Source organism: Strongylocentrotus purpuratus, unplaced genomic scaffold (assembly GCF_000002235.5).
Source record: "Strongylocentrotus purpuratus isolate Spur 01 unplaced genomic scaffold, Spur_5.0 spur5_scaffold_7, whole genome shotgun sequence".
Taxonomy (NCBI): Eukaryota; Metazoa; Echinodermata; class Echinoidea; order Camarodonta; family Strongylocentrotidae; genus Strongylocentrotus; species Strongylocentrotus purpuratus.
Window position 1 is genome coordinate 5,886,977 of NW_022145613.1, and position 60,948 is coordinate 5,947,924.

Here is a 60,948-nt window from a genome sequence, read left to right on the forward strand (position 1 = left end):
ATACCACTTCTCAACCTTTATTCCACCACTCATGTTTTAAAAAAAAACAAGATGCCTTCATTCACATTCACTCTCTGCTTGGGTATATAATCATGAAAAGCGGCTTTAAAGTCCTTCTCCATCCATCAAACCGTGCTGATTCCTTGAAGGCATTGTTTAACAATGTTTCCAGTTTTACAAATCTGAGATGCATGGCCCTACGTGTTATCAGTGTCTGTGGTATGGTGTATTATTAAAGTCCTAACAAATTTGTGCTTCTAAATGATCATGAAGTGCCTCAAAAGAGAAAAAACCTTTGAGTGACCGGTTTTATTATACCAATATGTTTTTTTGAAGTAATTTAAAAGGAATAAAACACTGAGCCTTGTGACCACAAGATTATTAGATCAGCACCACGTTCTGAATGTTAGGTGGTTTTTCTTCATTGTGTGACATACTGTAAGAGATCTGTTAAAGAAATTTAAAAAATGCTTTACTTCAACGAATTCTGATTTGCTTTCTTTTTTTTCTTCTTTGTCTTTTTGTCTCTCTTTCTCCCAATCTCTCTCTCTCTCTCTCTCTCTCTCTCTCTATTTCCTCCTCCTCTCTCTCTCTCTCTCTCCCTTTTACATCCCCTCTACCCCTCTCTTCCTCTCCCCCTCTCCCATCCCATCCCTCTGGCTCTATGTGTCATTTTATCTCTGTCACGACTGTTTTTCTCCGTAACCTTGACTTCAATGTCACTATATGACACTCTTTGTCTCTTTGACCCGTTGTCCATTACGTCAAACTCAAGCCTGCTGCATGGAAACCTCATGACATCAATCAATTCTTCGATGTTTATCGGTTTGACAAACCTGCAAAGAATGTAAGTATATTCTTTAAAATTATACTAAACAATACACGACCCTGAATGTAACCTCATCAATCATGTCAGGTTTAATTTTACGCCTTAGCTACCTTGTATTCATGTGGCATTTATCGCATTTTATTCATAAGATCTTATCGAAAGCAACTTCAATGAGCTTATCGGTATAACATTTCTTAATAACTTTCCTTTCACTAAAGCAGTTTGATAATTTGACAACATATATCCGTCCAATAATACTTAACTGTCATGTTCTCATTTATCATGGGTCAATCTTTTTTCTGTTTATTATTAAAAAAGGAGATGAAGAAATTGTATTTGATATCTCGTCATGCTTGGCAGGCACATAATAGATGTATACGCTTTGTTGTTCAAGGTCGAATAATCAAAGGTTTCCTTTTTTTTAATCCTTGTTTTTCATTTCATTTCTGTAAGTTTTCTAATGTTTTTATTGGAAAAAAATTCCGAGAGATCATCCAATGTCAAGCATTTTTCCTTTTTAAAATAATAAAGTCGTCATCGATAAATATCCTGTGTCGATTTTGATTAGTTCGGTATGACGGATGAACTTCCTTCCAAGCTTGTTTGTGTCCATGAATTCAACAAAACATATTTCTAAAAATAAATTGTGCCAAAGATCGGCCAAAGTCGTTTATTAACAAAAAGGATAAAGTTATCCGGCCAGATAATTAAAACCTGATGTATGTTGTCCTATTATAGTTTTCAAAACTTATAACAGAACTGATTATGAATATGATCTAAGGAAATTTTAAAAAGTATTTGGCGTCACCTGTGCAATGGGAGGGTCTCTCCTCCCGACATAACTGATTCGGATGTGCAGGTAGACCACTACACCAGGGTTTCCCCCCTACTCTTATTGGAATAGTGCAGTGGGTTCGTAATGTGTAAAAGTGGGGGAATATCCTCTGTACGGGGCCTCCATTAAACGCCCTGTACTATCTGAGGGACTGAGAGTTTTCCACGTTATGAAACAGGGGAGGGGCACGTTAACACATTCATCCACATGGGTTTGAACTTTGATTCGAACCCACGATCGATGTTCGACAGGCAGACGCATTACCGACTGACCCAACCAACGTGCCTCCTCGAACGAATGCACCTACAAGATATACATATCATTTAGTCTACGACCTGGACCAACACTGCCGGGGTGCATTACCTTAGTATTATATCTACCCCACTCCCATCCCACCCATATTTATAGAGAAGTCCACATCACTGGCTCGTTAACAGTAGCGACCCGTTCTACACCCTCTCCTTCTGGTTACTATATGTTGCCCGACCTTGAGTACACAACACCAAATCCCCCCTTTAATTTTTCAATTTTCAGAATTGTGCCCCTCCCTTTAGAGAGTCCTATAGCCATCCCTGATGTACATTTCCAGGAAGTCTAATATTCTATTTTCTGCTAAAAATTACACAGCAATTTTGACAAGAATCAACTCAAGTACATTGAACCCGGGGCTTTCCAGAACTTATCTACGGTATCTGACTTGTAAGTTTGATGCCATGTTTATGATGAAATATATTTAGTTTTAGTGATGTAGGTGTCATGTAATTTATATTTTTCAATTTTTTGGTTAATTCTACAATGTGTACAATCACTATTTCTCATTGTAAATGTAAACAGTTTTTCCCAAACCAAAAAAAAAGAGAAGAAGTTGTTTCATTGAATTAAAATAATACAAAGCAACGGTTCAAGCAAGAACAAAGTTACCTTTAAATCAAGATCATTATTTTCATACGGTCATTTTCGGTAAAGTATGCGTGTGTGTGTGTGTGTGTTGGTGTGTGTGCGTGTAGTGTTAATGTGTGTGTGTTCGGTGCATATCAGATACTAAGCCTACCAGTGGTTCGCCCAACCCCTCCCCAACTCTCTCTACCATTCACTCTTTAAGGTGTCTCTTTAAATTCAACATTTTTAATTTTTTCATTCATTTTTATTCCAGGCTCATTTCATCAATGAATCCAGAACCTTACCTCCTTTATCCCGGTATATTCGATGGTCTGGATTCCTTGAAGGCTTTGTAAGTATCCATCTAATAACGGAGTGTTTTGATATCATGAAACGTAGGTGTTAGTGGTAGGAACAGTACTGTTCGGCAAACGTACTTTTCATTTGAGTAGACGTCTTAAATCAGGGTGTGAAAAACTCTGTTCCCGCTTTCGTTGACTTTTAAAACATGCAACGGATCGCTTTAGTCGACTTTTATCACACATAAAGACGTGTAAAAAATATCAGACATTTACAGATAGGTCTACACCAACATTTTGGCAGTCGCTGGATTCAGTACCGGGCAAACAAATGATTAAGGTTCAAAGCCAGATAGTTTCGCTTGAAAAGGCTTTTTTTTTTACCAAGCACGAGGGCTTACCTTTTTAATACAATCCACATGAAATCATATTGCTCTGACACATGCACATCACTATCTACAAAAAACATTTCAGTAGTAGATTGGTATGTTATGAATGTAATGAACCAGCTGATGATTTCCTCTTATATCACCTTAATTCATAGATACGTGTATGACCCACGTTTGTGTTGCTTGTTACCCGAGCAAGCAACCTGCGTTGTCCAGGAACCTCCTCATCCTCTCTTTACATGCCGTAAGACGTTTCTTCAGAACACTACAATCAAGGTCTTCATCTGGATCCTTGGTTTGAGCGCCCTCTTCGGTAACTTCTTTGTCATCACCTTGAGGATTAGGAGCGCTCCCGTGACAACGGTTGCTAAGATACAGTCCCTGTTCATCACCAACCTAGCAGTGTCCGACTTCCTTATGGGCGTTTACATGGTATTGATAGGAGTCATGGACATCTACATCGGAGAGTCCTATTTCTGGGAAGGTCGAGCAGATGAGTGGCGCTCCAGTGTCACTTGCCAGATTGCGGGGTTCCTATCTGTCCTGAGTAGCGAAGCATCGGTCTTCCTTTTGACCTTAATAACAGCTGATCGTTTCATCTCTATCATGTTCCCCTTCAGCCGCCATCGCCTAAGCATCGCATCTGCTCGTGTTGCTCTGGCTGCCATCTGGATAGTCGCCCTCTTATTAAGTCTAATCGGTGTATTATTGATTAATACCAACCCCGATGCCTACGGCCTCAGTGATGTCTGCGTGGGTCTCCCATTCATTAGGAAATCAACTGACATCTCCACTGAGATTGACCAGCGTTCGTCTGCTCAGTACAACACGGTGACCTATAACGTTGCCTCGGGGTCCACCGTCTCAACGTGGCAGTACTCCATCGCCCTGTACCTTGGTGTCAACCTGGTCAGCTTCGTCATCATCCTCCTCTCCTATATCGTCATCTTCGTCAAGATACGACTGGATCAAGCCGAGGTCGGACGGAAGTCTGCAGCAGCCGTCGAGATCAAGATGGCTCTGAAGATGTTCCTGATCGTCGGCACCGACTTCTGCTGTTGGATGCCCATCATCATCCTCGGCGTCCTAGTCCAGACGGTCGGGGTTGATGTCACACCCGACATCTACGCCTGGTTGGTGGTGTTCGTCCTGCCCATTAACTCATCTCTGAACCCCTATCTGTACACCATCATCCACATGTCGTCAAAGAAGCCTGGAAATGAGAAGAGCAAGCAGACGGTTGTCAGCGTGGTTAATCGGGATAAGGATTAATTAGAAGGCATGTCATTCTTTCACGGCAGGCCGATGTACCATCACGTAAGAAGATAATCTTGAAAAGGACATCTTGACCCAGCCATGGCAATTTGAAGACAGGCCCTCACTCGACTATGTTCAGGGGAGCTTAAAATCATTTCCTCACTTTCGCATTGATCAGCATTTAGAATAGTTGAACAAATCGTAAAAAGATGGTTAGAAATAGACGTCATATAGTATATCTTTAATTGTACGTATAAAATTATCAAAAAACGGTATTTTTCTTTCTCTTATATGAATACTTTTTTAAAAATCGATGTCTTATATTCAGAGGTAATAGTGCAATATGCAATTTTAATTGAACATTTGTGTAGTTTAGGATGATATTTGATATCCTGTTGTCGTCTGATGACTTGAATCAGACCATTTGAGTCAGCTTTGACCGTTTATTTTGTCTGACTGCTAAGAAAGCATGTGTATGTTTGTATTAAAGTAAGCAATCAGGGGACCGCCGGGGATCTACGAGGCACTTGGTAATGAGGAGTAATGCCTTTACCAAAGGGCACTAGCGCATCGACTTGATTTCGAACCCGGGATCCCCCGGTTACGAGACCACTGCTCTACCACTGAGCCATCGCGTCTCTCTGATATAGATATTATACAAAATTTATACCAATTATTATTTCATTTGAAATAAAAAGATAAATCAATACAAAAATTGATACCTTTGGAAAAAAGGTAGAATAATACAGTTGAAACTTGATCGATATTCTGTAGAAATGGAGAGTTCCACTGAAAAGCAGAGTATTTTAATTGTGGAACCCTCAATCTACATTTAATTTTTCTATTCAAATCATCTTGTTTCAATAACTCAGTCAAAACATGAAAATAATGCTTACATAGTCTTGATATAAAATGACGTTTGCAATTTAACATTGTATTTATTTCTAATTATACAATATCAAATTTTGATAAGTATTCAAAGCATTTTAGGATACAAAATATAAAAGCATAATATTATCATAAATTAAGTCGAAATTCAAAAGAAATTTGAGAAATCCAATAAAAAGCAGAGCTTTTTGGATTACTCAAAAACGAAGAAAGATGAAGAAAATACAAACATGCACTGCTCGGGAGTATTAGCATTCATAGGCATAAGAAAAACACAGTAGAGCAATACATGTCACAGTGCCTTAAAAGGATGTCACACGTAGCAGTCCACTATGGCGACGTGCAAATCTAAAAGTCCATATTGTCTTGATTTTTCGTCGTCACGTCTAGCATCATCGTGTTTAAATTTCTAATTATCAGCCTTGAAAATTATGGAGTCCTCGACCGCTCATGGGTGTTGGAACATAGTCCACTATATCGACGTGCAAATTCAAAAGTCTCCAATGACAAGGACATGGACACGGACAGGGACAACGAAAAGGGCAAAAACAAGGACTAGGAAAAGGGCAAAGACAATAATGGGAGGGAGACGAATGTTGAGGAGAGAGAACAAAAGAACACGAGGGATGAAAGGTCCATGGTTAGATTGTTCGATTAATCGCTGTCTTGTAAATAAGTATTAGTTTCAGCTAGGGTATATTTTATAAGTAAAGAGATGTTAATGGGCTTGATGCGATTATAATAGGAACCGTTTGGGTTTTTATCTAAAGGAAGGGAGGCTTGGTGCATTGGTCATGGTATCATTGCGTGTATTCCAAAATTTCTGGCCGGTTGAAATATTTTTTAGTAGAATGGTTCTCATTAACGGTAAATGGAATTCATTGAAACGCCGAGTGGGGTACTTTTGAATTGTTTTGTTTGATTGATTGATTGATTGATTGATTGCTTTTATTTCAGTTCATATAACAATTGTTTGCACAATAAAGAACATAGTTGACAAAGTAAGATCAAAATTACGAAATGAAACAGGAACCTACTGGAAAGCATATAATAACTTGTTTTTGTAGGTTCCCAAGAATAAACATAATATGAACATTATTTTCATAAATCATTTTAAAGTGTCTTAATAATCACAGTAAAATAGATATAATATAATAACATATTTTCATAAACCATTTTAAAGTATCTAAATAATCAAAATATACAAAAAGAAAAGAATGACAAAAAGGGACACAAAGGACAGGAAACTGACATAATAAGATAAGACAAGACATGACAAAACAATTCATAACAGGACAAGATAAACAAAACATGACAGGACAAGACCAAAAAAAAGACATGACAGGACAAAACAAAAACAAAGCTGCACACCCCATACTAGAGGTAATTTTGTTTTCATTGCAGCGGACATAAAGATGTTAAAGAGGTTGAAAATCGTCCTTAAAGATTTCTTTGGAACTATATATTTTGTATAAAAGTGACTGTTGAGTGTTACCCCAAACCAGCACTACAATAGTTTAAATAAGGTTAAATGAGACTTGCGGAAAGCATAAAAAGGGTGGAAGAGGGAAGGTAGAATTCAAGTTTATCAATCACACCGACGTTACGTGAGATTGTTTTGCACATAGAATTAACATGATTTTTCCATGTGAGTTTTTTGTCGGCATTGACATCAAAAACTTTAGTACAAGAGACTTCTTTAAGTGGAATACCGTCTAAAGTTATGTCGCCGGGCAAGGTCTATTGATTTGCTAAAAATCATAAATTTGGTCTTTGTTATGTTAAGAGATTTTTTAAGCTTTTATCCACTGTGTAACTTGTTTAAGTTGTTCTGTTAAGGTGTTCAACAAGGTTATGGGATCTGGGTGTGAAAAGAATAAATTTGTATCATCCGCGAACAGAATTAAGATAACAAATTTGAAGATGTAGAAAGAAAAAAAATATGCATATTATTAATAACAATGGCCCTAGCAGGCTACCTTGTGGAACACAACATTCTATTTCTTGCAATTGTGAATTAGTCTCATTTAAAGAAACAAATTGTTGTCTTTATCATAAGAGTTATCGACATTGACATTGCCCCACTTAATTTTTGAGATTTTAGAACTCTTTCCAGATGTGTTCATTGCACTTTTAATAATTTTCTAAGTATTTTTCATATCATACTTGTACCGATTCAATTAATTAGTTTAACAATTTTTGTTAGTATACGTAATATTTTCTAAGAGTAATGTGACTGTCTGTGAGGCGAAACGCTGAATAATTACAACGACTCAGGTTTTTACGGGAATGTCAGTTTATTTTAGAGTCATAACCATCAAGGGAAATGCAACTCTGTCTTTGACGAACGAATCTTTACTCCTTTCACTGCTTTATTCCGTTCTTCTTCCCTTCATTCCGTGAAAACTCTGTGCCTCCATAATACTGTAGAAACAGCTCTCAGGAACAAAGGATTCTCCAGAAAACCACAGATTTTCCTCACAAAACAGAAATCATGTTGCAAACATGATCATTTCAAATCAGCCAACAACAGGTGGCGCCAAACAAGTTTCTGACCTTCAAACTAGAAAAACTTTAAATAAGAACTGTCAAAGTAATCTTTGACCAAATGCCCTCTGTTGTTCTATTATTGCAATGTCAAGCTAAATCAATAAATACTAAATAAAATGACTTTAACTAGCAAATACAAAATTACAACTTTCACATGGCTCCTTTAAATTAGATACTAATTTACCAAACAGTACGAGTTGTAAAATTAACTTTCTTCGTTATCAAACTATAATGTGCCTTTAAGTCTCTGTTTAGCGGACTAAGTGCTATAATCATAAAGTGGATGATTTACGTCATACACTATTATACCATTTCAAATCTAATGCATAGCTTGTAAACTTTGTCACTATACTACCATTACAATAAACAAGCATATATGCAATTCTATCTAAATACCTAAGTACCTAGCAAGGCATAAGAACGTTGATATACATGCAATATAAATTCTACAATGTCAATCAAATGATCAATGTATAGCATGGAACTCAAACTTGTCCAAAAATGATTGCCTAAATCATTGCTAACAAACACTTTCTGCCAGGAAAAACCAAGCTATTTTCCTACAGAAAGAGTCCGTTATTTTAAACAACCCAAAAAATGGAACATTTTTCCAGCCAATTTTGCGGCATTCCCCTGGTGCTATAAATTGAACATACTTGTTCACATAACATGTTGTGCATAGAGAATTTCAAAAAGAATAACTGCCTTTTGTTTCTTACTAGCGACTGTGATTTTAGACTTAACCAATAATACTCGACTAGTCTTGCTTCAGTCCTTTACTACAAATTTGTTACTAGACTCAGTTTCAGACTTTACCAAATAAATTTGTCTTCTTCAAAAATCAAATTGTCCATCATATAATGAACATAAAGTTCGTCTTGCTTTCAGACTCTATGAATAAATATTCTTCTCTGTGCTAGTCTTTTACTCAGACCCTAAATTCAATATAATTAGTCTTTACAAAATCCATAAATGTCTAGATAATGACTTTCTGCCATAAACAAAAGTTCCATAAACCTCAGGTTCCTTAGAGTTCAAATGAGGTCATTTAAATGAGTTCCAAATCTCATACTTAAACTGTTAAAATGTAAATTCCCTTGTTTGTTACTATAAATGTTCTTGGCTCCTTGGCTGGGAATTACACTTGGTCTTCTTGCGGTACTAATAAAACCAATTTGTGAATTGGGCGGTCAAGGTAATAGACAGTGGAGAGTTTCGCTTTCCCTGTCTATTCAGTTCTGGATCACCCACTGTGATCTTCACCTTGCGGACATGGCCATCGTCAGACGCGAACACTTGAGCGATTCTTCTCAGCGGCCACGAGTTTCTAGGAATGTTATCGTTCTTCGTCGGCACGATGTCGTCTAACTTCATGTTGCGCTGTGGCTTCGTCCATTTCTGCCATGACTGTAGTTGGCTGAGGAATTCTTTCCTCCATCGAGACCAGAACTTCTTGGCTAGGTGTTGTACTCTTCTCCATCGTTTCTTGGCGTACACATCTTCTCGTGGAAAGTTACCTGGCGGCGGTAATATCACCCTTGATTTCTGAGTCAACAGGTGATCTGGAGTTAGCGGTACTAGATGAGTCGGCTCATCAAATGAACCCTCTGCTCGCTTTAATCGTCCTCCAACCCGTAAAACTCCCCTTTCCATTTTCATCTTGTCTGTCAGTGGATCATCCCAGTCAGCACCTTCTCTGCACAATTCCTGAACACTCTGTCTGCCTCTCAATGTCACTGGAGCAATCAGTCCAAGAGGATCGTACAGTGACATGACTGTTGAAAGCACTCCTCTTCCGGTGCATGGCTTGTCAGCAAATGTGATGCGAAAGTTGAAGGAATCTGATTCTATGCACCACTGCAGACCTATGGCTCGTTCAATCGTCAGCTCATCGTGTAGTAGATTGAGTTCTTTCACACACTTGGCTCGTTCTTCCATAGGCACTGCCTGCATTCCCTCTCTTGAGTTGGAAACAATCTTGTGCAGGTGCAGTTTTCCTTCCTTGCAGAGCACTCTAGTCTGTGTCATCAAGTCGACTGCCTCTACTGATTTGGGAACAGAGATCAAACCATGGACCACGTATAAGTCACTGTGTACGAAGTTTGCTGCAGCTACACACTTGTCTTTGTGGTCAGTTACAGTTTTCTTTCGTCCATAATTCGCACACCCTGGTGATGAGGCAGCACCAAACAAGTGTGCCTTCCTTCTATAGTGATGAACTGGTTGCTGGTAATCACCATCAGGCCACCACACATCACACATGAAGGCTGGCCTTTCCATCCGGAATCTGCACAAGACGCCAGCCAGTGCATTTGTCATTTCCGGTCCTGTCATCAAATGTTCGTTCAACGATTCTCCTTTATACTGAACACTACAGTCAAAGACGTCTCTCAATTTGTTCGGTTGTTGAACGCCTTGATGTGGAATGTACCAGACTGTTTTCTTGTAGTCCATGGGTTCTGGTACATACTCTGAATACTCATTCTTGATGAGAGCATCCATTACCTTGGTGTAATGTTCGTGATAGACTACATCCTTTGTGAACTTCCGTCTTAAGCCTTGTAGCCTCATCTTGGCTTGGAACACATTGCTTGGCATCAAAGGTTCCTCCATCTTGAGTGGTAGTGGCATTTCGTAGTGCCCATTATCCGCAACATGGATGCCATCTTCCATTACTTTCAGAAACCTTTCATCATGCTGCGAATAAGGCCTCTCATTCGTGTCTGCATTGAAACCTGCTTCCATAGGTTTCACGATGTGGCTCGGGTTGATATCTTCCTTTACGGCGATAGACTGTGCCAACACTGCATCGGACTTCTGATGTTTGTTGACACCATGTAATTCAGTGGAGCCTATTAGATCCTCTGAACTGCCTTGATAGTTGGAGTCCACTGTGCCGATGATACTCCAACCCAAATCGGTCTGCGTCCCGAAAGGTCCGTCTTCGTTGTTGGTGACAGCTGGCGGTCCGTTGTCAACCCTTTCTTTGCACCTGTATTGATAGGAGGCAGTGGAGGAGGTCTTTGAGGCCACTCCATCGCGTAAGAGGATCAATCTCTTCATTACTTTGTACATCAAACCGGAATGCTTTTCCTCCATCACTTCAAGCTTGTCCTCGCTGTCTTCCTCTTTTGACAAGGCAGCTGTGACTTCTGCCAGCGTTTCCTGAGTTGCGATGGCGTTCTCGATTGCTAATTGGGTGCCTTTTCGACCATCTCTAATTATTGATGATTCTGAGTTTTCATCACTTAACAGCTCCATCAACTTGTTGGCTGTTGTCTGCCACGTTATTATTGCATCCTTCCAGTTCTTGGTTGCAACGCCAAGCTGGTATTGCAACACCTTGTCGGTTGCAACTGCTTCTACTGATAATCTTGTTTGACCCTCAGCTGATTGTTGCAACACCTTGTCGGTTGCAACTGCTTCTCTTGATGGTCTTGTTTGACCCTCAGCTGATTGTTGCAACACCTTGTCGGTTGCAACTGCTGTTTGTCCCTCAGCTTTTTCTTCTCCTTCTATCATCTTGTCTGATCGTTGGAGAGAGCTTACTTGAAGAGCCGAGAGGCGGTTTAACTCAGGAAAAGGTTGGCTATTTCCCTGAGTTCTTTTCACTCTTCTGAGAGAGAGTTTTCACTGTGACTGTCTGTGAGGCGAAACGCTGAATAATTACAACGACTCAGGTTTTTACGGGAATGTCAGTTTATTTTAGAGTCATAACCATCAAGGGAAATGCAACTCTGTCTTTGACGAACGAATCTTTACTCCTTTCACTGCTTTATTCCGTTCTTCTTCCCTTCATTCCGTGAAAACTCTGTGCCTCCATAATACTGTAGAAACAGCTCTCAGGAACAAAGGATTCTCCAGAAAACCACAGATTTTCCTCACAAAACAGAAATCATGTTGCAAACATGATCATTTCAAATCAGCCAACAACAGGTGGCGCCAAACAAGTTTCTGACCTTCAAACTAGAAAAACTTTAAATAAGAACTGTCAAAGTAATCTTTGACCAAATGCCCTCTGTTGTTCTATTATTGCAATGTCAAGCTAAATCAATAAATACTAAATAAAATGACTTTAACTAGCAAATACAAAATTACAACTTTCACAAGTAATCTTATGCTTGAAATATTTTAATTTTGGATTGTTCAGTAGGTTTAGATTTGAATTTATAAAACAAGTTATTTTTTTTTCTATTAATCGATCTTATAATAGATTTAGTAATTCGATGAAGTCTTGGAGTTCTTTTGTAATCATTTTTCACCTTTCGGACTGGAATTATAGTATTCAATTTGGAATCAATTATATTCATACAGTTTTCAAATGATGAGTTAGCGTTCAAGTGCATTTTATATACAGAAGGTCAATCAGTTTCTTAAGGTGGGTTCAGTAATCATACGTCTTTTTCAACTTTCTTTCGCTGACCTATTATACTCTTTTTTTCAAAGGAGACTAAATCTGTTTAGAATTGCAACCTCTAAATAAGTTCGTGTATTATATCCTCTTGTGATTATTATTATAATGAATGCTTGTGATAGGCTAGTGCATAATTGACTTACCTTTTTGATCTTTCGATATTCCTGCATTGACTCGATGTACACATTATTGCACACACTGTGTAAAAGCTGCTGCATTTGTGAAAAATTTGAATAAAAATTCACCCGAACACGGTTATTGGTATTTCTTAATAGTATTTTGTATTTGTATTTATTAACATTTATTTCCTTCTCAACAGGACAATATGAAACACAATGTATATATACATGATATATGTAACAACTATTTCAACATTTCGTTGACAATCAGCCGTAAACGAAAGACTTCATGCATGGCTGATTGTCAACGGAACGGAGTTCAGTCTGTTGTCAACTCTGTTTGTTGCTTCGGCAGGCACCCAGTGAAAACGAATTCGTTTGATAAAATTATGGAAATGCAAGCACTACTTTAAACAAACAGAACTTTGTCATTCCTTGCTCATTTTTCCTGATTGAAAGGACAGAAACTCAACTTTCTAGAAATGTGATTTTCTCTTTGAAATTCAGATACCGTCCGCCAAATGACTCTTTGGTTTCCTCTCTTCAAATTCATTTTAATCACTCATGCGTGAAATATAATTCTTGGTTTCGTTTTTTCTGGGACGCATTGAATATGCAAAACCTGCATTTGCTGTATCCATAAGAGACTTCAAGTTTGAATCTCTGTGAAATATGTTGGTGTCGTCTGCATACAGTATAAAAGACAATTCATTAGCAGATTTATAAATATCATTCACATATAATATAAATAACAATGGCCCAAGCAGGCTACCCTGTGGAATTCCGCATGTTATTGTCCTAAACTCCGAAATAGAAGGTTGATATTTGGTACATTGTAATCGATTGTTAAGATAGCTGCTGAACCATTTAAGAGCTACACCACGTATTCCATAACGATATAGTTTAGATAGTAAAATATTGTGATTACAGATCTATAAAAACTCCAATTGTAAATTCATTTGCCTCAAAGGCGTCTATGACTTTACTAGAAAGACTGGTAAGAGCCATACATGATGAATAATCCCTACGGAAACCATATTGATGTTTATTGAGAATAGAATGTTTGTCAAGGAATTCACTGTTGATTAGCGAAAATATTAGCGTGAGTCCAGCGATATGTTGATATATTATTACTTCTGTCATTCAAATCAATTAAGATCATAGAATTATTTTCAAGTCGTGTAAAAGAATCGGTCTCTCATAGCTTTTAATAAAACGTCAGCAGGGGGATATTGCTCTGTAAACATAAATTTATTCTTACTTGCATCTTACGGTGAACAGGTCAAATGAAACTCGTGATAAGAACATTATAGTCCTACTAGTTGTAGGGCATTAAAAACCTTGCAAGCCAGCGAAGCGAACGAGCAGCAGATTTTAGACATTTTTTTCAGACTGACGGCCACAAATGGTATTCTAATGAAAATAATGATAGATAATGATTATGATGTGCTTTTTCTAATCATTATTTCATTTTCCCCTAGTCATCACACCTAACAGATAATGCTTACCATGCTATAATTATTCACAAAAAGACCATCTCGCTACCAGAATCATGCCAGAGTAGAGAAAGTGCAGATTCCACGTGAAAGGACTAAAGGCATCCTCCATCCCTTGGCCCCACCCCGCCGCTCTGAAATCCATATGCGAACGCATTGTGACGTATAGTTGTAACAGTGCGCATGTCAGAAATGTCTAACGCAGTGACGTAACAATTGCGTTTTTCACGCAAAGCTGCATGTGCCTGTCCGCGCGCACTCATAAGTTGCTCAAGGCAAGCGATGATTGGCTGAAAGTTTACCGTAGAGACGTTGCTAAGAGATCGGAAACCAAGGTGAAAAGTACGTCAAGTGCAGATCGAACTCGATCACAGAAGGCTGGAAGAAAAAAAACAAGATACATTTATACACACGATCATTGAACAACTATGGTAAGTATCTGTTCTTCACAATTTAAAAGTTGTGCTAACCAAATACTTGATTTAAATTATGTCGATTGACCATATAGTGGAGACTTTCTTTGTTCAGTATACCGTTCAAGGAAAACATAATGGATCAAACATAGATAAAGGTTTCTTTGAAAAAGGATATTTTTGACCACTATTACACCTAATAGGGCTTGTTAGTATTATTTTTTTCTTTGTTTGGTTTGGTTTGGCGATTTTGGAATAATTATATTTGTGAAATATTTGCGAATTCTTTAATGACAATCACATATTCCCCAAATTCCTTTTTTTTCAAGTGCTTCTTATCTTATGTTTCAGTCAACACTGAAAATGCGAGACAGGTTACCATGCCTCCTCTCACGGATTTATACCTGTAATGTCACTTCTTTATTTCGCCTCCGGCATTGTCGAACAACATGACCAAATACGCATCTGATATGTATAAACTCAAATATCTCCTTTATTAATTACCTAAATTCAGCGTGTATTTCCTCAAAATTATGTTTGAAACTATATAGGCGAGCAGGATGGCCCCTGCAACGGGTACAAGTAGCTCGGGTGCCAACCCCACTTCGGCCCCGAACCCCGGGGGCTACTCAGTCATGATGACGGAGGAAGATTACCACAACACGCAGAGCATGGAGATGACCAAATTTGTGAGGGAACATTTCAAGATACCAAAAGGTGAATTCTAGCTTGCTAACATATTGTAAATGTACCTGGTCTGTCTGTCTCTGTCTCTCTCTCTCTCTCTTTCTATGTCTCTGCCTCTGGCTCAGTCTCTATCTCTCCGTATATCTGTCTCTCTGTCTCTGTCTTCATGACTTTGTATGTGTATCTCTCTCTCTCTCTCTCTCTCTTCTTTCTCACAAATCCCAGTCTCTCATTCTCTCTTCCTTTCTCTTCTGTTTCTCTTTCTGACTGTCTTTATATCTATCTATTTACCTATCTTTCTCTGTTTTATCCATCTGTCTATCTATCTATATCTAGTCTTTCTTCGCACTATCCTCCCCCCCCCCTCTTTTTTCACTCCGCCTTTTATCTTCCTCCTATTCGCTCTCTTTACAACCCTCTCACATAGGCCTATACACTGCAAAAGAACAAACAGAAATGAAGTAAGGACCGTAGAATATAAAAAAAGAGGGACAGTGGTTGATATAACAGGGAATGATTCTCTCTCTCTCTCTCTCTCTCTCTCTATCTATCTATAAATTATATATATATCTCTATCTTCTTCACTCACTCACTCACTTGCTCCGCTTCTTGATAGCTCTCCCCTCGCCTTATTTTCTCTTATATACACTGTGAAAGCCGCCCTTCCCCAAAAAGTATTGTAGCATATTGAAAGGGGAAGTTAAGAGATTCCGTCTCCAACAGAAGGAAGAGAAATTGGTAGAGATTTGGGCTGATTAACCGTCTACCATAGTTTGCTAAGTTTCGTCTTGTTTTGGAAGGAAAACATTTATAAAAGGACACATTTTGTGAAAATATCATCGTCAGAGAGATGTCAGAGAGACATCAATGTATTGATTTGGAAATTAACTGGAAATTTTACTCGATTGGAAAGATACTCACTCCGGAAAAGTGTTTTGAATTTGTGCTGTTGCATTGCGATTACACTCCGTTCGAATGATTGGATATCACCATAGTCCCACCTGTGTAATCATTGAAACTACACTCCCAAATGGGGAATATTGACGTCATTGAAACTGAGATAGGCCGATGAAATGCTGATATTGGTGAGAAAGTTATTTGACAATATATTCTTTTTCTACTTGAACTATGAACGTATACCGTGAAATATGGCTAAGCAACTTAAGATGAACACATGTAAGGGTATACCAGGACATCCGAACTTTAAATACAAGTTGCCCAAATATATTACCAAATCAAGCTTATCAATAGCTATTTCCCACCTTCGCATCTCGTACCTTACCCAAGGAAGGGACACTAATGAAACTGAATTCATTGAATGTGAATTATGCCGCATTCTCCCAAATTTAGAGGAAAATATCTCCAAACACTTTGCCCTGACAGTTGGTATTAATGAAAACTTATTATCTGATGTTTACATTGGAAACGAGGAAGAAGACAGCCATGTTGAACAAGATGATAGTTTGACCAATAAGCCGCAAACAATAGAATGCCCGATAGAGATCGACGTTCATGAAAGCCCTCTATGCATTTGGTGTGGATCGCCTACAGAGAGCGATTATGATAAGCCCCTGTGTGAACGATGCGTGGCAATTCCAGAGAGACTGGATGCTATTGAATGCCAACTATCCTTAATCGACATCAAAAAGAGTGTCCAAGTTAATCCAACTCCAGAATCGAGTAGTGAAAAGTTTGAATGCGAGAACATAATCAAGCGGAACATGGATAATGAGAAGAGCTCCTCTAATGTTAGTGAATGTCAACCGAAAGCGAAAGAGAAAGAGATAAACACTGACCCTCCTACCCGGGAACGAGAGGTAAATGACCCCGTAGCCACCGACAGCAGAGAAACAGTGAACGAGCATGAGCCTCAGAAAACAATTGAAAATCTACAGATGGGAACAAATGGAAATGACCAAACTCCGAACAAAACCACAATAACACTGACTCATCAACTTCAAGACTATAAGAATAAACAGAGTAAACTCTTCAAGAGCAAACAAAAGGCTGAAGTATTGTTAATCGGAGACTCAATGCTTCGTAGAATAAACCCCTTAAAACTGTCTCGCTCCAAACGAATATCCTGTAAAACACTCCCCGGAGCGAAAGCTGAAGACATATGTGAAATTGCAACACAAATTGCCAAAGATCAAGCAGTTTCAGAAGTCATCATTCACGTCGGGACAAATAGTCTAAGAGACAGTCAACCCGATGTGATAGCTACAATGATTGAATCTACAGGATTACACCTCATTAGATCCTGTCCATCGGTACAGATTATAACTATCAGCTCCATTGTACCTAGAAATGAGGGATCTACAGTAGATTATGAAGCTACAAGAGACCAACGATCGCCTGTATGGTCTCAAGGCAAAGCATGGATGGCGCTACATAGACAACGCAAACATCAACTCCAAGTACCATATTGGATATGATGGTGTCCATTTAAACGACGAAGGTGTGAGGATGTTTGCACGGAATCTCATCGGCCACGTACGAGGTATCCGCCAGCCTCGTTATCGGGAGACTTCGGTTGGTCTTTACCATGCCTTTGACCAGGATTTCCCAGAATTAACAACTTCGAGAACGACATATCCACTCTACAGACAAATGAATGATGATCTACAACATACGATGACAGCTGCTGAATATGATGATGATGGTCACTATGATTCCCTACCACATCAGAGTTTGGCTCATCAGTATCCTCTCTACAGTGATGCAGTGAAGCGTGACGAATACCATCGACAAGGCTCCTCCAGCACATACTTTGGATGTTACAACTGTGGTGAATACAACCATTCTCGATCAACCTGCCGATATGATACGGTAATACAATGTCACAAGTGTAATAACTACGGCCATAAAGCTAAATACTGTTCAGAAATAAACCAAATTTAACATAATGGCCAAGAAGTGTGCGCCGATAATAACACTCTTCAGTTAAACGACCATGTAGTCCATAATATCCTAGATTTGAAGCAAATGACTGAATTTTCTTTTATTCGTAGTGATGACAACAATGAAGAAGACACTAATGACGACGATATCAGCGATTTTGATGGTAATATTGAAACTGGCTTCGATGACAACGAGGCAAACTTCAGTGAAGAAATAGAATTAGACTTTGACGATGGAGGTGACTTCGATGAAATTGATGCCAGTGAATCCGATTTTGCTGACAAAAACGAAATAGACATTAATATTGGCAATGTATATGACTCTGATTTAGATACTTGTACATGTAGTCCGGGAACGGAAAAAACCAAATTGTTGCCTAAAAATATTAAAGATAATTGTCTGAGAATAAAAAAGAAGCATGGAATAAGAATAGCTCAATTGAACATTAGAACTCTGTTATCTAATATTGACAATCTTCAATTGATGGTTAATGATTTTAAATTTGATCTTATTGCATTAAATGAAACAAGATTAAGCAGTGAAATAAAGGACGTGCAAATAGGTATACATGATTACTGTATTTATAGGAAAGACCGTAATAAGAATGGCGGAGGGGTTGCAATATACGTTAATGAAAATAAACTTAGCCACAAACTAAGATCAGATCTTCTGGTAAATGATATCGAACTTGTTGCTGTTGAAGTGAAGCAACCTATGTCTTCACCTATGATCGTTTTAGCTTGGTATAGACCCCCTGGAACAAGTATCGAACTATTTAAAGCCATTGAGAATATTTTGTTAAAAATTGACGAGGAACGAAAGGATATCATATTTTTAGGAGATTTCAATTGCAATATACTTGCAGACCCTTTATCGTGCTACACAAAACGATTACTTGAAATTTGCCAAAATTATTCTCTAAGCCAAATGATCAAAGAACCCACGAGGGTAACACCGCTTTCATCTACCCTTATTGATTTAATTTATACTTCTAACTGTGAGAAAGTGGTTGAAAGTGGCGTCATTCATTTAGGAATAAGTGACCACTCACTTGTATATATTGTATGGGGTCGAGTTCGCAAATCATTTCCTAACCATGTTTATAGGACATATAGAACTTATAAGAATTTCAATGTAAATGACTTTTGTGACGATCTAGGAAACATTGATTGGCAAAGTGTTTTTACATGTACTGATGCCGATTCTTCGCTACATGAATTCCAGACAAAGTTTTCAACATTATGTAATTTACATGCTCCGGTCAGAAAAAGTCGTGTAAAAAAAGATCGGAAACCCTGGATAAATGCTGAAATAATTAATCTTATTCATGAAAGGGATAAGTTGAAAGAAACTGCAACGCGAAATAATACTCGTGAGAATTGGAAAGCATTCCGAAAAAGCAAGAATCACGTTATTTATAGAATAAGAACGAACAAAAGAAAAACATTTCAAAAGAATATTAAAGACTCGCAGGGTAATGTTAAGAAAACATGGAAAAATCTTAACATGCTGATACCACGCAAGAATAAAAATGTGAAAATTCAATATTTAAAAATTGATGGAGAAGAAATTCATGACACGAAAACAATTTCACAAAAATTGAATGAATTCTTTGTCAAAATAGGTCCTTCACTTGCTAGTGTCATTCAATGTACGAGGCACATAAATGCAATCAATAATGTTATGCTATTCTCACCGCATACGCTGACAAATATCTTTCAAATTATCCCAGTAACCATAGATGAAGTGAAAAAACAATTGTTGAAACTATCAAATGACAAAGCAATGGGATGTGATATGATACCGATGAAACTGATTAAGCTGGCAATTTCCAGTATTAATGAACCTTTAACACATGTTATAAATACCTCTATTACTACTGGATGTGTCCCTATCGAATGGAAAAAGGCAAGAGTAAGTGCTTTACATAAAGGTGGAACAAATGAACCCACAAATTTTAGACCGATATCGATACTGCCAATACTTTCGAAAGTACTAGAACGGGTAGTGTTCGATCAGTTATATGACTATCTGAATAGTAATAATCTAATCAATGTATATCAATCTGGCTTCCGGCCACTGCACTCAACAGCCACTGCATTGCTGAATTCGACAGATGAATGGCTGAAAAGCTTCGAACAAGGCAAAGTGGTGTGCTCTGTAATGATAGATTTGAAGAAAGCCTTCGACACAGTTGATTTTGATTTACTAATTGAAAAATTAAAATATTATGGTATTGGACAACACACACTTAATTGGTTCACAAGTTATCTGTATGAGAGATACCAAAAAACCACAGTCCATGGTATATCATCTGAGTTTTTACCTATTCAATCTGGAATTCCACAAGGGTCCATCCTTGGACCTCTTCTCTTTATTATGCACATCAACGATTTACCCTTAGTACTAAAAAATTGTAAAATAAATATGTATGCTGATGACACTATTTTATATTATGCTAGTAATGACTTTTCTGAACTGGAAAACAAAGTAAACGAAGATTTAGTAAATGTGAAAAAATGGCTTGATGTCAATAAGTTAAGTTTAAATATAAATAAAACAGAATACATTGTACTAGGAACAAAAAATCGTCTTAAACTAGCACGTAATACAAATTTGAATATTAACATAGATGGAACCCCTCTGAAAAGAGTTACTACATGCAAACATTTGGGAGTGATTGTGGATGAAACTTTATCATGGACAGACCATATTAAATCTGTACAAAAGAAATGTAGTAGTGGATTGTATATGTTAAAATCAATACGTAATATTGTTGGTAAAGATACATTGAAATTAGTATATAATGCATTGATTTTATCCCACCTCTCCTATTGTGATGTAATATGGGGAAACTGTGGAAAGTGCCTTCAAAATGATCTCCAGAAACTTCAAAATCGGGCAGCTCGAATAATAAATGATACCCCTTGGGATTCATCGGGAAGCTACAACCTTAATAAACTTGGATGGGATACGCTTGAACAGAAAAGGAAGGAAAATATCGCTTTAATGACTTTCAATATACTTAATAAAAAAGCTCCTTCTTATTTAATTGATAAATTTTCGTTCAGAGAAAGACCACATAATACGAGAAGTGGCAATCTATGTATTAAGACAATCCAGCCTAAAACGGATAGTACCAAACGCACATTTGTGTACAGAGGCGCTTGCCTATGGAACTCACTACCACACGAAGTGCAAGCTGCACAAACCAAGTACAGTTTCACAACAGGTCTCAAAAGAATAACAAATTTATAATAATATACAATATACTATGCTCAAATATGTCTATGAACTTTCGAATGTTTCCTTTTTATTTTTGATGTGTCCATTTTTGTGTTGTTTGAATTTATATTGTTGTGTATGCATCTGCTCAGGTATTTTTAAATTTCCATATGATGTAATATAATTTCATTTCATTTTATCCGAAAATGATTAAATAATATATCTTTTATCTGCTGTGCTTGTTATTCTAATTCACTTTTAAGTGTTTTTTTACTGACTTAAATAAAATAAAATTGTAATCATATCCTTAATTGTAATAATGCAGTATCTTGACCAGCCACATTTGATTTTTTTTTAAATATTTTTTTTTTAATACATCATTTCTGGCAGTTTATATGCACTAGTAACAATTTGTATTACCTATTTTAATTTGAATTATATTTACAGTACTCTTGTTTGGACACTCATGATTATTGTTATCAATATACATATACTTTTTCGGCAGTACTATTCTATCGTTATATTGTTAGATATTTACCTTGATTATTTATTGTTTGTTTTAAATATGTCATTGATGTACCATTATCATTTTTATGTCAATTCGATGTATTTACATTGTGTCACACGGCCCCAATGGAAATCAGTCTTGTAACTGTTTGGGCTTTTTTAACCGTGTATAAATAAAGATATCAATTCAATTCAATTCAAAAATTCTTTTTCTACCTTTTCTTTGTCGGAAGCTGTATTGAAATATCATCATTTTACGTAGAAAAATGAAAACTGAGTTGTTGTTTTTTGTTACCAACTCGATTCAGTATCACCTTACAAACTTGAGAAGCTTCGGATTCGTACCAGCTTTACGAGGGTGAACGAGCGAGACACCGCGCGTTTGGAGACGCACTACAGGAGACGCCGGGAGCAGCTCACCAAGGGATTCTTCACCCCGAACCACAAACCTTACCATCCCATAGGAGAAATCCAGCTCAACAGCCAGAGACTCATCCTCGATTCGATGGCCAACTACCTGCCCAAGAAGGTTGGCACTCTAGTCGATACAGACCTACGAGAAGTTTGATTATAGCCAATATAAATTTAAAAAGAAAAAAAAAGAAAATTAAATACATACATAATTGACGCTTTGGACATGACACCTATCTCGTTGGTCAGAGACTTCAGCTCTAATGACCAAGATATCTAGAATCGCCGTTAAAATGTGCCGGTAATAATTAATCAGTATGTTTAAAGGTCAATGACCGTTACATACCAAGTTACGTTGATCGTATTCTCCTACCTGCCTTCAAAGTATTAAAGTAAAGTAAATAAGAAACTAGATTTTAAATCGTCACGAGGACGATTAAGGTGGTCTGTTTTCAAGTCTTATGATAGATTATAATATTTTGTATATTGAGAAAGGGAGAAGTTATATAGACATGTAAAGAATGATCATCATCATGATGATCATGATGATGATGATCTTGATAGTAATGATGATGACGATCGATGATGATGATGATGATGATGATGTTGATGATTATCATCAACAGCTAGACCATGATGACAGACTGAAAAAAATGAGAGAACATTTAGATAGTATATAGTCTCAGCTTCAACATACTCAAAAATCAAAAATCAAGCCAAAATAAAGGCGATATTGCTCGCAAAAGACAAGAATGTAGAGATTTTGAGAAAAAGTCATCTCCCATAAGGATTACACGCAAAAAGTAATGGATCAAGTGATAATAGGGTAATAATAAAGTAAATATGGTTGTTTATTACATTATTTGCGATATACGTGTTAATATTCAAAGGAGATGGTACAGTGAAAGGTCAAAAAGAAAAAGAAAGGGAAGAAGAAAAATTGTTGGAGACGCCCGTGATGATGATGATGATATAATATATTGATGATGATCATGATCATGCTGACATCTGATTGAAAAAATGAGAGAGACATGCATTTAGATAGCATATAGTCTCAGCTACAAAATACTTAAAAATCAACAAAAACCAAGTGGAAATAACAGCGATATTACTCGCAAAAGAACGGAATGTAGAATCCAGATTTGAGAAAAGTCATCTCCCATATAGAGAAATTAAGAGAGAAATTATATAGACATGTACATGTAAACAATGATGATCATAATGATGATGAAGATGATGATCTTGATAGTAATGGTGATGATGATGATGATGATTATAATGATAATGTTAATGATGATGATGATGATGTTGATGATCATGCATGATCATGATCCTGATGATTTTGATGATGATATGATGATGATGATCATGATGATATTGATGATGATCATCATGATAGTGATCGATGATGATCATTCATGAGCGTGATCCTGACATCTGATTGAAAAAATGAGGGGACATTTAGATAACATATAGTCTCAGCTACAACATACTCAAAAATCAACAAAAACCAAGCAGAAATAATGGCGATATTGCTCGCCAAAGACAGGAATGTAGAATCCAGATTTCAGACCATGATGATGATGATCATCATCATTAAGATAATGATGATCATGAGCGTGATCCTGACATCTGATTGAAAAAATGAGGGGACATTTAGATAACATATAGTCTCAGCTACAACATACTCAAAAATCAACAAAAACCAAGCAGAAATAATGGCGATATTGCTCGCCAAAGACAGGAATGTAGAATCCAGATTTCAGACCATGATGATGATCATCATCATCATTAAGATAATGATGATCATGAGCGTGATCCTGACATCTGATTGAAAAAATGAGGGGACATTTAGATAACATATAGTCTCAGCTACAACATACTCAAAAATCAACAAAAACCAAGCAGAAATAATGGCGATATTGCTCGCAAAAGACAGGAATGTAGAATCCAGATTTCAGAAAAAGTCACCTTCGGTATAGGCATGACACGCAAATTACGAAAATTCTGACATGTCGCATTTAATCGAAATTTTCACTATGATGACGTCATCAAAATGAAAAATGGTGAGATATAAATAAAGAGAAGGAAAGAGGAAGACGGTACGTTATAGTCATGTAAAAATACATGAGCTGGACAGAGGGATGAAAGATCGAGGAATCAGAAATGCGCATATCTTGGAAGGAGAGAGCTAGCGGGAGATCGAGGATAAGGAAATGGTGGTAGGTATACGCACGTGAAATAAGAATACAAAGCTAGCCAAAGCTAGGCAACGGAAAGAGCTAGAGAAAATTAAGGAGCAATGGAATAAGGCCAAATAAAAAAAAAATAAAAAATGTTTAGCGTCCTGTTTTTAGGAAAAATAGGAAGGGGGAGGCCCTTTTTTTTTTTTTTTTTCTTTCAAAATGGCCGCTCAAAATGGCTGCTCGGTACATTTTCCCTGTCAGTCGGGCTACTTTTCAAGATGGCCGCCGACATTTTATGTTTTTTTTCTCTAAAAAAAAAAAAAAAATCAAAAAAAATAAATAATAATAATCAAAAAAATAATAGGAGGCGGCCCCCAAAAAGGAAGCGGGCGGGGACGCTAAACATGTATATTCTTTTTACATGGCCTAAACGACAAGGTATCAGATATCCATTGTTTTGACATTCCTTTTCCCTTAAACACGCAAAATCATGCATTTCGTGAGAAATTATATGCGCGAGAAATATACTGGGCGAATTGTCTGTAGGGCGAATTTAATCTGACCAAGATTTTGGCCGATTCGAATTGCATGCACATTCTCATGATCATGGTCATATGAGTTCTGAGTAGGCCTAGATCTACTGCTGTTTTATAGTTGTGCTGTTGTGCTGATTGCTAGCGTTTTGGTAAGAATTCGGTTGTTGCTATTGTATTACTTTATCGTGAATCCTTTCTTATTAGTTTGTTGGAGATTTTGCGTTATCGCATAAGTGTGTGAGTGTATTTAAACTTTTAAAGGCATTGGCTTTGTTTATAATATTATGTTTGCAGTTTTAGTACAAATCAAGTCTGAGATGCGATACATCTTACGTACCGTATACATAGAGTCTGCGTGTTATCATATCAGCTCAGTGAGCTGAGTGTGATTGTGATTGAATTTTGAAGCCCTACGAAAAACGAAAAGGAAGTGTTTCAAAAAAGTGAAAATCTTTGACTCAGTTTGACTTTGATTGACCGGTTTTACCATACTCATTTCCCCCACTAGAGTGTAGACCGTAGACCTGTCCTAGTCTAGATCTAGACCTAGTTCTAGATCTAGATCTAAGTCAGTGTTATAAATTAAAAACCGTAAGTCGGTAGGGATCTAGGCCTAGGCCTACTAGATCTAGATACTAGGCCTATATCTGACTATAGGCCTAGATCATAGATCTAGACTAGACCTAGATCTAGTCTAGATCTATTAATTTCTAATTCCAATCATAAATATCTTGATAGGCTAGTTGATAATTAGACAGGTCACAGCTGACAGGCGATCGGCTTGTAAAAGTCATGGGATAATAATTATCCCCTCGCCAAAGAAGGAGGGGATCTAGACCCCTGACCCTGTATTATGCTACTCGCTGTCGAAGCCCGACCTTCCTTCTGTGTGCATTAACAAATCTGGTTTAAAATCAATAACTTTAGTAATGTTTGACGGATTTTAATGAAATTTGATATGAAGGTAGTCTAAATGGTATAAAAACACCGCATAAGTTCAATTTCGGAGTAAGTAGGTCAAAGGTCATAGCTCATTAAATGTGCGAATCTGGTTTCTGTTCGATGCGAATCTGGTTTTTCGATCGATAACTTTAGTAATGTTTGACAGATTTTAATCAAATTTGATATGAAGGTACATGCTATCAAAATACAGCATAAGTTCAGTTTCGGAGTATGTAGGTCAAAGGTCATAGTTCATTAAATGTGCAAATCTGGTTTCTATTCGATAACTTTAGTAATGTTTGACGGATTTTAATGAAATTTGATAGGAAGGTACATGCTATCAAAATACAGCATAAGTTCAGTTTCGGAGTATGTAGGTCAAAGGTCATAGCTCATTAAATATGCGAATCTGGTTTCTGTTTGATAACTTTAGTATTATTTGATGGATTTTCATGAAATTCGATATGAAGGTACATAGTATAAAAACACAGCATAAGTTCAATTTCCGAGTATGTAGGTCAAAGGTCATGGCTCATTAAATGTGCAAATCTGGTTTCTATTCGATAACTTTAGTAATGTTTGACGGATTTTAATGAAATTTGATAGGAAGGTACATGCTATCAAAATACAGCATAAGTTCAGTTTCGGAGTATGTAGGTCAAAGGTCATAGCTCATTAAATATGCGAATCTGGTTTCTGTTTGATAACTTTAGTATTATTTGATGGATTTTCATGAAATTCGATATGAAGGTACATAGTATAAAAACACAGCATAAGTTCAATTTCCGAGTATGTAGGTCAAAGGTCATAGCTCATTAAATATGCGAATCTGGTTTCCAATCGATAACTTTAGTAATGTTTGACAGATTTTAATCAAATTTGATATGAAGGTACATGCTATCAAAATACGGCCTAAGTTCAGTTTCGGAGTATGTAGGTCAAAGGTCATAGTTCATTAAATGTGCAAATCTGGTTTCTATTCGATAACTTTAGTAATGTTTGACGGATTTTAATGAAATTTGATAGGAAGGTACATGCTATCAAAATACAGCATAAGTTCAGTTTCGGAGTATGTAGGTCAAAGGTCATAGCTCATTAAATATGCGAATCTGGTTTCTGTTTGATAACTTTAGTATTATTTGATGGATTTTCATGAAATTCGATATGAAGGTACATAGTATAAAAACACAGCATAAGTTCAATTTCCGAGTATGTAGGTCAAAGGTCATAGCTCATTAAATATGCGAATCTGGTTTCCAATCGATAACTTTAGTAATGTTTGACAGATTTTAATCAAATTTGATATGAAGGTACATGGCATCAAAACACGGCCTAAGTTTGATTTCCCAGTATGTAGGTCAAAGGTCATAGCTCATTAAATATGTGAATCTGGTTTCTGTTTGATAACTTTAGTATTATTTGATGGATTTTCATGAAATTCGATATGAAGGTACATGGTATAAAAACACAGCATAAGTTCAATTTCGGAGTATGTAGGTCAAAGGTCATAGCTCATTAAATATGCGAATCTGGTTTCTGATATCGATAACTTTAGTAATGTTTGACGGATTTTAATCAAATTTGATATGAAAGTACATGGCATCAAAACATGGCCTTAGTTTGATTTCCCAGTATGTACCCTGCGAGGGGATGCTATGCTTTGCGTTGACTTGTTTTATTTATGTCATTTAGCATTATGAATGAGGGCTCATTATTTGTATTTATTGTAATATATTGATATTGGTATTTTATTAAATGTAATTTTTTGTTTTGTTTTGTTTGTATTTTAGGTTACTGAGAGTTGAAGAGAGAGTTGCAGAAAGTAAGTTGATATGCTTAGAAAGGCTGAAGTCAAGTAGTTTTTAAATTAAAGCTATGATGGAATGAAACAGATCCGCATAATTGGGAACAATTGAATGCAGAATACGAAAGCTATGGCTTTAAGAAATTTTCTATATAACTTTTTGACACTACCAAGTTACTTTTAATTATGTCAGTAAAGGTATAGACCAGTTTTGGAAAAGCCCCCCTCTCAAAAAATGAAATGGTACCTTTTTTTAACAATCATGTGAAAGAATATGTTTTGACTAATACCTGATGATACAAATTTTGATACTAATTGATATATTTGGTAAATTATTATATCTATCCGGAGTGGATAGATATTGCGCATGTGTCGCATAGTCCCATATACATCTTTCTGTGTACAGTGCTTGTAACTTTACCATGACTGGGTCAAATTTCTCATCATTTTGATGATCCAGAACCTTTCAGTACACACCAATACTTACCGTATATGCTAGATGATCAACCTTTTGTGAGCGATTTCACAACGTTTTTTTCGCAATGCAATCGCATGACCAAAACTGGTCTTGAATGAGGGCTCACTATTTGTATTTATTTTTGTAATATATTCATATTGGTTTTTTATAAAATGCAATTGTTTTTGTCTTTTCTTTTTTTATTTCTAGTGCTTTTAATCAACAAATGTCAGTTTGATTAAAGAAATGACCCACACCAGACGGTTATTTCTGTCTATGACTCTCTATGTTTTGCTGGAGTGTGTGGGGGGGGGGGGGGGGGGGGGGGGGGGGGAGTCACAGGTTGAACATTGGCACATAGAGAGGTCAAAAGTCATTTGAGGTCAAGCGTTAAAGTTTACCTGCAACCTCAGCTACACTACAAACACAAACACATTTTACCTTCACACATGTAAAATATCAATGCAATAATTCTACTCGTATCAAAGGGGGAGGGAGTAGATGCAGTGGAAGCAGGTGAAAGGCAGTAGCATATCATGTAATACCCCTTCTCAAAGTTTATGGGATGTTGCATTCTATGGCAGATATTTCAAAATCAGCTTGCGATAGGCCCTACAATTCTTATAGATGGCAATGGACATTGCGATATTCTAGTTATTTTCACAAGTGGGCGAGACACAACATCGCTAATGCCTTGTTTAAACTGAAAAGTCATCCACAAAGTAGATGAGGTTTAGACATTGGTCAGTTAAAAATTTATGTTGTGCCACCACCCATGATAATGTCATTACAGAAATGGTACAATTTGAAACAGGAAAAGAGCTTAAAATGAAAATGCATTGAAGTACTGTACCTAAACAAAATATTGATATTAACATTATTTCTGAACTGTTGGTTCTTACAAAAGTTATTGATTTCGGTCTAAGTAGCAGTTTGGGATGTAATGTGGTGTTTGAATCTTTCCATTTCAGATTTGATAGATCTACTCTTACTGTTGGACAGTTACTGAGAGAGAAGCAAGGAGGCAGAGGTAAATAGAACTCTTATTGTTGGACAGTTACTGACACAGAAGCAAGGAGGCAGAGGTGAATAGAACTCTTACTGTTGGACAGTTAATGAGAGAGAAGCAAGGAGGCAGAGGTAAATAGAGTTGTTACTGTTGGACAGTTATTGAGAGACAAGCAAGGAGGAAGAGGTGAATAGAGCTGTTACTGTTGGACAGTTACTGAGACAGAAGCAAGGAGGCAGAGGTGAATAGAGCTCTTACTGTTGGACAGTTACTGACACAGAAGCAAGGAGGCAGAGGTGAACAGAACTCTTACTGTTGGACAGTTAATGAGAGAGAAGCAAGGAGGCAGAGGTAAATAGAACTCTTATTGTTGGACAGTTACTGACACAGAAGCAAGGAGGCAGAGGTGAATAGAACTCTTACTGTTGGACAGTTAATGAGAGAGAAGCAAGGAGGCAGAGGTAAATAGAGTTGTTACTGTTGGACAGTTATTGAGAGACAAGCAAGGAGGAAGAGGTGAATAGAGCTGTTACTGTTGGACAGTTACTGAGACAGAAGCAAGGAGGCAGAGGTGAATAGAGCTCTTACTGTTGGACAGTTACTGACACAGAAGCAAGGAGGCAGAGGTGAATAGAACTCTTACTGTTGGACAGTTAATGAGAGAGAAGCAAGGAGGCAGAGGTAAATAGAACTCTTATTGTTGGACAGTTACTGACACAGAAGCAAGGAGGCAGAGGTGAATAGAGCTCTTACTGTTGGACAGTTAATGAGAGAGAAGCAAGGAGGCAGAGGTAAATAGAGTTGTTACTGTTGGACAGTTATTGAGAGACAAGCAAGGAGGAAGAGGTGAATAGAGCTGTTACTGTTGGACAGTTACTGAGACAGAAGCAAGGAGGCAGAGGTGAATAGAGCTCTTACTGTTGGACAGTTACTGACACAGAAGCAAGGAGGCAGAGGTGAATAGAACTCTTACTGTTGGACAGTTAATGAGAGAGAAGCAAGGAGGCAGAGGTAAATAGAACTCTTATTGTTGGACAGTTACTGACACAGAAGCAAGGAGGCAGAGGTGAATAGAGCTCTTACTGTTGGACAGTTAATGAGAGAGAAGCAAGGAGGCAGAGGTAAATAGAGTTGTTACTGTTGGACAGTTATTGAGAGACAAGCAAGGAGGAAGAGGTGAATAGAGCTGTTACTGTTGGACAGTTACTGAGACAGAAGCAAGGAGGCAGAGGTGAATAGAGCTCTTACTGTTGGACAGTTACTGACACAGAAGCAAGGAGGCAGAGGTGAATAGAACTCTTACTGTTGGACAGTTAATGAGAGAGAAGCAAGGAGGCAGAGGTAAATAGAACTCTTATTGTTGGACAGTTACTGACACAGAAGCAAGGAGGCAGAGGTGAATAGAGCTCTTACTGTTGGACAGTTAATGAGAGAGAAGCAAGGAGGCAGAGGTAAATAGAGTTGTTACTGTTGGACAGTTATTGAGAGACAAGCAAGGAGGAAGAGGTGAATAGAGCTGTTACTGTTGGACAGTTACTGAGACAGAAGCAAGGAGGCAGAGGTGAATAGAGCTCTTACTGTTGGACAGTTACTGACACAGAAGCAAGGAGGCAGAGGTGAATAGAACTCTTACTGTTGGACAGTTAATGAGAGAGAAGCAAGGAGGCAGAGGTAAATAGAACTCTTATTGTTGGACAGTTACTGACACAGAAGCAAGGAGGCAGAGGTGAATAGAACTCTTACTGTTGGACAGTTAATGAGAGAGAAGCAAGGAGGCAGAGGTAAATAGAGTTGTTACTGTTGGACAGTTATTGAGAGACAAGCAAGGAGGAAGAGGTGAATAGAGCTGTTACTGTTGGACAGTTACTGAGACAGAAGCAAGGAGGCAGAGGTGAATAGAGCTCTTACTGTTGGACAGTTAATGAGTGTTGCTATTCTGTTTACATCGCGAGGGTTTACTCTCGAAAGAACTCTCCAAAGAACTTGCACTTGAACTTGCACTTGAACTTACACTTGAACTTGCACTTGAACTTGCACTTGAACTAGCACTTGAACTTGCACTTGAACTATCTTGAACTATCTTGAACTATTTGAACTATCTTGAACTATTTTGAACTATCTTGAACTATCCAAAGAACTTGCACTTGAACTTGCACTTGAACTAGCACTTGAACTTGCACTTGCACTTGAACTATCTTGAACTATCTTGAACCATCTTGAACTATTTGAACTATCTTGAACTATTTGAACCATCTTGAACTATTTTGAACTTGTATTTGAACTAGCACTTGAACTTGAACTATCTTGAATGTATTGTAGCATAATCTTACCTCACAAACGTTAAAATTTTTGCCTTCTGAAAGATGGATGATGCTCCTTTTCATTTTAACAAACCTTTTAATATTTACCCCCTCTCGTTACAGGTGTCTGGCTGTCACTTATGTGTTTGTGTTTGTCTCCTGGAAAAGTAATTGTTTTATGTTGACATCTTTTCATTGTATACATTTGAACCAAAGAACCTTCATCTCACCTCTTTTCCTAATCTCAGAAGAGATCCTGCTCTCAGAAGAGAGTGTCCCACACTCAAGAAGGGTGTGCGTCTTTATCCATTTCATCACATTTCACCCACGGGAGACCGTGGTAGAGTTGTATAAAGAATCCACAGAAAAAAAATCCGAAAAAGAAAAGAAATATCTGAAAAAGAAAACAGGAACCAGGTGAGACTCCTGGATATATAATCAATAACAGGAACCAGGTGAAACTCCTGGATATATAATCAATAACAGGAAGCAGGTGAAACTCCTGGATATATAAGCAATAACAGGAACCAGGTGAGACTCCTGGATATATAAGCAATAACAGGAACCAGGTGAAACTCCTGGATAAATAAGCAATAACAGGAACCAGGTGAGACTCCTGGATAAATAAGCAATAACAGGGACAGTGTGTTAGAAAAACAAACAGGCTTGATAGGAATAAATACAATTTATCAAATTACAGTTTTGAGAAATAAAAGGCAAGTTTGCAAAAAGTGGGAAACAAACTTGGGATATTTTCAGTTGTAGGGATACAATAAAGTGTGTTTGCTTACAAAGAACTTTGGGTGAGCGTATTGGAAATTCATTAACCAGTGATAAGATTAATTAATCAGAAGAAAAGCAGGATATTTGATCGTTTACAGATTTTTTTTAAAAGGAAGTAAGCGTGGTAAAATTGAAAAAGGGGTGGGGAAAATTGAAGAAAGAAAAGAAGGTTTAGAAATACAAGTGAACTAGAGTAGTTGGATAGAAGATATTTGATTACAGAGGTTTTTAAGTTAAAAGAAAAAGCAGTGAGTTTGAAAAATTACAAAGAGAGTGAGTAAAATTGAAGTCAAGAGAACAAGTAACCTTGAGTAGTTTGAAAGAGCATATTTTATTACAGAGAGGTTTTTTTAAAGAAAGGAGTAAGCTTTAAATTACAAAGAGTGAGGACGATTGAAGAGAGTAAGGTTCAAAAGTTTATAGAGTTAGAAAAAAAAAAGGAAGTGACTGATAAATTATACATACTGAAGTCAAGTGTGGAGAATTGAAGAGAATTAAGTGCAGAGATACAAGTGGGCTTGAGTAGTTGCAGAGAGGGTATTTGATCATTCACAGATTTTGTTTAAAAAATCCCTGATAAATTACAAAAAGATTGAGGAAAATTGAAGTAAGAGGAAACGTAAATACAAGTGAGCTTAGGTGGTTGGAAAGAAAATATTTGATTAGAGAGTTTTTAGAATAAAAAGACCGGAACTTGGTAAATTACATATTCGTGAGGAAAATTAAAGCCAGAGAACAAGATTGAGAAATAAAGTGGGCTTAAGAACTTTGATAGAGGATATTTGATGACACTTTTTTTTTTAATTTAAGAAAGAGGTAAGCTTGATTAATTACAAAAGCGTGAGAAAAGTTGAAGTAAGAGAATAAAGTCCAGAACTTACAGAGTTTAGAGAAAAGGAGGTGTCTTTGATAAGTTGAACATATTAAAAAAAAAGAAAAAAAGGGTGAGGAAAATTGAAGAGAATAAGGTTCAGATATACAAGTGGGCTTGAGAAGTTGCAGAGAAGGTATTTTATCATTTACAGAGTTTTGGAGAAAAGAAGGGAGCGTGATAAATAAAAAGAATAAGGAAATTATTAAAGAGATCAAGGTAGAAAAATACAAGTGGGCTTGAGTGGTTGGAAAAAAAATATTTGATCACAGATTTTCTTTTCTTTTTTTTAAAGTGAGCTTGATAAATAACAAAAGTAGAAAAATTGAAGTAAGAGAACAAGGTTTAGGAAAAACATATAAGCTTAAGTAGTTTCATCGAGAGTAGGAAACGTGTTAATATAACTAATATTCAAGTAATTAACTAAAGTTTGTTGATAAAGAAGAGAGTTGAAGGAAATTTTGATAAGATATTCAGTGTTTGTATTAAGTGACTTTTATTACAAGGAAAATAACATTATAATAAACCCTTAAGTGTGAAAAGGGGATAAACAATTTTGCATCGAGAGTAACAGAGTCCACTTGCGAGTCTGCTTCATTGACAAACAGATTTTAAAAATTGTCAGGGAACTAAAAGTTTTTAATAAAGTATTGCACTTTGAAGAGATATATTGCAGAATAGATACAAAGATTCGTACGTGAAATCTTTAAAAGTATTACCTTCTTGTACATCCAAAACACATCAAGGCATTTATTTGAATATTACTAATTAGACTGTAAACTTTTAATATTGTGCATTTTATGCCTATTGCGATAAAGAGATTGAAAATGGCTGCCACTCAATTCAGCTCTATTGTTCATGAGATTCTAAGCATGCTTTCCAGTTACACATCGATGATCAACACAGATGTTGATGAATGTTATTGCATGGATAAGATCAATAAAAGTGACAACTATGTAACATGCGAGTCTTGTACCAACCATTTCCATGTGACATGTGAGGAATACTTGAACAATGACAAACTTGCTGACCAGAGATTGATTTGGATTTGCTCATGCTGTGGTCATAGCAATATTGGCGATCGAATATTTGACAAAGTATGTATTCCATCTCATTATAACAGATATGAGCCTCTCATGTCAGCAGATGATGATGACAATGACGATGAGAACATGGAGATCTTCAAACAGACAAGACGAGTAAGGACATCAAAGAAGAGGTATGTTAAAGTAAAAAGGAGCACGCTGTTTGCAGAGCCATGTAGCAGATATGAAAATGGTGTAACAGACAATCTGTCTCATTTCATAGATCAAAACTTGCTCAATGAAGAAGTTGACGATAAATGGGTGAAAGTGAAATGCAAGAGAGCAAAACTGATGGCAAGAAAAAGAGAAGAAAGATTGCATTCAAATTCAAAAGAAGAAAATGAACAGGACAAAAGGCAGAAAAGATCAATTCAGGGTGTATTGTTGGAACCAGGTGTTACCTACATTGGCAAAGCATTCAAGACATTTTATGGGAGTCGTAAGAGAAAAAACACAGTACACAAAAAAGAGTGTAAGGTGAAGCAGAAAATGAAAAATGAAGAAGAAGATGTCAGTGTGCAATCCTATGCAGAAAATCTATTGAGCATTTATGCTTGCAGTGTGCAATCTCTACATTCTATGAAGGTTTACAATGAAGCCTGTGAAGAAATGGAAAGAATGCAAAATCAATCATACGCTGACGTAACTGCTAGTTTGTCTCCATTGTCAAAACCAGATTCTGATCAACGCTCTAACCAAAGAACTTGCAACATTCTGGAAAAGATGCAGGATTTGAGACGATACAGAGTCTACGCAGGAGGTAAAAGAGGAAGAGGTCGAAAAAGGAACATGAAAGGTCAGTCTTCCAAAGCCGGGAAAAAAGGCACTGATGGAAATCACTCTTGTGATAAATCAGAGATTAGATTTGACAAAGATGAAGGAATAGAATTAGCAGTAAAGAATGAGAAGCTGGATACAAAGAAATCTATGAATGCAAGTGACAAAGGACTTGATCCAAATACATGTAAAAATGATGAACACTCAGACCAGCATATTTGCAATATGAAAGACAACAAAGGTTCAGATAGAGTTGTGCAGGACGATTCAAAGAATAATCTGTTGAAATCAAATTTTGATGAAAATAGGGAAATTGAAACAGACGATGATAGTGGCAGTGATGTTCATATACCAGTGAAACGTTCGTGTGCAAGAAAATGTATAGAATCTGATAGTGATACAGACACAAGTCCTGGATGTGATTTATTCGATAGAAGTGTTTTACCAGAACGCAATATGCCTTTCAATGTTTGTGATAGACCAATTGATATGCCCAGAAATGAACCAGTAGACAGTGTCTGTGAATTGGTATTGGAAAATGATGATATGATGAAAAATGATTTTTCATATGTTTCAGATGGTGTACCAGAAGATGCAGTGTTTGACAATGACCTGAAGAATAAAAGCTTTGATACAGTAAAAGATGGTACAGACAATGATACTGGTATGTCATTTAAGGATCATGCTCATTCAAGGAATCCTTTAGAATCTTCTTCAGATTCAAATATCAAAGATGAAGACATTGAAAAGGCAATAGATGCTAATATGTACACATGTACTGATGAAACAGAAACAGAAGTTGAATTTGTAGCAGATCTTGGATTACGTGATAGACCAGATAAAGATTTCAAATTTGTACCCCTCCAGAATAATGACAAACAGAACATTTGTTCAAAACTGAATATCAGATATAAAGGCAAAGGCTGTGATTCAAGGTTAGATAGAAATAGCTCTATTGGAGTTCCTTTACAGAGTAAACAAATTACTGGTGATGGCAATTGTTTCTTTCGTGCAATTTCCTATGTAATTTCTGGAACTGAGCGTAATCATGCAATTCTAAGAAATGCCACTGTGAAACATTTATTGCAAACCAAGGACATGTTTAGTAATACATTGAGGCAAGAATATAGAACAGTCAGAGAATATGTTTTGAAACGTAGAATAAAGGAAGACGGAACGTGGGCTACAGACACTGAAATTAGCGCTTTAGCAAATTTAATCGATACTGATATTTATTCATACAATGACCAAGTACCATGTTGGCAATTGTACTCCGCAAAGAAACCTGGAAGAATCAATATTGTTACATCTGATAAGGGAATTTATATACTGTACACAGGAAATGTTCATTTTAATGTTGTTGAATCTGTAGATTTTGTCAATTTCAATTCATTGGAACAGACAAGAACAACTAAAGAAGATAGAACGTCAAAGAGAACTTTGCCATGTCAATCAATTCAGGCTGATGTTAAAGTAAAGCATGTGTTGAAGAAGTGTAGATCCAAGTCGCAGATAGTGGAAGAAATTGATGAAGTAGTGGATAAGTCTCCTGAAACATTTCAAAACCATGTTGATCCAAACGGAAAAAAACGTAGGCTCACGTTGGAGACTGGTACGATAAATCACGATGAGAGGAAAGGTACTGCAAATCTTTTGGACATGACATATGAACAGTGTGCAAGTAATCAGTCTGAATCAGTCGTTCACAACGAACGTAACACCAAGGACGAAATCCTTGAAAGTGATCACAAAGACAAATGCACGAGAGTCGATACACAAATAACGCTTGTTGCCCAAGGGACATTCAATCAAGGTGATACAAGATTTGGTGACTTAAGTGGAAAGCAGTGTGTTACCAATTCACTTTCTGCACTGTTGTATAGCAAGGTAAAAAATGCCAATGATTGGAAAAGTACAGATCTAGACAGGATTTTGAATAACGGTAATGAATTATACTGTTACATACGGCGATCCACTTCACTCGACAACCAATACTTATTGATATCTGATCTATTTGAATATTTGGATGCGTACAATGAATTGTTTAACATAGTACGCCGTGAACCAGTCACTGGATTGTTAGATGGAGATGAATTGATATTGGCCCAGTCTCTTTCGATGACATTGAAGCAAGGACTCAAAAAAGAACTCTGTACTGATTCTGATGCATGTTTTGTGACATTTGCTAGAAGTACTTTCATTGTATTATCTGGTCAAGATGGTTTCTTTATATTTGATTCACATTCCAGAAGCAGTCGAGGTTTCCTGAGTTGTAACGGACACAGTGTTGTACTTCGTACTCAAAGCTGGCAAGGTGTGTACAAGCATTGCATGAGGTTAGCAAAATCAATGGGATGCCCCCTGCACACCGAATATGAAGTAACTAGTGTATGTGCTAAAGCAACTTCCGGTAAGAATGAAACCTTGAAAGGCTATCCACAGTTACAGGATTTTGTTTGTAATCCAATTCCTTCGTCAAATACGCACAGTGAAAGTCAGTCTGGAAGCTCTGGATGTTCCATACATTGTGAAAGCTTTGATGAAGTTCAAATATTGGATGAGAGTGTTTCCCCACAAAAGATGATTGATAACCCAAATGTATTTGTCTTCCCTGAAGAAGCAAATGAAACAATCATTCATGATGTACATTATAACGGTCAGGAATTAAAACTGAAGAGTGTGACAATTACCTTAACCAAACTAAAAGAACCACAGCTAAATAATAGTTGTCTTCTGAACGGAAATGACTCTATAAATACAGAATATGTAAATGAACAAAAAGGAGACTCAAAAAATTGTACCAAGTGTGCAAATGACTCAAATAAATTGAATCCAGCAGACAAAGTTCAGAAGTCCAACTCAACTTTAAGCAAAAAACGAAAATTGAGTAACATTGAAAATGATGCAAAAGTCGATGTTGACCTTGGTAATGAAGTTCTAAAAACTAAATTGGGGAAAAGAAAAGACGATGATGTGAAAAAAACAAGTGGAAATTTATGTGAAAATTTCAAGCAAGGAAAGACTACTGAAACAAAACAAAATTCAAATGCTGACAATTCAAGGAAAAAACGTAAAAGAAAAAATTATAATCGAAAAAAGAATAACAATAAAGAGCGAATGAGAGAAAGACGAGCTGTGACAAAGGCAATAGACAGAAATAGTAAGAAAAAAAAGCAAGTTCTCAATGCAAACATACGTAAAATGAAGAGATCAATTATGGAGAGGGATAAATATCATCATGATGTAATCTGGAAAATGACCAAAAAAAATCAAGTAAAACAAAAATACAGGGAAGAGAAAGACACTGATTCATCATGCAATTCAAAGAAGGCAAGTTATAACAAACAAAGACAGAACAGAAAGTACAAACAAGATCCAAGTTTTAGGAAAAAACAGGTCACTTCTATGAAAGAAAAATATCACTCTGATAAACGGTATAAACAAAAAACTCTTGATTTAAATAAACAGAAATATAGGACAAATGAACAGTTCAAAGAAAATTTAAAAACCACCATGCGAAATAAAATGAAGCATATGTACCATAACAACAAGAATTTTAAACAAAAGCAAAAAGCTTCTATGAAAATGAGCATGAGAAAGAGATACTTGGAGGATATGCATTTTAAACAACAAAAAAAGGCTTCTATGAAAATAAGCATGAGAAAGAGATACTTGGAGGATATGCATTTTAAACAACAAAAAAAGGCTTCTATGAAAATAAGCATGAGAAAGAGATACTTGGAGGATATGCATTTTAAACAAAAACAAAAGACAGCTATGAAATCCCTGTCCCAAACTAGATACACAAATAAGAAACTAAGGGAAAAGATACTGATGAGGTTAAATATTAAATATAAAAAAATAGAAAAATATAGACAAAAAGTAATGAAACAGAATCTTAAAAGAGCTCTAGTTAATAAATTCAAAATGTCCGAGTTTGATAATGTACTACAGGAGTTTAGGAAGATTATTTCTCATGGTCCAGAATTTGTTTGCTGTGTTTGCTTTAAACTTCTCTTTGAGAACCAAGTAATAAAATGTATGAAGACCAATTATAAACTTCAGACATGTATAAGTGAAAAATATTTGCATGTTTGCAATTCAGAATGCAGATCAGAATGTCAAATACGCCAGTCAGCCAGATCATCACTGTGGATATGCCACAATTGTCACAGAAAGTTGCGGTCTGGAAAAGTACCTGGAGAAGCAAACATAAATAATTTACAATTACATCAAGTCCCAGAAGAACTTGCCAACTTAAACACTCTAGAACAGCATTTGATTGCACTACATATCCCTTTTATGAAGTTAATGGCTTTGCCCAAAGGTGGTCAAAATGGTGTTCATGGCCCAGTTGTTTGTGTCCCTTCAAACACTTTTGAAACAGTAGATATGTTGCCAAGACCACAGACTGAAGATCAATTGATCCGTGTTAAGCTGAAAAGAAAATTGTCTTACAAAGGTTGTTATGAGTACAGATTTGTAGATAAATCTAACTTGCTTAATGCTCTGCAGTATTTAAAAGCAAATAATAAGTGGTATTTTGATGTTACAGTAAATGATAAATGGGAAAACTCACTTGAACGAAATGAAAAAGATAATGAAAAGGAAGAAGCAGTGGAAATCGGTGGTAAAGCTCGTTTAGCCAAATATTGGAAGGAAATGGAAGAACAAATTGATTACATTTTGTCCAAAGACAAAAATGCTAATGAAAACATGCAAGACAACAGTAAAGTACCAAAAAAAATAGGTGACAATGACACTGAAGACGATATGGAAGAACGATTACGCGGTATTCAGTTAGACTCGTGTCTCCAGCCAGTAGATATTGGACAGGAAATATTAGATCAGTATTTTGAAGACATAATATGTTGTGCTCCTTGTGAAGGAAGAAGCCCTGTATCAATTCTACAAGATGAAAGCAATGAGGCCAAATGTTTCCCAGTATTATTTCCTAAAGGTCAACCAACATTCCATGATAGAAGAGATGAAAAAATAACATTGGGACGTTATCTGCACAACCGATTGATGCACGTGGACAACAGATTTGCTCAGAATACAGATTATATCTTTTATGCACAATATATTTATGAAATTCAACAGGTTATATCACAAGTTTCTATCGCATTAAGGCAAAGTCCAAACAAAAAAGATGATTCGTCTTCAATAACTGCCTCAGATTTGAAAGATGCAGAGAAAGTTAAAAAAATACTAAAATCAGACAAGGGCTATAAATTTTTAAAGCAAATTCGTGGAACACCTCCATTCTGGCAAAAGACACAAAAAGATGTTCTCGCAATGGTAAGACAGCTTGGAAAGCCCACATGGTTTGCTTCTTTCTCATCTGCCGATATGAGATGGCCAGAATTAATGAATACATTGCTTAGACAAAAAGGAGACACCAGGGAATCGAGTGAATTAGACTATACAGAGAAATGTAATCTTTTAAGATCAAATCCAGTAACAGTTGCCAGAATGTTTGATAAAAGATTTCACACTTTTATGAAGAAAGTTATTTTATCTCCCGCTGCACCGATTGGTAAAATAGTTGATTCATTTTGGAGAGTAGAGTATCAAGCTCGTGGTTCCCCTCACATTCATGCCTTGTTCTGGGTTCAAAATGCTCCACAGTTGGGTATCGATAATGATGATGATGTCGTACAATTCGTAGATAAATACATTTGTTGCCAGAAACCGGATGAAAAGGAAGATCAAGAACTACATGAAATAGTAAGCAAGGTCCAACAACACAGTAAGAAACATTCTAAATCTTGCACAAAAACAGGGAAGGCATGTAGATTTAATTTCCCGAGACCACCATCTGGAAAAACATTCATTGTAACACCCGTTGAAGAGATTCCAGCTAAAGATTGTGGGAAAGTGCAAAATAAGGAAAATGATAATGATCAAGTTAAAGCTTCTGAAAAGACTAAAGATGATGCAGAGAAATTGTTGAATTCAGTTAAAGATGCATTATCCAATGGAATCGAGTACAACAGTGTAAACCATCTCTTTGAAAAGCTTGGCATTACACAAAATCAATTTGAGAATGCACATAATGAATTAGCATCACAACAAAGTATAATCATCAAAAGAAAAATACAAGATGTATGGGTAAATCAGTTTAATCCAAGTCTACTAAGAAGCTGGAATGCCAACATGGATTTGCAGTTCGTAACAAATGTATTTGCATGCGTGGCTTATATTGTATCCTACATGTCAAAAGCTGAACGAGAAATCGGATTGCTATTGAGTCATACACTATCAGAAATGAAAGAGGGAAATGATAACGCAAAGGAAAGCATGAAAAAACTTGGCCAGGTGTACATGCAAAATCGTGAAGTGTCTGCTCAAGAAAGCGTCTATCGTGTTTGCAGTCTCAGATTGAAAGAATGTTCTAGGAAAGTGGAATTTATTCCTGTTGGACCCAACCCTGTCAGAATGAGTTTACCATTAAGCGTTATAAAAAGCAGACCAGATAACGATAATGATGATGATGAGAATGTTTGGATGCCTAGCAAGCTTGACAGATACAAAGCTCGACCTAGAAACACAGAATTCAGTGATATGTGTCTTGCAACGTTTTGTTCTCAGTACAGAATCTTAACTGCATCCCAAAAGCCAAGTACAAGAAGTAAAAATGTCTTTAAATTAGATAACGATCTGGGCTATATTCAGAAGCGTACTCGTACAGGAGATGCAGTTGTAAGATATCCCCGATTCTCACCCATCATCTCACCAGAAAAATATTATTTGAGCATTTTGCAACTCTTTCTGCCATATTTTGAAGATGGACAATCAAAGCCCCCAACATTTGAAACACATGAAGAGTTCTACGAGACAGGTTCTGTGAAAATATGTGGACGTGAATTGGAGAAAGTCTGGTCAATTGTCTGTACTAACCGAAAAAAGTTTGAAATGAATGCCGATGCAATTGATCATGCACAGGAGCATCTTGACAAATTTGGTCCATACGAAGATGCATGGGGTCTTTTATGTCCGGAAAAGGAAGTAGAGCTACTTGAACATCCCAAAGAAAATGTAGATGTCGAAGATTGTGATGGAGATCTTGATATCCCTGATTTAAAGAATGAAGCGAAAAAAGAGGACTATAGCATCGAACTACGTTCTGTAAAAATTTCCAAACAAGATGGACATTCTTTGATGAGGTCTTTGAATGAGAAGCAACAGAGTGTTTTTTACAAAATACGACAGTGGTGTTTAGATAGAGTAAATGGAAAATCTGTCGAACCGTTTCATATGTTTCTAACTGGAGGTGCTGGTACTGGAAAGAGTCATTTGATCAAATGTCTTTACTATGAAGCAACACGTATACTAGCCCGAATGTTGCCACATCCTGATGATGTCTCAGTATTGAAAATGGCTCCAACCGGAGTAGCTGCATACAATATCAATGGCCATACTATACATAGTATTCTTTCTATTCCAATCAATGCACAAGTACTGTATCAACCGCTGAGTGATGAGAAAATAAGTGTCCTTCGAAATAAGCTGGCTGAATTGCAAATTTTAATCATAGATGAAGTATCAATGGTAGATCAAAAGTTAATGTCTTACATTCACGGCCGCCTACGACAAATAAAACAATCACGCGATCAAACTGCTTTTGCTGGTGTTTCAGTTATTGCTGTGGGAGACATGTATCAGTTACCTCCAGTCTTAGGAACTCCTTTATATAAAGACACACTCAATGGTGCATTGTGGAATGCTAATTTCAAGAAAGTAGAACTTGAAGACATTATGAGACAAAAAGACGATACCCAATTCGCTCTTCTCTTAAATAGATTACGTGTAAAACAAGGGGATGAGATTCTCTGTGATGAAGATCTAGCAATGCTCAAGTCCTGTGAGACTGGTGAAGAATGTGAAAATGCTCTGCATATCTATGCATGTAACAAGGAAGTAGATGCTTGGAACAAGAAATTATTGCATACAAAATGTGGAGATGTGATATGCGTAAAAGCACAAGACATGGACAAAGATGTTAAAAAGGGAAATCAAATACGGGAAAAACCTTATACAAAGATGAAAACCCAGTTGCCTTCTTATCTGTGGATTGCAGTTAATGCTAGAGTGATGTTGCTCAAGAACATTGATGTTAGTAAAGGCCTGACAAATGGATGTTTTGGAAATGTAACAGAAATAATAACGGATCATACAAATTTGAATCCAGTTTGCATCAAAGTTAATTTTGAGAAGGCCGATGTGGGTATTCATTCAATCGAAATGTCTCAAGAATCTATTGGTAAGAAATATGTGAGAAAACAATTTCCACTTAAACTTGCTTATGCTTGCACAATTCATAAAGTACAAGGTTCGACATTAGACAAAGCTGTTGTATCATTAAAAAGTGTATTTCAATCTGGACAGGCATATGTTGGGCTTAGTCGCGTTACTTCGTTATCTGGACTTGTGATAGAACATTTCGATCCTAAACGTATATATTGTAATCCAGAAATTAAAGAACGCATTGAGATTATGAAGCCGTTTATCAAGAATGAAACTTCTGAAGATATTCACGATTATAACTTTTCTTTGGTAATGCAAAATGTACAAGGATTAAAACAGCATTTTATCGATTTCAAATCCCAGTGCCAATTTGTGAATGTAGATTTTATTTGCTTGACCGAAACATGGATTAATGATAATGATCTCTGTGACGTTATTTTAGATAACTTTCGATTTTATCATCAGCCACGACATCTTTCATACTGTAATTCTGGAGTTGGAAATGTACTCAAAGAACAATCGCATGGAGGTGTTGGAATGTATATCAAGAATACATATTCAAGTAGATTAGACATATCTGTCGACAACTTAGAGTTTATCGCAATTCTTGTCACCAAACCAGTTTCTGTTGTGATTTCAGTTGTTTATCGACCTCCATCATATAGTATCAAATCATTCTGTGAATCATTAGACAATTTGCTAAATGCATTACACAAAAGAAGCATTAGGTGTATTGTGATGGGAGATTTTAATGAGGATTTGTTTAAAGGTTCTTCACAGGTAAACAAGCTAATGTGTAATAAAGGTTACAAACAGCATGTTGTAAATGCTACTACTGAGAAGGGAACAATGATAGATCATGTGTACAGCAAAGGACTAGATTTATTGGAAACAGAGGTCATCCCTACATATTATAGTTACCACGAAGCTGTTAAGATTGCATTTTGATATTTATTGTAAAGGCCAAATAAAAAAATAAAACATGTTTAGCGTCCTGTTTTTTCGAAAAAAAAGGAAGGAGGCCCTTTACACCTGGAGTAATTTGGCAATTCTATGACATCTCTTTTTGCTTTGAAAATGTTACATTGGGGTTGCATAGACAGAATACTTTTTAAGTCAAATGCTTTCATTAATAATGTTAACACTTTTAAAAAAGAAACATTTAGTACTGTTTATATTCCTAATCTTCAAATGATTTTTTTTATTTCACTTCTTCAGATAACTTCTTCAAAAGACTGCAAAGTGCAACGTTGCAAAGCTCATTTCTACAACCCTAGTTACCAATGACAGTGCACCACCATATTCCTTTGCTCACCAGTTGAAACAAACTACCGCCCTCGAGTCAGAAGGCTGTCCTCATCGTCCAACACACAGCGGTAACATCACCCCAGGACTTCAGCCCTCCGGTGATACCTGGTTCAGCAAAGACTAGGCCTTGGGGAGTGTTTACGGCTCTGTCACCAAAACAGCATTGTGGCAGAAGTATGGAACACCAGCATATACATGTAATGTATCGGGACCTTTACAGGGTAAGTAAAGATTGCCAAACTAAAATGTTTGAAAAAGCCTAACTCTACTGTACAGAATTATTTCAAGCTCCTCCTGATAGATGGCTGACCTCGGCCACTACACTGTTGATTCCCACAAAATTGGCACACCTGGAGTAAATTGGCAATTCTATGACATATCTTTTTGCTTTGAAAATGTTACATTGGGGTTGCATAGTCAGAATACTTTTTATGTCAAATGCGTTCATTAATAATGTTAACACTTTTAAAAAAGAAACATTTAGTACTGTTTATATTCCTAATCTTCAAATGATTTTTTTATATTTTACTTCTTCAGATAACTTCTTCAGATGACTGCAAAGCGCAACGTTGCAAAGCTCATTTCTACAACCCTAGTCACCAATGACAGTGCACCACCATATCCCTTTGCTCACCAGTTGAAACAAACTACCGCCCTCGAGTTAGCCTATCCGATATGCGTCGGGCTTTACAAGTAATCTAATCGCGTTTATATGGAGAGTAACATTGGCACGGTCAGCCCGAGCGCCTATCATCACTGGTACACGCGAAAAGTTTTATTTTCTTTTATGTACCTTGTTTCGTTCGTAGAAAATCTACGAACCCCCTGCAAAGCTCTTTCATGAATATTTATGTGGCAAGGACAAAAATAGGCCAATGAGCGATGGGGAACGCGGAGATGATATTTGATTGGTTGAATCAAAGTGATCGGTCACCAAATAAGGCTAGTCTTATGAATCATGCATGAGAATACGCTCGTCACACATACGATACACGAATAATGATGAATTGACCAGTGATGATAGGCGCTCGGGCTAACGCCCGCGCCGATGTCAGTCTCCCAAACGCGATTAGTACACTTGCCATTTTGCCCGACGCCTATCGGATAGGCTACCCTCGAGTCAGAAGGCTGTCCTCATCGTCCAACACACAGCGGTAACATCACCCCAGGACTTCAGCCCTCCGGTGATACCTGGTTCAGCAAAGACTAGGCCTTGGGGAGTGTTTACGGCTCTGTCACCAAAACAGCATTGTGGCAGAAGTATGCAACACCAGCATATACATGTAATGTATCGGGACCTTCACAGGGTAAGGAAAGATTGCCACACTAAAATGTTTGAAAAAGCCTAACCCTACTGTACAGAGTTATTTCAAGCTCCTCCTGATAGATGGCTGACCTCAGCCACTACACTGTTGATTCCCACAAAATTGGCACACCTGGAGTAAATTGGCAATTCTATGACATATCTTTTTGCTTTGAAAATGTTACATTGGGGTTGCATAGACAGAATACTTTTTAGGTCAAATGCTTTCATTAATAATGTTAACACTTTTAAAAAAGAAACATTTAGTACTGTTTATATTCCTAATCTTCAAATGATTTTTTTTAATTTCACTTCTTCAGTTAACTTCTTCAGATGACTGCAAAGCGCAACATTGCAAAGCTCACTTCTACAACCCTAGTCACCAATGACAGTGCACCACCATATCCCTTTGCTCACCAGTTCAAACAAACTACCGCCCTCGAGTCAGAAGGCTGTCCTCATCATCCAACACACAGCGGTAACATCACCCCAGGACTTCAGCCCTCCGGTGATACCTGGTTCAGCAAAGACTAGGCCTTGGGGAGTGTTTACGGCTCTGTCATCATAACAGCATTGTGGCAGAAGTATGGAACACCAGCATATACAGGGTAAGGAAAGAATTGCCAAACTAAAATGTTTGAAAAAGCCTAACACTACTGTACTGAGTTATTTCAAGCTCCTCCGGATAGATGGTTGACCTCGCTTGGCCACTACACTGTTGATTCCCACAAAATTGGCACACCTGGAGTAAATTGGCAATTCTATGACATATCTTTTTGCTTTGAAAATGTTACATTGGGGTTGCATAGACAGAACACTTTTTATGTCAAATGCGTTCATAAATAAGGTTAACACTTTTCAAAAACAAACATTTAGTACTGTTTATATTCCTAATCTTCAAATGATTTTTTTTGTTTCACTTCTTCAGATAACTTCTTCAGATGACTGCAAAGTGCAACGTTGCAAAGCTCATTTCTACAACCCTAGTCACCAATGACGGTGCACCACCAAATCCCTTTGCTCACCAGTTCAAACAAACTACCGCCCTCGAGTCAGAAGGCTGTCCTCATCATCCAACACACAGCGGTAACATCACCCCAGGACTTCAGCCCTCCGGTGATACCTGGTTCAGCGAAGACTAGGCCTTGGGGAGTGTTTACGGCTCTGTCATAACAGCATTGTGGCAGAAGTAGCCTCGATCTCGAACATGACATTTTGAATGCCACTCTGTATGGCTCAGCATACTTTTTTTTTCTTTATTCATACTAACGTGTGTTCATGTCCATTTTTCCACCTCTGATTCTTACATTTATTTTCTGATACCATGTTTCTGTGTGATTTTAGTCTTATTTTTACTGGTATGACAATGTAAACATATACCTTTGTTCCACACAAGATATTTTGGGATTTTGTGTGTACTTCCATGTAACTACATGTATTTTTATACGATAGTTTTTGTTTCTGATTGTTCAGTCAGAAGGCTGTCCTCATCGTCCAACACACAGCGGTAACATCACCCCAGGACTTCAGCCCTCCGGTGATCCCTGGTTCAGCGAAGACTAGGCCTTGGGGAGTGTTTACGGCTCTGTAACCAAAACAGCATTGTGGCAGAAGTATGGAACACCAGCATAGTATAGAGAGAGTAGAGAGAGAGAGAGAGAGAGGGGGATGCAGAAACAAAGCGCCATTCATGATGTATTTTATTACATTTGTGTTTTAACTTTGCACATACATTGCAAGATTTTGGGGATTTAACATGTTTATTTTTCTGTAAGTTTGTAAATCCTTGTATTCACACAGTGTTTTGAGTGATATATTGTAAAGATAGATCTTATGCATGCTCCTTGGGGAAAAGGAGTTATACATGCATGTCACTCTTCTTATCTTGGCATTACCGTAATTCTTATATTGGTTGATGTTGCTGATATATGAAACAGAATCTGATGGATATCATTGATAACAGTTACTGTTTGTCTTCTTTTTAACATCAGGATAACAGATCTTAGTAGTACAGCGAAAGACAATTCACTGTAATTTGTTATATTGTCATATATTACACGATTATGATTTTCAATGGCACATGTTTGTACACTACAATTTTATGTCATTAGAGGTCACATATCCAGTTTGTTTCGTGAATAGTCAATATTGGATTATGATTATAATGTCAGTTTATTTGCAACATTTACCGCATATATAGTTGTACCTTACGATCAACTGTCAATATCTACTGCATTCATTATACATAGCAGTGTCTTGCTTGCTGTAACAAAGAGGTATATAGGGCTGTTAGGGATTATCCATAATGTACATTGTTTTTTAGTTTTATTGTTATTGTGTTTATCTGAACTTATATCTCACTTGCTATGTAGAGGGCCTTTCATATAATCAGTAGGTATCTTGTTTATGTACCTGTTTTATATATGTATTCCATTTCTGTTGAATATATATACATGTTAAAATGCCCTTTTCAGAGATTTGTACAATGCTGCTCTTTTCAGTATGTGCTTTTATTTTGGTATATCAAATTTAATTGGATATGCTGTTTTTAAAATTTATTTCTTTTAAAATGTGTTTGAAGATGATAGGTGATTACCATTTGTAATATTGCATAGCGTTTTTTTTTAGATTGCCAAGGAAATAGCGTGATGTTAAGTTTGGTGCAGAATGTCATTTACATGCATGTAGATAGGTCTATGCAATTTAGCTTTGACTTTGTTTAGTGCTTTGAACATGAATTTAACAATGAATAGACCTGTTTACTAATGTACTTCATTTCATGTTTCTCTCTATAGTACATGGTAGGGGTGAAACAAGAATACAAAGGTTAGAAGGAAAAGTTAAAGAAGATTGGGGAACACTGGAATACATAATAGAGGGAGAACGAGAGTCAGAGGCGGAAAAGGGAGAGGGTGAGAGAGTATAACAGAGAAGGGCAGAGATAGATCGAGACATCGCAAGAGAGAAAGAGGGAGGCAAGGAAGGAGTGAGACAAAGGAAGGGAGAGGCTGAAGAGTAGAGAAAGAGAGAGGGGGATGCAGAAACAAAGCAAGAGAGAGGGGCAGAACAAGAGAGGAGAAGGGAAACATAGCAAGAGAGAGGAGAAAGAAAGAGATGCAATCGAGGCACTCTACTAGCATAAATAGATTTGAATATTTACTATATAGAGAAAGGGAGAAGTTATAGACAATGATGATGATGAACATGAAGGTGATGGTAATGATAATGTTAGATGATGATAATGTTAATGATGATGTTGATGATCATCAGACCATCACGATGATGATGATCATGAGCGTGATCCTGACATCTGATTGAAAAAAATGAGGGGACATTTAGATAGCATATAGTCTTAGCTACAACATGCTCAAAAATATTTAAAAAAAACAAGCGGAAATAACGGCGATATTGCTCTCAAAAGAGAGGAATGTAGAATCCAGATTTGAGAAAAAGTCATCTCCCATATAGAAAAAGAGAGAAATTATAACGATATGTACATGTAAACAATGATCATAATGATGATGATGATGATGATATGATGATCTTGATAGTAATGGTGATGATGATGATGATGATTATAAAGATAATGTTAATGATGATGATTATAATGATAATGTTAATGATGATGATGATGATGTTGATGATCATGATCATGATCAGACCATGTTGATGATGATGAACATGATGATATTGATGATGATCATGAGCGTGATCCTGACATCTGATTGAAAAAATGAAGTGACAGTTAGATAGCATATAGGCTCAGCTACAACATACTAAAAAATCAACAAAAACCGAGCGGAAATAACGGCGATATTGCTCGCAAAAGACAGGAATTTAGAATCCAGATTTCAGACCATGATGATGATGATCATCATCATTATGATCATGATGATCATGATGATGATCATGAGCGTGATTCTGACATCTGATTGAAAAAATGAGGGGACATTTAGATAACATATAGTCTCAGCTACAACATACTCCAAAATCAACAAAAACCAGGCGGAAATAAACGGCGACATTGCTCGCAAAAGACAGGAATGTAGAATCCAGATTTGAGAAAAAGTCATCTCCCATGGGGATTACAGGCGAAAAGTAATGGATCAAGTGCAGATAATAGGGTAATAATGAAGTAAATATGGTTGTTTATTACATTATTTGCGATTCTACGTGTAGTAATGTGATATTTGCTATGTATATATCCATCAGAAACTTGTCTGTACGAAACAGTGAAAGACTGCCCTCTCCGGCAGAATAAAGTAAGCTTAGCAACGAGCATAATGGCGTATACTTCTAGCAGTATTACTTTCGTATTTATGGACATATAAGAAACGACACTATACGTGTTTTAAAATTCAAAGGAGATGGTGCAGTGAAAGGTCAAAAAGAAAAAAAAGTGAAGAAAAGAAATTGTTGGAGAATCCCGGACTCGAACCAGGGACCTCGAGGTCGGAAGTCAAGTGCGTTACCGATATACCAAAACATTTCCCATAGAGATTACACGTAAACGGAAAATGGAATTCTCAAATCCCACTTTGGAAGTGAAATATGAGCATGATCCCGGCATCTGATTGGGAAATAAAGGGCACACTTATGATAGCTTATTGTCTCAGCTACAACATACTCGAAGCTCAGCGTAAACAAAGATAAAACGACGGAGATATTGCTCGCGAAAGACGAGAATGTAGAATCCAGTTTTGAGAAAAAGTCATGTCCCATAGAGAATACACGCAAAATGTGAAAAATTGACATGCCTCCTTTAATCGCAAAAATACGCCATGATACCATTGTCAAAATGAAATATCGTGGCGACTGCATTTGTAGAGAATATTCTCAGGTAGAACATATCAAAATTTGAAAGAAAATTAATCAATATTTACAGAGATACAATCAATTTTCCAAAAATCTGCTGACGTCATAATATGCAAATTGAAATTTTGAGTTCGGAGGCCATTATGATGACGTCATGAGTTAATTGAGGGTCAAATGAGACATGAAATCATATCTCCAACTCATTATCTATTTAAATATGAAAGAAATTGGGGGTTATCTATCCATTCTGAAGAGTTAAAATGAATTTTGTATAGGCATGTTTTTGCCCATGTATTGTGGATACAGATAGCGCAGGTCGGCGCGTGCGTTCAACTTTGACAGCCGCTAATTGCGTTATTACTGGTAGGAAAAAGGTAAACAAGGTATCAAAATGCTTGGAAAAATGTAATAAATATGATAACAGAGAAAATTTGGCGATTCTATGTTGCAAAATGCCAGGACGCGCGGGTACGCGTGGAAACGCGCGCGCAAATTTTAAAAATGCTTACAATGGCCTGAAACGTGTGCAAAAAAAATTTGAAACGAATTAGAGCATTTTAAAAATTTGATGCGTGCGTACGTGCGCGTCGAGGTGCGCGCGCGGAAATTGTTGGCATTTTTAGTTGACCTTTGACCTGAAATTGATGTATACCAAATATGGTTCATTTTTGATGACTCATTATTGAGATACGATAATGACCTGATTTTTACAAAATGGCGCCTGGAAGACGTCACGATGACCTAATGACCTTGAAAAAGTAAATTAGACTTGAAATCATAGGGCTTGATGACTGACAAAAATTTGAAGGAAATTGACCTTGTCGATTTCGAGTAAACGTGTGCACAAAAAAGTGTACGGAAGAAATAAAAAAAAGAGCTACAATGGATTTTGTATAGGCATGTTTCTGCCCATATATGCTATGTATTACAAGAGCTCGCACGCACGGACATTTACCTTCAAGAACGGAGGCCATCATGATGACGTCATGAGTTAATTGAGTGTTCGAACGGACTTTACCTTAAACGGACGCTCATTTCGTTATTAATGGTCATAAAGAGATAAACATGGTATCAAAATGTTCGGAATAAAATAGGCAATACTATGATAGACAAAAAAAGGGAGATTCTAGGTTGCGTACGACCATTACGAACACAAACGTGCGCGCAAACGGAAAATGGAATTCTCAAATCCCACTTTGTAAGTGAAATATGAGCATGATCCCGGCATCTGATCGAAAAATAAAGGGCACACTTGTGATAGCTTATTGTCTCAGCTACAACATACTCAAAGCTCAGCGTAAACAAAGATAAAGCGACGGAGATATTGCTCGCGAAAGACGAGAATGTAGAATCCAGTTTTGAGAAAAAGTCATGTCCCATAGAGAATACACGCAAAATGTGAAAAATTGACATGCCTCCTTTAATCGCAAAAATACGCCATGATACCATTGTCAAAATGAAATATCGTGACAACTGCATTTGTAGACAATATTCTCAGGTAGAACATATCAAAATTTGAAAGAAAATTGATCAATATTTACAGAGATACAATCAATTTTCCAAAAATCTGCTGACGTCATAATATGCAAATTGAAATTTTGAGTTCGGAGGCCATTATGATGACGTCATGAGTTAATTGAGGGTCAAATGAGACATGAAATCATATCTCCAACTCATAATCTATTTAAATATGAAAGAAATTGGGGGGTATCTATCCATCCTGAAGAGTTACAATGAATTTTGTATAGGCATGTTTTTGCACATGTATGTTATGTATTACAAGAGCTCGCACGCACGGATGCGTATCTTAACGGACGCTCATTCCGTTATTAATGGTCAGAAAAAGGTAAACAAGGTATCAAAATGCTTGAAAAAATGTGCCAAATAAGATGATAGAGAAAATTTTGCGATTCTACGTTGCAAAATGCAAGTACGCGCGAAAACGCGCGCGCATGTGCGTGTGCGCGTTTTTTTGCAAAATGCTTAAAATGGCCTGAAACGTATGCAAAATTAATTTGGAACGAATTTGAGCATTTTAAAATTTTAATGCGCGCGTACGTGCGCGTCGAGGTGCGCGCGCGGAATTTGTTGACATTTTTAGTTGACCTTTGACCTGAAATTGATGTATACCGAAAATGGTTTATTTTTTAATACTCGTTATCGAGATATGATAATGACCTGATTTTTACAAAATGGCGCCTGGATGACGTCACGATGACTCCATGAACTTGAAAAAGGTTTTAGGAACTTGATATCATAGAGCTTGATGACTGACAGAAATTTGAAGGAAATTGACCTTGTCGATTTCGAGTAAACGTGTGCACAAAAAAGTGTACGGAAGAAATAAAAACTAGATTTTAATTCGTCACGAGGACGAATAAGGTGGTCTGCCTTCAAGTTATATAGACATGTAAACAATGATGATCATGATGATGATCATGATGATGATGATCTTGATAGTAATGGTGATGACGATGATGATCATCATCACGATCATGATGATGTTGATGATCATCATCAACAGACCATGATGACATCAGACTGAACAAAATGAGAGATCTTTGAGATAGTATATAGTCTCAGCTACAACATACTAAAAAATCAACAAAAATCAAGCCGAAATAACGGCGATATTGCTCGCAAAAGACAAGAATGTAGAATCCAGATTTGAGAAAAAGTCATCTCCCATAAGGATTACACGCAAAAAGTAATGGATCAAGTGATAATAGGGTAATAATAAAGTAAATATGGTTGTTTATTACATTATTTGCGATTCTACGTGTTTTAATATTCAAAGGAGATGGTACAGTGAAAGGTCAAAAAGAAAAAAAAGTGAAGAAAACAAATTGTTGGAGACGCCCGGACTCGAACCAGGGACCTCGAGGTCGGAAGTCAAGTGCGTTACCGATATACCAAAACATTTCACATAGAGATTACACGTAAACGGAAAATGGAATTCTCTAATCCCACTTTGTAAGTGAAATATGAGCATGATCCCGGCATCTGATCGAAAAATAAAGGGCACACTTGTGATAGCTTATTGTCTCAGCTACAACATACTCAAAGCTCAGCCTTAACAAAAATAAAACGACGGAGATATTGCTCGCGAAAGACGAGAATGTAGAATACAGTTTTGAGAAAAAGTCATGTCCCATAGAGAATACACGCAAAATGTGAAAAATTGACATGCCTCCTTTAATCGCAAAAATACGCCATGATGCCTTTGTCAAAATGAAATATCGTGTTAACTGCATTTGTAGAAAATATTCTAAAGTAGAACATATCAAAATTTGAAAGAAAATTGATCAACATTTGCAGAGATACAATCAATTTTCCAAAAATCTGGTGACGTCATAATATGCAAATTGAAATTTTGAGTTCGGAGGCCATTATGATGACGTCATGAGTTAATTGAGGGTCAAATGAAACAGGAAATCATATCTCCAATTCATACTCTATCAAAATATGAAAAAAACTTGGGGTCACCTTGCATCCTAAAGCGCTACAATGGATATCGTACAGGCATGTTTTTGCCCATGTATGCTATGTATTACAAAAGCTCGCGCGCACGGTAATTATCTTAAACGGACGCTCATTCCGTTATTAATGGGCAGAAAAAGTTGAACAAGGTATCAAAATGCTTGAAAAAATGTGCCAAATATGATGACAGAGAAAATTTGGCGATTCTACGTTGCAAAATGCAAGTACGCGCGAAAACGCGCGCGCATGTCCGTGCGCGCGTTTTTTTGCAAAATGCTTAAAATGGCCTGAAACGTATGCAAAATTAATTTGGAACGAATTTGAGCATTTTCAAATTTTGATACGCGCGTACGTGCGCGTCGAGGTGCGCGCGCAAAATTTGTTGACATTTTTAGTTGAACTTTGACCTGAAGTTGATGTATATTAAATATGGTTGATTTTTGATGACTCGTTATCGAGATATGATAATGACCTGACTTTTACAAAATGGCGCCTGGATGACGTCACGATGACCCCATGAACTTGAAAAAGGTTTTAGGAACTTGATATCATAGAGCTTGATGACTGACAGAAATTTGAAGGAAATTGACCTTGTCGATTTCGAGTAAACGTGTGCACAAAAAAGTGTACGGAAGAAATAAAAACTAGAAAATTAATTCGTCATGGGGACGAATTAGGTGGTCTGTCTTCAAGTCTTATGATGTATTATAATATTTACTATATTGAGAAAGGGAGAAGTTATATAGACATGTAAACAATGATGATCATGATGATGATGATGATCTTGATAGTAATGGGGATGACGATGATGATGATGATGATGATCATGATGATGTTGATGATTATCATCAACAGACCACGATGACATCAGACTGAAAAAAATGAGAGAACATTTAGATAGTATATAGTCTCAGCTACAACATACTTAAAAATCAACAAAAATCAAGCCGAAATAACGGCGATATTGCTCGCAAAAGACAAGAATGTAGAATCCAGATTTGAGAAAAAGTCATCTCCCATAAGGATTACACGCAAAAAGTAATGGATATAGTGATAATAGGGTAATAATAAAGTAAATATGGTTGTTTATTACATTATTTGCGATTGTACGTGTTTTAATATTCAAAGGAGATGGTAGAGTGAATGGTCAAAAAGAAAAAAAAGTGAAGAAAAAAAATTGTTGGAGACGCCCGGACTCGAACCAGGGACCTCGAGGTCGGAAGTCAAGTGCGTTACCGATATACCAAAACATTTCCCATAGAGATTACACGTAAACAGAAAATGGAATGCACAAATCCCACTTTGTAATTGAAATATGAGCATGATCCCGGCATCTGATCGAAAAATAAAGAGCACACTTGTGATAGCTTATTGTCTCAGCTACAACATACTCAAAGTTCAGCGTAAACAAAGCTAAAACGACGGAGATATTGCTCGCAAAAGACAGGATGTAGAATCCAGTTTTGAGAAAAAGTCATGTCCCATAGAGAATACACGCAAAATGTGAAAAATTGACATGCCTCCTTTAATCGCAAAAATACGCCATGATGCCTTTGTCAAAATGAAATATCGTGGTGACTGCATTTGTAGAGAATTGTCTCAGCTAGATCATATCAAAATTTGAAAGAAAATTGATCAATATTGACAGAGATACAGTCTATTTTCCAGAAATCTGCTGACGTCATAATATGCAAATTGAAATTTTGAGTTGGGAGGCCATTATGATGACGTCATGAGTTAATTGAGGATCAAATGAGACATGAATTCATATCTCCAACTCATGCTTTTTCCAACCATGATATAAAAATTGGGGGTCAATGGACTATCTGAAGAGCTATTTTGATTTTTAAAATGGCATGTTTTTGATCAAATTTGCATTATATTGCCCATAGCAGCACGCGCGGATTTTGAACTTTGACGCGCGCTCACGGCCTTATGAAAGGTCAAGAGTGACTGAAATTAATGTAAATTGTCATTTACGGTAAGAGGAATCTAAATCATGTAAAAAAAATTAAATTTGACTTTTTACGCGCGCTGTGAGCGCGCCCAACGCGCGCGGGGACACTTACGGACGGAAAATTTTGAAATGCTTAAAATGACCTGAAACGTGTGCAAACAAAATTTGGGACGAATTGGAGCATTTTAAAAATTTTAAGCGGGCGTACGTGCGCGTCGAGGTGCGCGCACGGATTTTGTTGACATTTTTAGTTGACCTTTGACCGGAAGTTGATGTATACTAAATATGGTTTATTTTTGATTACTCGTTATTGAGATATGATAATGACCTGATTTTTACAAAATGGCGCCTGGATGACGTCACGATGACCCCATGAACTTGAAAAAGGTTTCGGGAACTTCATATCATAGGGCCTGATGACTAGCAGAAATTTGAAGGAAATTGACCAGGTCGAGTTCGAGTAAACGTATACACAAAACTAGAATTTAAATCGTCACGAGGACGATTAAGGTGGTCTGTCTTCAAGTCTTATGATAGATTATAATACTTACTATATTGAGAAAGGGAGAAGTTATATAGACATGTAAACAATGATGATCATCATGATGATCATGATGATGATGATCCTGATAGTAATGGTGATGACGATGTTGATGATGATGATGATCATCATGATGATGTTGATGATGATCATCAACAGACCATGATGACATCTGATTGAAAAAAATGAGGGAACATTTAGATAGCATATAGTCTCAGCTACAACATACTCCAAAATCAACAAAAACCAAACGGAAATAACGGCGATATTGCTCGCAAAAGACAGGAATGTAGAATCCAGATTTGAGAAAAAGTCATCTCCCATAGGGACTACACTCAAAAAGTAATGGATCAAGTGATAATAGGGGAATAATAAAGTAAACATGGTTGTTTATAACATTATTTGTGATTCTACGTGTTTTAATAAGCAAAGGAAAAGGTACAGTGAAAGGTCAAAAAGAAAAAAAAAGTGAAGAAAAAAATTGTTGGAGACGCCCGGACTCGAACCAGGGACTTCGAGGTCGGAAGTCAAGTGCGTTACCGATGTACCAAAATATTTCCCATAGAGATTACACGTAAACGGAAAATGGAATTATCAAATCCCACTTTGTAAGTGAAATATGAGCATGATCCCGGCATCTGATCGAAAATTAAAGGGCACACTTACGATAGCATATTGACTCAGCTACAACATACTCAAAGCTCAGCGTAAACGAAGATAAAACGACGGAGATATTGCTCGCGAAAGACAAGAATGTAGAAACCAGTTTTGAGAAAAAGTCATGTCCCATAGAGAATACACGCAAAATGTGAAAAATTGACATGCCTCCTTTAATCGCAAAAATACGCCATGATGCCATTGTTCAAATGAAATATCGTGTGAAATACATTCGTAGAAAATATTCTCAGCTAAAACATATCAAAATTTGAAAGAAAATTGATCAACATTTACAGAGATACAATCAATTTTCCAAAAATCTGCTAACGTCATAATATGCAAATTGAAATTTTAAGTTCGGAGGCCATTATAATGACGTCATGAGTTAATTGAGGGTCAAATGAGACATGAAATCATATCTCCGACTCATGATCTATCTAAATATGAAAAAAATTGGGGGTATCTATCCATTCTGAAGAGTTAAAATGAATTTTGTATAGGCTTGTTTTTGCACATGTAATGTGGATAGGGATAATGCAGATCCGCGTGTGCTGTAAACTTTGACGGACGCTCATTGCGTTATCACTGGTCAGAAAAAGGTGAACAAGGTATCAAAATGCTTGGAAAAATGTGGTTAAGATGATAGAGAAAATTTGGCGTTTCCATGTTGTAAAATGTCAGTACGCGCACTTACGCGCGGAAACGCGCGCAAAAAAGTGCTCTCGCGCAAAATCTTGAAAATGCTTACAATTGCCTGAAACGTGTGCAAAAAAAATTTGGAACGAATTTGAGCATTTTAAAATTTTAATGCGCGCGTACGTGCGCGTCGAGGTGCGCGCGCAAATTTTGTTGACATTTTTAGTTGAACTTTGACCTGAAGTTGATGTATACCAAATATGGTTTATTTTTGAAGACTCGTTATCGAGATATGATAATGACTTGATTTTTACAAAATGGCGCCTGGATGACGTCACGATGACCCCATGAACTTGAAAAAGGTTTCGGGAACTTGATATTATAGGGCCTAATGACTATCAGAAATTTGAAGGAATTTGACCAAGTCGATTTCGAGTAAACGTATACACAAAAAAAGTGTACGGAAGAAATAAAAATAAACTAGAATTTAATTCGTCACGAGGACGAATAAGGTGGTCTGCCTTCAAGTTATATAGACATGTAAACAATGATGATCATCATGATGATCATGATGATGATGATCTTGATAGTAATTGTGATGACGAATATGATGATGATGATGATCATGATGATGTTGATGATTATCATCAACAGACCATGATGACATCAGACTGAAAAAAATGAGAGAACATTGAGATAGTATATAGTCTCAGCTACAACATACTCAAAAATCAACAAAAATCAAGCCGAAATAACGGCGATATTGCTCGCAAAAGACAAGAATGTAGAATCCAGATTTGAGAAAAAGTCATCTCCCATAAGGATTACACGCAAAAAGTAATGGATCAAGTGATAATAGGGTAATAATAAAGTAAATATGGTTGTTTATTACATTATTTGCGATTGTATGTGTTTTAATATTCAAAGGAGATGGTACAGTGAAAGGTCAAAAAGAAAAAAAAGTGAAGAAAAAAAATTGTTGGAGACGCCCGGACTCGAACCAGGGACCTCGAGGTCGGAAGTCAAGTGCGTTGCCGATATACCAAAACATTTCCTATAGAGATTACACGTAAACGGAAAATGTAATTCTCAAATCCCACTTTGTAAGTGAAATATGAGCATGATCCCGGCATCTGATCGAAAAATAAAAGGCACACTTGTGATAGCTTATTGTCTCAGCTACAACATACTCAAAGCTCAGGGTAAACAAAGATAAAACGACGGAGATATTGCTCGCGAAAGACGAGAATGTAGAAACCAGTTTTGAGAAAAAGTCATGTCCCATAGAGAATACACGCAAAATGTGAAAAATTGACATGCCTCCTTTAATCGCAAAAATACGCCATGATGCCTTTGTCAAAATGAAATATCGTGGTGACTGCATTTGTAGAGAATATTCTAAGGTAGAACATATCAAAATTTGAAAGAAAATTGATCAATATTTGCAGAGATACAATCAATTTTCCAAAAATCTGCTGACGTCATAATATGAAAATTGAAATTTTGAGTTCGGAGGCCATTATGATGACGTCATGAGTTAATTGAGGGTCAAATGAAACATGAAATCATATCTCCAACTCATAATCTATTTAAATATGAAAGAAATTGGGGGGTATCTATCCATCCTGAAGAGTTACAATGAATTTTGTATAGGCATGTTTTTGCACATGTATGTTATGTATTACAAGAGCTCGCACGCACGGTAATTATCTTAAACGGACGCTCATTCCGTTATTAATGGGCAGAAAAAGTTGAACAAGGTATCAAAATGCTTGAAAAAATGTGCCAAATATGATGACAGAAAAAATTTGGCGATTCTATGTTGGAAGATGCAATTATGCGCGAAAACGCGCGCGCATGTCCGTGCGCGCGTTTTTTTGCAAAATGCTTAAAATGGCCTGAAACGTATGCAAAATTAATTTGGAACGAATTTGACCATTTTAAAATTTTAATGCGCGCGTACGTGCGCGTCGAGGTGCGCGCGCAAATTTTTTTGACATTTTTCGTTGACCTTTGACCGGAAGTTGATGTATACTAAATATGGTTTATTTTTGATTACTCGTTATTGAGATATGATAATGACCTGATTTTTACAAAATGGCGCCTGGATGACGTCACGATGACCCCATGAACTTGAAAAAGGTTTCGGGAACTTCATATCATAGGGCCTGATGACTAGCAGAAATTTGAAGGAAATTGACCAGGTCGAGTTCGAGTAAACGTATACACAAAAAAAGTGTACGGAATAAATAAAAATAAATAAAGAATAAAGAATAAAGAATAAAGAAAGAAAATTCTAACGAAATCAATAGGTGATCTGTCATCGACAGACCACCTAACTAGAATTTAATTCGTCACGAGGACGAATAAGGTGGTCTGCCTTCAAGTTATATAGACATGTAAACAATGATGATCATCATGATGATCATGATGATGATGATCTTGATAGTAATTGTGATGACGAATATGATGATGATGATGATCATGATGATGTTGATGATTATCATCAACAGACCATGATGACATCAGACTGAAAAAAATGAGAGAACATTGAGATAGTATATAGTCTCAGCTACAACATACTCAAAAATCAACAAAAATCAAGCCGAAATAACGGCGATATTGCTCGCAAAAGACAAGAATGTAGAATCCAGATTTGAGAAAAAGTCATCTCCCATAAGGATTACACGCAAAAAGTAATGGATCAAGTGATAATAGGGTAATAATAAAGTAAATATGGTTGTTTATTACATTATTTGCGATTGTATGTGTTTTAATATTCAAAGGAGATGGTACAGTGAAAGGTCAAAAAGAAAAAAAAGTGAAGAAAAAAAATTGTTGGAGACGCCCGGACTCGAACCAGGGACCTCGAGGTCGGAAGTCAAGTGCGTTGCCGATATACCAAAACATTTCCTATAGAGATTACACGTAAACGGAAAATGTAATTCTCAAATCCCACTTTGTAAGTGAAATATGAGCATGATCCCGGCATCTGATCGAAAAATAAAAGGCACACTTGTGATAGCTTATTGTCTCAGCTACAACATACTCAAAGCTCAGCGTAAACAAAGATAAAACGACGGAGATATTGCTCGCGAAAGACGAGAATGTAGAAACCAGTTTTGAGAAAAAGTCATGTCCCATAGAGAATA

The 60,948-nt window shown here is 36.8% G+C and overlaps 1 protein-coding gene and 1 long non-coding RNA gene across 13 annotated transcripts; both read left to right on the forward strand.

Moving 5' to 3' along the window:
- Positions 1-27,261: 27,261 nt before the first annotated feature.
- LOC115919930 lies at positions 27,262-30,906 on the forward strand. Its single transcript, XR_004062069.1, has 2 exons — positions 27,262-27,585; positions 28,996-30,906. It is a non-coding gene; the product is annotated as an uncharacterized LOC115919930 (long non-coding RNA).
- Positions 30,907-31,256: 350 nt separating this feature from the next.
- LOC105443335 lies at positions 31,257-45,020 on the forward strand. 12 transcript variants are annotated; one of them, XR_004061987.1, is made up of 6 exons: positions 31,257-34,206; positions 34,749-34,868; positions 35,427-35,513; positions 37,099-37,163; positions 44,318-44,628; positions 44,945-45,020. XR_004061987.1 is itself a non-coding variant. In XM_030973751.1 (2 exons), the coding sequence occupies exons 1-2, from the start codon at positions 35,615-35,617 to the stop codon at positions 44,946-44,948; spliced, it is 1,575 nt and encodes a 524-aa protein (XP_030829611.1). In that variant the 5' UTR covers positions 35,521-35,614; the 3' UTR covers positions 44,949-45,020. The 12 variants fall into 12 exon arrangements, 2 of the variants coding, with proteins under 2 accessions (XP_030829611.1, XP_030829612.1); XR_004061990.1 differs by lacking the exon at positions 44,318-44,628; XR_004061985.1 differs by lacking the exon at positions 35,427-35,513 and having other exon boundaries at positions 37,099-37,185.
- The last annotated feature ends 15,928 nt before the right edge of the window (positions 45,021-60,948 follow it).

Excerpts from the sequence above, each read along its gene's own strand:
- LOC105443335 (XM_030973751.1), top strand. The coding sequence starts at position 35,615 with ATGTACACATGTACTGATGAAACAGAAACAGAAGTTGAATTTGTAGCA.